Source organism: Etheostoma cragini, chromosome 4 (assembly GCF_013103735.1).
Source record: "Etheostoma cragini isolate CJK2018 chromosome 4, CSU_Ecrag_1.0, whole genome shotgun sequence".
NCBI lineage: Eukaryota > Metazoa > Chordata > Actinopteri > Perciformes > Percidae > Etheostoma > Etheostoma cragini.
In genome coordinates, this window is record NC_048410.1 from 12,097,221 (window position 1) to 12,162,576 (window position 65,356).

Here is a 65,356-nt window from a genome sequence, read left to right on the forward strand (position 1 = left end):
TATTTATGCGCATGCGTGAACATCGTGCGCATGCGCAGAACGGATCGTGTAGGCAGGACGGATCGTGTACCCACAGGCCGTGCTGGCAGCTAGGCGAGCGTAACGTGTGTTACAAAGTGACGAGCAAACGTGTTTTCTGTTGGAGATGGTAAGTTCCTTTGGGGTGGCTTTTTCACTTTGTAAACCTATAACGTGCACAAAAAGATATGTAACACAATAAAGGAAAGGGGAAAAGCCAAATCATAATATGAGCACTTTAAGCTTCTTTAAGCTACTCAAACTCACAGTTTTTCATTATTTTGTAAAATAATTATAAAATATTATTTATTTTGAGATTATTTTTTGAGCTTTTATGGATAGCTTTTATGGATAGTATGGAACCAAAAAGTTGGGAGCGTGGATTGGTGGCTGGAGAGATGCCAGTTCACCTCCTGGGCACTGCCAGGTGCTCTTGAGCAAGGCACCGTACCCCCCCCCCACCGCTCAGGGCGCTGGTTCAGCTGGCAGCCCACTCACTCTGACATCTCTCCATGTATAGTGCATGTATAGGTCCTGAGCATGTGTGTGTATTTCAGGCCTGTGTGTGAGTACTAACAAAAAGTGTGTACACAGAGTGTAGTGCAGTAATTTCCCCATTGGGGACTAAAAAACAAATTATAAAAAAAATTATCTTATCTTATCTAATAGGTAGGTGAGAAAGGGGAGAGAGAGGGGCCTGCTGTACCCACTGAGCCAAACCGGCCTCAACTTATAAAATATTATTAATCAGCCACATCTGCAGATAATAAAATGCTAGGTTTTGTTTTAACTTTCAAGTTGATGATTCCGGTCTTAGTAAACTCCAGTAATGATCTGATAATCTTAATGTAAATAATAAACTTCAAACTTTTCTTCATATCAACAGGATTTCATATGACTTCAAATTAAGTTTTTAAATTACGATGCATGTTAATAACACAATTAATTCAACAGTTTTTAATATGACGTCCACATCTTCAGCATTAGGATTGTCGATCCCGATTACAAAAATAATTTTCTCTTTTCTACAAATTAGAAAATTAACAGACATGTAGCGTAGGTGAATCATCACAAGATAAAATTGGACATATTTTGGTTATTTACATCCTTTAGCTTTGTTCTAGGTATCTTAAATCTTACAGCCAACATGTTTGCTTAACATCCTGCTGTATTTTCTGCTTAGTCTCAGTGACAGATTTTAAACAATGTCTAGTCTCTGATGACTTGGTGTCAGGCATAAACCTGTTGAATTTGGATCAAACCACTGAGTCTATTCCTCGCTCTGATCCTCTCTGATGTTCACCTTCACTCTGTGCCAGGCGTTGCTCAGCACGCCCCTCAGATTCCAGATGGGAGGAACTGTGTCCGGCTGCATGTTGTAACTGTTGTCAACCGCCTTGCAAACTATCTCCAACTCCTGAGCCTCAGGAGGAAGAGGAGCCGTTAGCTCCCACAGCTTCCAGGCCCAGGCTCGTCCCGGTGGGGGAGAGGGTTCAGGTGCTTGTCCCTTCTCACTGCTCCTCAGCTGGGCCACCTGCCACGTCTTTCCTCCATCTATAGAAACATCTACACGCACCACCTCTCTGCCTCCGCCACTCCAGGCGTAACCCTTCACCGTCACCTCTTCCAAACTGCGATCGATCACAGCACCGTCTGCCGGTGTGGTGATGGCTGACTGAATGGGCAGCTCTTGGATGGCCGGAGCAGACTTGAAGTCCACCGTGTCCCAGTCCGTCCCGGGGGAGAAACCCTTGTAGTCATTCTGCTGCCAGTGGCTGCTGCTTTCTTCCGCACTCACAATGATCTTCCCCAGCCACTTAACATTGCGTGCACCCACCGTGCCTGGAACCACAACGCGCACAGGGTAGCCGTGGTCAGCAGGGAGATCCTCGCCATTCATTTCATACGCCAGCAACACATCACCTTCCTCGCTAACGGCCTTGTTTAGAGGGATGGAGGCACCGTACGTAGTCCCAGTCACTTCTTTGTCCAGCCCTTCAAACTGAACATGGAAAGCCCGCTGGGCCACATCGGGGCTGTAGCCAGCAGCCAGCAACACATCCCTGAGCCTCGCACCGCTCCATGTAGCATTACTGATCGCAGCAATGCCCCAGTTCAGTCCTTTCACCTGCTTGACCCGATTCATCTCAGAGCGGCGGTTACCGGCACATTGCAACGTGGCCGTGACAGTGTGTTTGGGGAATCGAGTCTTTAAGTCTTCTAAAGACAGCGTCAGCACTGTAGGTAGTCCTTCTATGTGCAGCTGATATGAAGCGGGGTCCACTCGAGGAACTGGCAGGTGGTTTCTTTTGAAGAAGATGGCAGAGGGGGTGATGAAGCTGTCAGAGAGGATTTCAGGAGGCGGCTCAGCATTGAAGGGCTTGAGGTTATTGATGCGCAGGACGGGGTGACGCTCGGGGTCAGAGGAGTAGGGGTCCAACGTGTGAACGGCCTGCTGCTTCTTCAGGTCGTCCGCCCTCAGCTCACCAACCTTATATTAGCCACAGACAACTTGTGTTAGACCACATGGGATTCAACGCTACCAACTATTAAATATTTTCAGCAGCACTTTTCCATTCATCTCAAAATGGCCTAAAATGCTAATCAAAAGGCATAGAAAGATACTTTCTCCACAAGACAAATATCAGCAAAGTGAATTTTTCTTACTGCCCACTTGAGGGAGTGCCAGTATTTAGCCTACAGCAGTACATTAGTATACAGTGCACAGCAGACCTTTTCTTATGTAGCTTCAGTGATCAAGCGCGAGACAGACAAAATAAATGACAAGGATAAATTCAACATACATTCCCTGCTAAAAAGCTGCCACATGTTCACATTAATACAGCACATTTAATGGATTTGTTTACTAAATACAATTGCTCTGTGTTTTGTGATTGAATTGCACTTAAAGCAAGTTATAGCACTTGCAGTGTGCGCGGCGCAAAGCTGAATCAGAAACTCCATCTGTAAACTGTGATGGATGCTTACAAGCCACAGACTGGGAAATCATTTTACTGTCAGCCATGTTTCTTTAGTTGATAAGCGTGGGGGTCTCCTACTCTATTATTACTGTTCTATTTTTCAGCTAGAGATGTAACTCAAAGCTAGAGAGCTTTGCAAGGTGAAGCTGCTGACTGGATGTGTTGCATTGTTACATTTAAAATGAGTAAAATTAGTAATGGTTGACACTTTGACTTCAAGTCTACAGTAATTTATAAACTATTTTAGCTGCGAATGTGACTTACAGTTGTTCTATATGTCAGAGGTTGCACGCCTCTGGAGCAACTAGGGCTTAAGTGTCTTGCTCAGAGACACATTTTAAACGCACACTTTAAAAGGGGCGTGGCTCTGGACAACCATTAGGGCCAATCATCACAGAACTCTCAGGGTTTGTTCAGATAAGTGCCCCAGATAAACCCAGACAGTTTTATATTCATACATCACTAGGGGGCGCTACAAGTGCAAGATAGGTGAGTGGTCTTGCACACATTTTGCTATAAATCACATATTCATGGTCCAATCATTACTAATCTCTCAGTATATGTCCTCATAAGTAACTGAATCACAGACACTGCAAGTCCCATTCAAAATTTACCACTAGGGGGCGCTTTAAACGTTGAATGACACAAATCAAGATTTGAGCTAAGGAATTGCAACTTGCGGCTTTATTAGCAATTGTTTTTGTGTTGGTCATCTGCTTTTCTCAAATTGTCGTGAGCTTGACTGAGCTACATATCACCCTGAATTGAAATTAAATGTTTTTGACAAATCAGTTGTAGGCATTTTAAACAAAGTTTGTCCAATAGTTACAAAGCTACCACATTGTGCAATAACTTTGAAGTTGCTGTTGAGAAAAAAGGTTTGAACCCGCGAATGATTTTTATTTTATTTTTTAACATACAGTCACTTTAATTTTGTATTTTCTATGATATTCATGATTTAACGTTGTGTCCTTTTTTTGCAATTTGGTTTAAACACAAACTTTTTAGTAAAGCTCATCCTAACTTTTTATTTTTTACTGTCATTTAGTTCAATTACAGAAAACAAGAATCGGCCCACCTTATACTCTGAGAGCATTTCCAGCACATGTTCCTGCTTGTGTACAGCATACAGCGCCCAGAAGGGTTCAAGGGCTCCACCTGCCGCCAGCAAGATTTTATCCCCACCAGGGTGCATGGCCACAAACTCAGTGATGTCATAGACTCCACCTTTGTAGGTGACCCACACGCCATCTTCCAGAGTGCGGTGACTGGTGACCTCTTCCTGGCTGAAGACTGGAAGAGCTGAGGTCTTCTCTATGGTTTGCACTGTCTCTTCCTGCTCAGCCTGCACCAGAGAGAAGGAAGGAGGCATCAGTTTGGAGATCCATCAAAAAGATTATTTGAAAGAAAAGGCAACTGGAAAGCAGGAATCCAGACTGGAACACTTGAAAAGAGTATGTTGAGTAATTACATTTTTCTTAGTACAATTATGACTGAAAGGTAATTTGGATTCTTCTGTAATCACTTTACAATTGTATTTATAAGTCACTATTAAGCCTCTGGTGTTATAGTGATAAACTGGCTGTAACAGCAGTGGCAGTGTGTGTTCTCATGTTTGCACATGCCGACACCACTGGGGTGCGTGTTGGTTCTGATGTGAGAATGTTAAAGTATCTTTTAAAAGCCTCTGGATAGGATACACAGACTCAAAGTCCAGTGACATTATACTGATACCACAAGAGAACAATAATAGTAATAAACTCATGGTTGAGAGCATATTCTTCCCATTCTTTCCTCTGAAGAGATTAATCATCTGCTCAGCTCAAAATGTGTTTGCATGTTAAGTCCCAAAAGATGTGGGAGGGAAAGTTGACAAATGAGCGGACATTGCAAACAAATTGATGAGACAGGTAACTGCCCTCGCTGTGAATAGAATCATTAACAGGGTGTGACTGAGAGGGAACATGGCACACTATTTTTTCTACATTTAATATTATTGAACCGTTTAAACTTAATAACAACTACCTAATTTAGATTCAATCATATACTGCACATTTACACTGAGCTGCTCTAGATCAACACTTGATCCATTTTGAGAAACAGACTTTTCAGGCAAAACATCTGGCAAAGAAGTGTAGCTAGTGTCCGGCTACATCTGCATTTCATCTAAATGCATCTATTGGTTATCATTTTGTTAAATTAACAAAAACATACATCTTGAAGATGTAAAGAATGATGTCAAATAATCATCACAAGTTAAAAACATGTTCAACTGACATAATTTAGCCCTGGCACAACAAAACCAAATTAAACAGTGACTGTGTTCACTGATCTTATCTCCTCCTAGTCTATATCCACGACCTTCCACTTCTGGGATTGCACCGGTGCCGCCGGAAACTCCGCCGAATGTCCCTCATTTAGGCTGGATGCCCGTTACCTTGGGCTTTCTCTGTAAGGCCTTTTTAAACAGAGAATATCTATCCAATCTGAGTTTTCTGTTGCAGACTAAAACAACCTTGGAATGTACTCATGTTTCACAAAAACAAGTTCCTTCCCTGGGCTATGTTACAGCGGCGCCATGGCTCTGTCCGCCCAAGACGATTGTGACTGGTTTAAAGAAATGCCAATAAACCACAGCACTTTTTTTTTTTTTATCCCATCCTGGATCGCTGTGTGGACCAGCCAGACCCTCCTCCGCGGCACTGTGGAAAGCGAGACTAATCTCTTCCTAACCTTGTGGTGGTGGAGTCCATAAGCCAGTACAGCCCCGGTACCAGCCAGCAGTCCAGCCAATGCATGTCTCCAGCTGGGCCTATGTGCACGCTGGTACCATCTCTGGTCCTCACTGCTGCTGCTCCAGAGACGAACTGCACAGGACGCCACAGCAGGTGCCACTTGATGCCTATGAAATAAAGAAAATGGAAATGTAACTTTTTATGCAGATCAAGCCAAGCTCAATAAGTCTGTATGTTCAAGAATAACTGTACAATTCTGTTGTATTCACAAAATGTAAAATAAAGATAGAAGAAAAAGAGATACAGGAAAAGGGGATCAACAAAATTAGTGAGGTTGTGTCGGCTACCAAAATGTTAGACAAACATTTCAAAAATCAACTTAATTTTTCTAAAAACACAGCTTGAGTTGTCTGTTTTAGTATCCTTCATTAAACTGAGCCTTTGGACTGGATGCAGCTCAGACCAGACAAAACCTAACTGCTGTCAGTGCAGGCAAAGTAAATGTCTGGTACAACACCCGTTTGTTACAGTGCTTTACCTTTGAGTGTTGAGAGGGCCAAATCGAGTCAGGGTGTGGCAGCGTCTGAGGAGCAGCATTGCACTGATGTTCTGGGAATGAAGTTGAGAAAAAAAAAAATAATTCACTGTGAATCAAACAGAAAGCATATTTCAAATTATTTCTATGAACAAGTTACTGAAGTTGCACAGAAAAAACACTGAAATACAACCTGTGGGTATCAAATGATTTCTTAGTTTTTGTATTTTCCCAAGCAGACTGAATTACTAAAATGTTTGGCGGGTTAAAGGCAACACACAAAAGCAGTGCATGACACCCTTTATATGCACCAACTGATATCTATATAAGCTCTTCTACTGGCAGTGTCTTAACGTTCAAGCTATGCTATTGTTTTATTTCTCAGCATTGTCATGCATCAACTTTTCAGAAAAGCATACTTTTTTTTAATACACTTCACATGCCAGCTTCTGCACATTGACTACGATTTTTTTTGTTTGGCGTGTGCCACAAATGTCAAATAACCTGCAACAAATGACGAGCGTCGCTGTCTGCCTTTCTAATCAATATTAAATGGCATCTCTGGGTTAACAATTGTGAGCATAACATGGATTAATGGTTTTTAAAAAAGGATGAATGTGTTCCAAGATTCTTTAAGTCTGATATACAGTTTTTTTCCAACATTGGCCAAACCTGCTCTCTCTTTACAGCCAACATGTGTTTCTGTTAATTAACAACTGAGCCTTTAAATGCTTCAACTCCTTCTGAACTGAACTACCAGAAGTTACTTCACCCTACAAAATGAGCCAACCAGCTCAGGGGGAGTGAACAGAGAGCGAGAGGAGGGCCGAGTTTCAGCTCCCTCTTCTCTTGCCACAGAAATGTCAGTAGATAGATGTGTAACTCCATTTTAGTCATCAGCGTTTGTCCAGCATACAATTAAGAAACTGACTAAAACTTATAATCATTAAATTAGATGATCTTGTCTTCTTCTGTTGACAATACCATGGCAGTGTTGACAATTAAAGAAAAAAGTTGACTCCAACCTGAATCAAGAAAGGAATGTTCTTACGTAACACAAGCCAAATGATATCTAAAGACCTTCTTTCACATGTCCATGAGTGTAGATTATTCTGAGTATTTCTTTATTTTTTCATTATGTACTTGTCTACAGTCAGACAGATAAAACTTGCAGGATATGTTGTTTCTTACAGTACAGCCTTTTGTTAATGTTTGAAACGTGACATTTCAACAGTAGATTGGACTCTAAAGTGAACTTCAGAAGATAGTGTATACAAGTTTAATACTTACAAAAAGGTTAACTACTTCATTGAAATACAACCTGAATCAAGGAAGATGATGAAATGTATCAAAGCTTTAGAAAACATAATTAAAGGGTTGTTTTACGAGTAAAGATCTGTGACTAAATTGAAGGATAAATAATACAATCTCCCTTTTAACTGAATCATGTGACCAAAATTAGAAGCACAAACTTTATCATTTTATAAACTAATTCAAATTTTAATTTAAAAATATGGAGTAGGCTAAGTTGTGAGATAACAAAAACTTACAGGTCGCACATAAAATGATAGATAAGAGGTAGAAGAGCTCTGCGTTATCAATCCATTACACCCGTCTTATCATCAACAGTGGCTTTTAATATTCCTCGGGGTTATCTTCAACCAGCTCTCACAGAGACAGCTACTTGAAATTGACTTAAGACAGGGTCTCACAACATCTTAAGACAAGAAAATGTTTCATGCTCAATCCGCCTTACTCAAAAAAAATGTTAAGAAAACTGTTCTATTTAAGGCTTTTAAACATGTAAATACCAGAAAGAGTGAATTGTAACACTGTAACAACTGAACCCATACAACACACTGCCTTTGAAAACCTGGGGATTGTGGTGCACAACAAGGAGTATATGGGTACAACATTCCTCTGTAAAGTATATGTGTGAAGTGATTTCACAAACTTGAAATAACATTTTTCTACACTATAATATTACCAGGCATTGAGAAAAACAGCCTCTACAGTTAAGTGACCAGCTGACACTTGTCAGATGCGTTTCTGATAATATAGAGTTGAAAAAAACATTCATCAACTTTATCACAGTTGTAACAATAAAAAATCAAACTTTCTCGCCTTTAATACGTCAATTTAATGTAAAGTTTTGTTGTGTGTAAAATCTGCAACATCTTTGGTGTAAAGTTGAACAATATATCCTCTTGATAACAGTATGTCCTAGCTAACGTGAAAGTAACAGCCTTTATGCTTTACTGACATACTTCATGTTAGCAATTTACAGCCAAGGCAGCGCATTTACCCATTTAAGAGTCAGTTCAAATTAACTTAATTAACGAAACATTACGAATGATAACGAAATATAAAATGTAACGTTAGCTAGGAACGTTATCACCATCTTTTTGGCTAACTTGACGTTAGCTAGCTAACAGTCAAGTAAGCAATCTTGCCACTGATAGCCAGCCAGCCTGCCTGTCCTCACATATGTTCGTTTACATAAGAAAACGGTGATGTTTGTTCACATAAACTAAACCGAACAAACACAACTACTCACTTATGTCGTCAGTCGCCTGCTTGTACTCATATGCTCGCCACAATTCACAACCGAAACAAATTGCACAGCTTTCAACAACTGACAGAGGGGGGTTCAAGACAGTTGGTCATGTGGCAACCCAAAGCCTCTCTGCCATACACTGTCTATTACAGTCTATGCTCTCTACAGAACAGGCGAGGCAATTCCAGCGGTTAACCACCACTGTGGTTATTGGGTACAAAAAGCACTCAAAATATGTATAACATTGTTTTTAAATGTCTCCAAATAGTGTTAAATGTCAGTTTTGGTCATTTATTGAGCTCTCTGAGCGAACCCTGAATGCACCTGACTGTACAGTGTAAACACACAGAGGGAAAGTTAGGTTTGAATAAAACACGACAAGGTTAACAGAAAAGGGAATATCGTTGTTGTGTATAAAAAAAGATAACTCAAGTCAGACAACTGACAAGTGGGATGCAGGTATGTTCTTCCAGTATGCCCTTAGAAAGGAAAGAAAGAGAAAAATAGAAAGAAGCTGCAGTGAATGTTCTTATCATCTGACAAAACATCTTTTCCCATTTTGGATGTATTTTATTTTATATTTGTTTATATAATTATTTTTTATTATAAGTCGAAGTAGAACCTCTGTAGCCTACTCTTGCTGGCTGGCATCACTTATCAGCTGGTGTCAAAGAGGAAGTCTTTATCAGGAAACTTTATTGTTCCAGTCAACAGCAGTAGGTGTGTTGATATATTACAACCTCACCAGAGATAAAGTTATCTCACCGCTACAACAATGCAATTGTGGAGTCAAAACTGGTGTTTCTCATGAGACATTAGTGCACAGAACAATATAAATTAGATATCTTTAAATGTTATTTACCACAACAAAATTACCATTGCAGTTTTTAGTAGCTTTGGGAAGTCATAAAAGAATAATTTGAGACTAATGATCTATCTTATTTCTCAAAATAAGACCAGAAACCATTCGCCCACTTCTCTTTACCAGGCATCACCACATGTGCATTTATTTTCTCTTGTGCTTGTTTTACAGGTGTTAATTTTTGGTTTCCAGCTGCATTTTTTTCTGAGTAACTCAGTAAATATTTGCCCCAACAGTCTTCACGCACTGGTTTGCAACATAAAACAATCCATCCCAGTCACACTACCTGTATAATGTGGGAGGCTGCTGCTCATGTCAGTAATGGTTTTTACAGTAAATATAGATTTCTTTCCTTCATTTAAAAAAAGGACTGCAGTTATTATTTATTGATTCAAGTCTGAGTTAAAGCTAAACCAGCAGTAACACAGTTCTTCACTTCAGTTTCTTCTCTTTCAATACAACATTTGTTACTGCTACTAACCTTAAATAACACATATTTAGCATATACAGACAGGGCATATAGACATGTACAGAAGCAGAATGTTACAAAAACGTTTGGACAAATGTGACACAGGATTACCTTTTTCCAATTTTGCTTTTGTGAGCCCTGCCATGTTTTTGGGAATCCAGTCAAAACATAACCTGTGTAGCTCATGAGTTAGGATGGCGTTTCTATGGCACCAAGAGATTTACTAGACTGTCTGTTTTAATGACAATATTTCCAACACCCCTGGTAGACTTTTACACATGCCCCAAGTTATCCAGGTCCTTTCTATGGGTGTTTAGATTGTCCAATGTGCTTATTGTCATCTGACATTTTCATGTCAGTAAGGTAGACTACATTGAAATGGACCAGAACACACTGTTGCTCATTGAAACATTTTACAGACCAAACAATTCCTTAAGCACAGTCACAGTAAAGGGTTAGATCTTTCTGACATTTCCACAGTAACATTTATACACACCTTAAATAAATATTTGTCCAAGAAAAAAAGGTATGCAGTTGGGTCCACCCATTTTATTTCTATGGGTGCAACCAATTAATTCATTAGAGCTGTAAATGTCAAAGAGTTTTTGTTGTAGAGTTCCCATTAAAGTGAAAATGTAAGCTTATTGCAATTCGCTTTGAATGGTGCTGTATCTACATGTACTTACTGCCTCTTACACAGATTTGTGTATGTTTTATATCTAACCAACCGCCCTAAATATTTTAGCCTGACCAGAAGAATAACACATATTGCTAGTGCATACAAACCAGTAACTTAAACTGTATGTGCATAGTGAGCTCTCTAGCCCTGCCTTTTGGCAAAGTGTGCGTAATCAACACTGCAGCAATACCCGCTCAAATTTGTCTTCTAACAATTCTTGCTTGTCTTTGATTTCAATATTAAATGTTTTATTATCTTTTGATCATTCTTAGGCACTTTAAAAGTGCAATCAAAAGTTTTACTTTTTAGCAACGTTTTCACCAATATAAGTAGTTCTGCCACGTTCCCATCATGTATGCTAGGTAGTTCTAAACATTTCGGTGTGATTTTGCTTCAGTGTTCAGCTTCAAGAAACCCATTCAAGAAAATCAGATATAGACATAAGTTTGCATGCCCAGAACATTGTGTATACAAGTTTAATATTTTGAAAAAGCTTTACTACAGAATTAAATACAATATTCTGAAAAATAAAATAAAAACAAGGCTCTACCATGAGAGTGTCTACATTACAACATGGAAACTGTCCAAACAGGTAACACCTGTTACTAGCTTTCTCCAGGATATAGCTGTGGTCTGTTTAAAATTCTCATTTCAGGTTAACAAGGCTGTAGTCTGTCTGATTTGTGGTAGCACTACTGCACTTCATGGGACTGTTAACCGCTGTTGGACAGAAAAGCACTGTGTGCATCCATTTGCCTGCCAATATGTCCTGTTTGTCCACTCTTCTGCTGGATGGCTGACATTTACTGCGGTGTCATCTTGGCTGCTTCAGCTTTTATAAGTGAGATGAGTTCCAGGTTAATGAGGAACACAAAGCGAAGACCTGCAATCTGAAGATTCGGATACAGCGTGTTAGGGCTATGTCTCACTTGGTACCACTCCAATATATCACTGTTGTTCAATTTAAATGCTAAACAACTTGTTTGACACTCCACACACCTCCACCACTGAGTTGTTGTTAAGTTTCCACTTGTTGCCCGACAGGACTGGTCTGCCATCGATGTAGATGGGTCGTCTGCCCTCATTGGCAATGAAGAAGTCTCCATTATTCTTCAGTTTAATAATTCCTGTAGACATTAACGTGATAAGTCATGGTAGTTTGGTTACTTTCAGCAACATCAGAGGGATCGATCTCTGCCAGTTGCAAGATTATTACGTTTTAACATAAAAATAGTTCTAGAAAATAAACACAGGTATAAAATCAATTGTTAACTCAAAAACTAAAGCTTTAGTGCGTTATTTTTTTATATTAACAAACATCCGTTACATTTAAGCCAGTGCCAAATTAGTTGATACAAAGCTAATTAAGACTATCAGCTCCACACAACTCTCTGTATTTCTCAGTATGGCTGTGTTTGGAAATTGTCGTTGACCTGCGACTTTCGCACACAGAAATCCGAGTGAAGATAATTACTTCTTCTGAAAAGTCAATTTTTTTTAATCCTCCGTGTCCTCCTTGGCTACTAGCAACTGTGTGGTTGAGGGGTGGGGGTGCTTGCGCAATTACAACAGTGGTGTCATTACTTACAATTGAGTTTGAGATACAAACTCCTTCAGACTCAAAGTCCTTTCTTGGCAAAATTTTACATTATTGTGACTCCCTAACGAAGGCCACTTTTTGTTTCCATAGCAGCTAAACTGATATAAGATGAAACTAAGCACAATAGTTGATTTCTTTATTTGATTAGGACAATGCACATTAATCAACATTTCTGTAAATGCACCAGTTTTAGCCAGTCAGCAAATTTTAGCACGGTTTTATTGTGTGGTCGGGACACCATAAAAGTGTGCCGACCGGGATGCGGTGAAGAATTAACCAAGCTCCTGGAAAGTACTACAACCAGGCCAGCGCCCTTTAAAAGGAACTATATCAGAATAAAAATATTCACCTTGGATCCTCTGGTTAAAAACAATCTGGGTTCTTGCAGTTGAGATAAGCTATATTTTGTGTTTCAGAAGAGATATCAATGCGTACTTTACACCTAAGCCTGGATAACTCAAATGTCACATATTTATGTTCAGTGCACATCTTGGCCAAACTCACTTCAACAATAAATAGGCTAAAAAATCTCAACATCAAAAAATGTAATATTAAGCAATAAGTGAAAGTAGTTTAAATGCTTTAAAACCTTATATTGTGAGGAATGTTTTACTGATTTCTGTCTTTTAAAAACATTGTTTTGAATGGACCGTTACAGCATGACAGTGTACAAGTTTATTCACCTTGTTTTCTTGATATTTTCCAGGCAGGTCCCTCTAGTGACAGATCTACATCTATCGGTTTGTCCTTGGTCGCCCTGCCCAACGTAATCTGTGTGAACATAAATTTAAAAAAAGATCATATGCATCATAGTGAAAACATCTCATACATTCTCTCCTTCCATTTTCTTGTCACAAAGAAAATACCTCTACATTGCTTCTATTTAACAACTGCTTTTGAAAGATGGCTTACCTCTCGTGATCTCATGAGGTAGCGTACCATTCTTCCTCGTAACGCTGCCAATGTCTGGTTGTCAAAATCAGGCATGCTCATCCCTGATGACACACACAGACACAAAATAGTTTTACTAAACTGGATTCCTCAAAACAAATATACTTTGAAAAGGCATCGGCTCGCTTACATACCCGTAATACTGTCCACGAGGACCTGCCAACGAGGCAACTCCTGCTCCAGCTGTCTGATCTCTCTTTTTTGGTGACGATCGGAAATCATCAGCTCTGAATATAAAGACAAAAGGGTAAGAACGCTTGTGTAAACAACATCAAGATGATCAAAGATTGAACGGATACTGTGCAATATGAATCGCACTGAACTTTCTTCATTATCCAATTTCTCACCATGTTCCAACACCTCATCTCTGCTCTCCCTGTTTGAAAGGAAATGCAGGAAAATGGATCAGCGTTGAAAATTCATCGACGTACAATACTAATATTAAAATACTTTATCAGTAACACAAACATGACACGAATACTGCAAAAATCAAAGACTATCTTACTTTAACTTTACATCATCAACCATCTGCTCCGCATCCGAGAAGTTGAGGACCTGGTCACCTTTAGGAAGAGGCTGGACTGCAGCATGCAATCAAAACCAACAAGACAATTACATAGAGAAATGTTACGCTCATCATTTTAAGGAAAACAACACCCGGGGCTTTTTTATATCCCACACTAAAAAAGGCTCACACTTAAGTTTTTACTTTATATGAATATTCAAAAAAGGGCAGGGTCTTTATTGTCGATCCAGATTTGCATTTATCATTTCAGAGAGGCATAGTATATTTTTTCATTAATGTGCTAAGTAAGTGTAATACAACCAAGAGGTAAATTAAATAAAAGTTTATCAAGGCAGTAATGGTGGACATTCACTGCAGTTCTATCATTAGGCATGTTACACCAAAATTAACATTTAACAATTTTCGGCTACATGCCAGTTGTGTCATCTCCTTTCTTAGATTTGTTCTATATTTTAAATTGCAAAATATAACATTTTGCAGTTTCCTTGGAAGATGATGAGGACTTTTATTCATAAACTTGATGTGCATTGGAGTACAAGAGGCTATTTTTTTCAATTTGCCCAAATAAAACAAAATACATATTAAATTGCTTGTAAGTTTAATTGGTATCATTGTGTAAGTAACTCAACTTACCGCTCTGGTCATCCAGTAGGTAGTACTGCTTCAGTAGCTGCCAGTGTACCAGCAAGCTCTTGGGGGTGCGAGATGGGTGAAAGACACCAGGGTGTTTGCTCAGAAGCTCCTGGAACATGTCCAGTTTGGGTTGACTAGTCTGTTGAGAGACAAATGTAATAAAAAAAACGCTTGTGAATACAGCAGTCAAATGTGTACAATTAAAAGTATGCCTAAGTGAATACACAAAAACATGTTTAAAGTGATTATTATTAAAATTCTCAACCATTAGACTGGTAGCTTTAAGCCAAATAGACTTTGTGGTATTTTATGTTAGTTTATTTTACTACAACAGTGAAATCTTCCAAAAGTACCAGTTTCACTTACTGAGCCAATCTTAGCCAGCAGTGCCTCCTCAACCTGACTGAAGAGAGCTTTGCTTTGGATTGCTGCAATGGCTTCTGGGTGAAGCTGACGCATGGCCTGCCATGCAAGCCTAAAAAGACAACAAAGAGAATGTATTTACTTTAATGGGTAAATAACATAGAAGAATAAGACTTAGGTAGAATTGAAGGTAAAGCTGGTGCCAGGTAAGTCTCTTCTTACTTTGAGATGACAGGATCGTAGAGGAGAGCGTACCACCTCTCATTAATTTCCCGCAATGTGAAACGACAGCTGAACTTGACACCCAAATGAACAGACGTTAGGTCTGTGGTCTAGAGACAAATACAGACTCATTAGAACAAAACTGACAAACTGAGCCATACAAGCTAGTCACATTAATTCCTAAGCATTATGCGTCCTTTCAGACAATAATTTAATCTTTTATACAACTCACCTGCAACACTGCATTTATAAGAAGCAGGTCATCAGTGGGTTTCCATCTTCCCAAGTCTTTAGTAATATGTAGAGGCTGCTTGCTTTTCTTTACTCTTTTGGTGATGGGCGCAGGGTTTACTAACATGGTGAGAGGCGGTGTGAGAGCATTTCCTGATTTTGTTACCTGACAGAGTTGCATAAAAGGCACAAAAAATATCCATCAAAGCTGTGTATGCTTATCATCTTTGCCATGACATCCTGTAAAGCTGCATACACATGATCCACAATAAAACCATGAGGTAAAAAAAAAAAAAAGAGAGATAGAGACCGGCAACGCACAGTGGAGGTAAATGTCATAATTGCTGCTGAAATTGGTTGTGCATTGAAAAGGTCAGCAGCAACAAGGTCAAACGGTCAAACGGCTCTGCGGCAGTTCTGAGCAATGTAGGGAACTAAGGGTTGCACTCCGCCTAGTTGGGCGACACCTGTCTCCGAAAAAGAATAGAACAGCCAGCGCAGAGTGGTTTTACCTCGGATCATGGGCAGGCAGCTTAAAGATCCCATAACATAGTTCTCTTTGGATGCTTTTATATAGACCTTAGTGGTCCCCTAATACTGTATCTGAAGTCTCTTTCCCAAAATTCAGCCTTGGCGCAGAATTACAGCCACTAGAGCCAGTTCCACAATTAGCTTTCCTTAGGACGTGCCATTTCTGAGTCTGTAGCTTTTGAGGAGGAGGGGAGGGCAGGGTTACCTTGACCCACTGCCACTTTGCTCATTTGAAAGGCATGATGTCTCTCTTATCATGGGTGGGCCAAATTCTCTGGATGGGCAAAGGAGAGAAAGGGGAGGTAACCTTACCCCTTATGACCTCATAAGGAGCAAGATTCCAGATCGGCCCATCTGAGCTTTCATTTTCTCAAAAGGATGAGCAGCATAACCACGGCTCAGTTTACGCCTATCGCCATTTCTAGCCACTGGAGGACCATAGGCAGGCTGTTTTGAAGTGACATTTTGATGCCATGGGACCTTTGAGAATGTGTGGGTTCTAGGGTATTATGTACCTTCTTTTTCTCACTAGATGAAGGTTCACTCCCTGAACAGCGGACAGGCTCTATGACAGGAGGGCCTTTGACTCTACTGGACGACTTCACAAGACTGCTCTCCACCAATTCATCGTCAAATTTCTTCCTCTTTATTGACCTAGGGACATTAATGTGTAAAAATATTTAAAAAACACAGCAATTCTTTTAAGATTTGCAGATCCACCACAGAACAACATAAAACATTGATAGCAACATTAAACAACACATCTATGCCCTTCTGCAAACAAAATAAATTGATTATGCTAGTATACAGCTGGAATAATGCAGTACACAAGAATATAACAGCAAACCTGGAGGAACTTCTGCGTTTGGGAACACCACTGCCAAACGCTTGTGTTGCTGTCCTTTTCACATCTTTCACTCCGAGTGACTCTTCATCTTCTGACCGACTCTGTGCACCAGCTACTGCCATCGGTGCACCAACCGCAGGGTCACCCGTTTGCATCTGTTCAGCCACAAGATAAAACACATCCTTTGACTCAGGTCGGCTCCATAGAGTTGCAGTGTTACTCCAGGTGGCACACAAATATTAAAATCCAAAAATAATTGAATCTCTTTTAAAAGAGCAATTGACTGTAAAGGTTGAGTTAATTCTGAGGTAATGGCTATAGGAGCATCACACTTTGACAAGCAGTTTTTTATAGCGGGCTCTAATGGATAATGTAACTCGGTATAATAATTAAAAAAACAAAAACAATTAAAGTTATTCCATGTAACAATTCAAATGAACACCCTAACAACAGTGCATGCCAGCATTGTATTGCAGCTTTAGGAAACATTCACGTCAACGTTATAAACAGACATAATGAAAGTAATGTATCCACAATGTTACTTTACAACTCTGTGTGAGACCCATTTTCAAGCAGCTGTGTTTTTGTTGATGGAAGTCTTAGCTAGACATGCCTTTGTTTACATGCAATGTTGGCCATAGTGCTTCTCCTTTTACGTTCAATGTAAAATATTTGGTATGAAATAATTAGCAGTGGCAAAGAAGATAGCTCTTCCAGAAAATATTGCAGTACAGTACGTTTGGTTAGCCAACACAATTTGCCCCAAAAAACGGTCGTTTATATTGGCTAGTAACGTTAGCTACTACAATTCGCTTAGCTAACACAACGGTCCTACGATAGCTTGTTAGCTAACGTTAGTTTACGTTCATTAACAAGCTAATATAACTAGCTACGCTGTTTTGTGACTCACCTTTCCTCGCTACTTTCCTTCGTGTGTGGCTGATCCGTTAGCTGGAGTCTGTGCACACTAATTATGCCTTTTAAACACAACGGTAGCTAGCTACCTGGCTAACAGGCTAACTAGCTACATGAATTTGACGTATAAGCGGCCTTACTATTCGGCTACTTCCTTCCTGCGAGGCGTTATCGCGGTTGGCAGCGTTACGGCGAACTACTACCTCCTTCTGGACTGGAGTGTAAATCTTGATTAATCTTTGTGTGTGTGTGTGTGTGTGTGTGTGTGTGTGTGTGTGTGTGTGTGTGTGTGTGTGTGTGTGTGTGTGTGTGTGTGTGTGTGTGTGTGTGTATATATATATGCCGTATTCGCCTTGATATTTTACACACATAAATGATTTACACGTGACTACTACTACTAGAACTAAAGGCCCAAGTTCAAAAGCCAAAAACTGTAAATGCCACCCTTTACTTTATTTGAAGTGATTTTAAATGTATCTATATATGTGTAAATGTCCATAAAAACTTTTAACATATCAATGTAAATTATATTTAATCAACTCTCTGTCTCGTCTTACTTACCAACATTCCAAGAAACATCACCAGCTTCATCAAAACCATGGGGACACTACAGGGAATAGTAGCCTTCTTTAAAAGCATGTGTGTGTTGGGTTGGTCATAGTTTCTTGCATGTTAGAGTACACCAAAAAAAGCTCAGTGGTTTCTTTTCCTTTTCACAACAGGAGTCCTAAACCTTTCCAGTGCAAACATACTGTATTTCTGATGCCCCTGCTGGTTTTCCCAGTATAGAGTAACAAAATCAGCATTTCTCTCTCAACTCTAGTGGTGTTACTCCCAAGATCCATTTTTCCCACCGTCAAATATTGGTCTTTAACTTCAAAGTCCTCAAACATCTAGTAAGTGTAGTACGCACGTCTAATAAACGTGCAATAAAAAAAATGTGACAATACTTCAAATACAGTTTACAATTTTACTATTTATTTATTCTCTTTAATTATACGTATTATTGTGTGTTTATCCCAATATATATTATAAAATAATTTGGATTGTAGTTTTTAGAGCTGATGTAACATTTTGAATGCTAATTAACATGATTTTCGTATTGTGATTTAAATTTGGATTTTTAGTTTTAGGTTGAACATCATTGTTTGGCACTCCATCTGCAGTGGAGTGATTTGGTCCAAATTATTGACCCACAGCTGCTGCACCAAAGCACACACTACACACTCTACATGGTGAAGACAGACTTTAATTCTCTGTGTTTTATTTCTTAGAAATGTCCGCCTACGAGCCAGGTGACTGTTCACCACCAACACACCTCTGATTGGTTAGACTTAAATCAGATGCAGCTGATAGTGTTAGAGCTTGAAGCAAATGCTGCATTGATATACCCTGATTCTGATTGGTTTGGCCAAATAAAATCAACAAATAAGTCCAACTTGAAATCTTTTAATGATATTTACAGTAACAGTTTTAAATGTGGTAAATTAGAATAAATACAGAGTTCAGGTATTGGAGCCTATTACATTTGCAAAATGGTGCTATATAACTCATAGTAGGTTCAAAAATGTTTAAAAAAACACGTACAGTTGCATTGTGTGGCACTGTTGAATTGTGGTATTTATACATTTACAGTACATTCTAAAGACCATACAGACAAAGCCTGAGTGCAGAGTGGCCTACGTTTGGGATTCAAACATAGGCACCATGCTTAGGGTTTCAATTTAAACAGCTGCCATTCCTTTTTTAAAGGTGCCTGTTACTAAAGGTTTACAATAAGAACCTTATAAAATACACATTGAACATCATATATACACAAAACTCTCACGGTAGCTCAATAAGAGCTGAAGAAATAGCATATCCAAGTGCCAGTCTGAGACTCTTCTTGAATAATTTACATCACACTGTCTATCTCAGAGAAACACTCTTGAAATGAATGTTTGCACAACCAGGACACAGGACATTTTGCATATGGTTAAGAGTCATAATTAGATTTAGGAAGGGGTTACTTGGAAGTCAACAATCAGCTTCAAATAGGTTGCAAATTCCCAGAAATGCAAGATGGTTTGACTCACTTTAAGGCTAAAGTCTGAAGATTGCCTACAAAAACATACTGAAGGAGATCTCCGGTTTCCTCATAGCCCATGCAAATAAGTGCTTGATGGTGATTTTATGCCTCCACAGTATTTAATTTGGAGTAACACGCCTCCCAGTGGAAAGCCCCAGTAATGAGCTGTCACTGCTCATCCTTCATTTATTTGTCCTTCTCCACACGTCAGGCTCCACGCACTACGTTACAGATACAGAGGGCTTTAGCCTTTTGTCGTGTCAAAGGTTTGCATGCAAGAGGCTGTGATAACTAGCGCTCTCTACTGAGAAAAGACTCACATACTCGTTCATGTAACCGATCAGCTCAGGAGAGTGGGTCATCGTTCAATAAACTGGAGGCTAATGACATTTTCAGGAACCAGAAGCGTCCGTGTCATGGGCTTCACGGAAATCCCTTCAGGGTCCGGTTTCACATCAAACTCTATGAGGATCTAGTGTGAACAGAGAATACAGATTTACTCTAGGGTGACTGCTCATCATGTGCTCAGTGCTGGCTAGTGACTCTTGACTGAAATCCCTGGATTAAGTAATGAAATCAATTCATTTGGAACTGGATTTGCACAAAAGCCTAAAACCCCTAAGTTACTTGCATTATTCCGAGAAAAAATGCTGCAAGAGGATTTGGCTGAAACACTGCCGTTTAATTGGAAACAATCTAAATCACTTGCTAAATAATTCAAATAATCTGTGTACATGCAGCATGTAGCAAAATGTGTTACAGTGTCTTGAGACAAATACATTTTGTATGTCATATGTGATTTATGTATACATGGTACACAAAACATTTTTTAATGACTGACTAGTTTAAATCTGTTTAAAAACTGTTCGGATTTTCAACAGATAATTAACAATTCAAATACTGCAAAATATACCCATTTCTTTTTCTACACAGTAACGGTTTTCCTCACAGCAACCAGCAAAAACGTCCAACCAACTCACCCTTGAAAGAGCAAGGTAGAGCTCCAGCTCGGCAATACGACGACCTATGCAGCTGCGTTTTCCCACCCCAAAGGGTACAGAGGCATATGGGTGGTGAGTGTGGTCCTTGTTCAACCATCGATGGGGCTGGAATTCATCTGGATGTGCAAACACCGCTGGATCCCGTGATGTTGCAAAGTGGCACAGGGTAATTAAAGTCTGGATGGAAAGATTTAACTGTCAGATATGTGTAACATTCACATTTAGCCCAGTTCAAAGCGCTGCTTACAGTGTGACTACAGATTTGAATGATTTCAAATTGTACCAACACACACACTCACATTTTTAGGGATGAGGTAGCCTCCAACCTGGATGTCTCTCTCTGTAATTACTCTTGCATTGGCAGGAATAACGGGGTACAACCTGGAGGAAAAAAAGTTGAATAATGTGAGCACAATGAAATTTACAGTCAGAAAATTTTGTCTTTAGGAAATTAACTGAAATTCTTTCAGTTATACCGAAGTACTTCTTTGACTGTGGCCTTCAGGAGAGGCATGCGGGCCACATCAGCGGCTTCTGGTACGCTTCGACCCTCCAGCACTCTCAACACCTCATCTCGGAGCAACGCCTGCACCTTAGGGTGGCGGGACAGCTCGTACAACATCCAGGACATGGTGCTGGAGATCTGAAAAGACAGGTAGAGTGCAGGGGGAGAGGTTAATAAATATGGGAGAACTTGACGCAAAATCCAACAAAGGAGGTGACAGAGTTCTAATGCTTACTGTGTCAACTCCAGCAAGAAGCAGCTCTGTGACGTTGCTGTAGACAGTCTTCATGGGCAGACCCGTCCGCGACAAGAAGTATGTCAGATAACGGCCCTCCACCGTCTTCCCACGGGCAACTTTTTCCGCCTCGGCCGTCAGACGCTGATCAATGTGGCCTTTTGCTACAAGCACAGAGATTAGAAGCCATTATGACAGTGAAGGTGCACTATGTAATGTAGATGTTGAGACAAAGCAAGTTCTGAGCTATCTGGTGTGATTTTTAGTATCTTTCTTAATAAGTACCAAAAGCCATGCATGAATTGCTCAGTGATTACTGCATATACTAGACTTTCTCATAAACTTGGCATCTGTTTTCCTACAGTAATTTGGTAATTTGGTTTATTATGACCACAGTTTAATCATCGTGACTGATGTTCAAGACGTCAGCGCAGACAATCTTGTAGTGCGTGAGGGTTAAGGACTTTAATCGCCTGCTTCCTGATCCAGTTTGAGTGATTATTTTAAACAGGTTTGATTCAGATCTAGATGAGTCTTAATGTACTTGAAGAGTGAGTGGCACAATAACCCAGTTTCTAATATACCCAGTCATAATGGCAATAATTTAATAATAGTAACAATAACAATAGTAATAGTTTGGACAGACATACAGTATGTATGTTTTGGTTGTATGTTCTAGTGAAGAGGTTGTGTAGGGTCTGCTGGATATCCCTCATACATCTTTTTAAAAGATGCATTTGATTTTCTGTTTTCATTTTATCTTCCAATTTTTGTAAAATAAAATATACAGTCATCACTATCAGAGTTAATATTTCCAATTACTGGTAGGAATAAATATTGCTACCATTTCCCATGCCAACACTGAATGCAAATGATTAAAAGAAATGACGTACCAAAGTCAAACATGTAGTCCCAGCACTGACAGAAGATGTTCCAGGGTTTAGGAAACAGCTGGTGCAACCGCTTTGGCATGGCCATGGTAAGGAGCGTCATTACAAACATGGTGTTGATCGACTGGATGAAACGCTCTGTCTCTTCTGGGACAACCTCATCCAGGCATCCGATTCTGGATTCAAACAACACTGAGGAAATTCCTGAGTCAAAGAAAAAAAAAAGAAAAGAAAAGAAAGGTAAATGAGGAGGCCAGAAAGACATGGGCTGACAGAAGTGTACGGTAAACTCAGGCTGCACAGGGAGATGAAACCACATCTAAGGCTTTTTGAAAGTAGCATTTTACGTTTCAAACCTAGTTGGCCCAGCTTCCACTCAATACTACAATCATTTAGTTTGATGCAAAAGTAAATGTTTGAGAGCCGAGCATGTGACCAAATAGTCACTGGATTTAAATTGTTTAGTTTGGGGGGAATCTGGTCATGGAAAAATAACTGTTGATGACACTTGAGGGAGGAAATGAGCAATGAGTTTAGCTGTACTCAATAGACCGCGGTTAATCTGAACTCGTATTAGGCCTAAATTAAGAAAAGTACACACTACAGTGCTTAAGTACAATTATGAGGTACTTTACTTGAGTATTTGAGAATATTTATAATAATATAACACTTTGAAATAGGTTATTTTTCTTTCCTTTGTTATAACTTTGAATGCAGAACTCTTAATTGTAAATTAGTATTTTTATATTGCAGAATTGCTACTTTTACTTAAGTAAGGGATCTAAATATTTCTACCACCACTGGAAAGGTGAGCTAAAGGTTGTTTAATGTAAATGTTAAAATAATTCCGGCACATCGGGCTTTGACATGCATGCATGTTTAAAATGTGAGTGGTATCACATTATACTGCTTCCTGCATGTGGCTGGCCCTAATCACCAATGTTTACACGGTGGGGTACACCCTGTAGTGATGCATGATGTTGCCATGCCTCGGACTTCATGAAACCTTACCCTCGAGGCCAAAGCGATAGAACTCGCTGGCGATGTCATTGACTAGGCCCTTAGAGCATCTGCGAAGGCGAAGTTTGGAAACAAGGTCGCTGACCACGCCGTTCAGGGTTTTATCGTAAGCTTCAACTGCTTTTGGTCGCAGCATGTGCTTCCCCAAGAGACTTCTCACCGACTGCCACTCCTCCCCCTCACTAGGAACACACAGAGTAAAAAATAAACAAACACTTGTGTTAGTATAGCATCTGTTCACACAATTTAGCTGAACTGAATCAGTGTCGAGAGTATTTAACCACTTAATTCAAAAGGATTTTGGCCGTTATTTTTCATTCAGAATCAACAAAGAACTAGACATTGCTAACACAGTAAGAGGGTATATAATGTAAAGTATTCTCAGTATCACACAGTATCACACTAAAGAAAAGGAAGTCTCAGAGTGATACTTACGATGTCAGGAGTCCATAGTGATGTCCTCTGAGTTTTCTGTAGTCCTTCCAGGAGGAAAGGTCAGAGCGCATGGGGTGCTGGCCCTCCTGCCTCAGTACCTGCTCAATGAGCGCAGGGTCAGCCACATGAACTGTCAGGATGGGACCAAAACTCGCTTTCCACATGGGTCCATACCGCTGCACTCCTTCCAGCTGGGACATTTGAGAGAGAGAGAGGTGACCTTTTAAAAACCCTGCAGGCTAGGAAGTGATTGGCTTTGGATGCACTGTCCAGTAGTTTGAAGCTAGTAAGAAACAAAGATGCATGCAGGCTTTTCTAACCCACTAATGATTGGGTCATTTAACAGGCAGTTTGATCAGCCATATCTTCTTCTCTGCTTGGCACACATGTTAACTTAGGTCATAGTGTCTCAAAGGGAAAAGTTAGATTAAAGACCCACCCTACCTCCCCACTCAACAATATGTTTTGCTTATTTTTACTTCACTTTGGGCTTTTAGAGACACTACAAGGTTGTTTTCACATTCATCTGCTGAAGGGGGTGGGGGGGGGGGGGGGGGGGGGGGGGTCTGTGCTGCGGTGCCTTAAGTCCTGTGTACCAATATACACTACTGGTCAAAAGTTTGGGGTCACTTACAAATTTCCATTTCACTCCATTATAGACAGGATACCAGCTGATCTGAGTGGGTGGCTGATCTTTGGTTGAATGGTTGCTGATATCAGCAACCATTCATCCAATGTTCCAAATGCTCATTTTGTTTACTAATCTGATATTATTTTAAAAAACTAACTAAGAAAACATTAAACAACCCTTTTGCAATTATGTAAGCACATAATGTAATCTGGAAACTGCTGCCTTGGTTAAAAAAAACAAGGCAACTGATCTCAGCTGGGATTCTGTCTATAATGGAGTCCAATGGAAATTTGTGAGTGACCCCAAACTTTTGACTGGTAGTGTATGTATGTTATATATTGAAAATTATATATATGTTGTATCATTTAGTTCACTGTTTTGCAGCCCATAGCCTACTGACTAAATATTAAAAGGCAATTATTGTAAATATTCCTAATGCCTGTTGAACCTCATCATGTTACCTGTAACTCGTGCAGCCGCGACAGGCCCCGTTTGGCGAACAAGTCCCAGACGAAACTGGCGACCGACGGTCCGGGCATGTCGCCCAGCGTCTTCAGAGCCTGCTGCTTGGATGATGCGCCCTCAGCCCACCTCTCCATCCATTTGACCTGGGGAAAAGCGTTCCGGACAGATACTCGTAGAGCTTGTTGCAGCATCCTTCTCACACTGATCATGAAGCGGTGGCCTGACGCGGCTTTCTCGGATGTCGGTGCTCATTTTGGTTTCCCCGGCCGGAGGCAGTATTTATAACGCGCGACCTGCTCCTCGGACCCGCGGAGATAAAGCTGTACATTTTTTTTCAATCTGGGCCAATCATGGGTGTAAACGCGGCTCTAGCCCTGCCCCCGCCTTTGGGAGACCTTTCTTTAACTGTCCATGGGTGAGACTGTGAAGGCGTGAGCTGAGAGGAAGGTGTGTCCAATCACAGGGCTGAGCTCAGACCATCCCAGAGACAGCACACGTGGAGGTCCTGGATAAATAATACTTGACTTCTATATGACTTTTGAGGCTTATCTCCCCCACCTTCTGAGGCAGCACTTTGCTCTCTGATAGTCCAGCAGACAGACATGTTTCGAGTGATCACATATGTAGAAATGAGGTCTTGTGTGCTTAATAGACCATGTACCCCGCAGGGCCAATGCTATCATAGATCGAATTGACTTAGGTCGGGACAAAACCTTAAGCAGAAACAGATTAATCAATAAGCACAACAATGTGCCCTAAATTACAATTTGGCCTTTCTCAATCAATTAAAAACAGGCGTAGGCTATTAAACAAGAAGAGGGCTTAAATGATATAGGGGCATCAAGCGCAACCTAAGCACGGACACTCTGTGTCTTTTTTTTGTTTTGTTTTAGATCTGGTGAGACTTTGTTTACCCAGCTATGATAAAATATTTTGCTGACTTGGTAGTTTTTCTAGGGAGGGAGAAAATCCTGACCTGATTTCCTTTGAACTGGAATTTGTCCAAAGCACCATGTGTGCGGACTGTGAAGTAACAACCGCGAGCCGTAGGCTACTCAGAATCAGTTATGACATTTCCGCCCCGTATTTAAATGCTCTAACTAGAAATCTTATCTCACCAGCTCCACAGAAACATTGAGGATTGTTGGGCAACCTCGGCGGGACGAGAAGGTCGCCTCCCAGCATTGAAATGACACTTAGCCTATCCATTATGGTAGGCTACATTCAAACTTGCTCAGGGTTTGCATCATAACTGCATCTCAAAAGGCTGATTTATGAGCCTGTTGAAATGCATCATCTCGTTTCCAAGAGGGTTCTGACAATTCATTAGGCTACATTATAGACTGTATAAAATAGGGCTACATCTTCCTAGTGGGAGGTCTGTGCAGTTTATTTTACTATAGCTATAACTCATAACTCACTCTTAAATCATTGACATTAATTTACATGTCTGAAAGTAAATATTAGAAGAAAGACCAAGGCTAAACAAAAGAAGTTAGTATTGTGTCTACTACAGCAAGTAGTTTCAAGCAAAGGGAGCCTTAAATCAAAATGTCTTTTTTATAAAAAAAATTACTGTAAGACTGATTGAATAAAAGCAAAGGTGATCAGAGTGTCTTAATAAATACATTGAGGAATAAAAAACAGCTTTAAATGAACTGGGTAACATTTTTAAATCAATGACATTTTCCTTTGGCATTTTTCTTTGTCAATTAATCATGTTGATGGATATGCAATGGATATTTAAAAATAAATCTACATTAACTATTGTTAATAACAGATAAAGGGCCAAATTGGGATTTAGTATTATTATACATAACATCAGCATAATCCAAAATAAGTAGGCCTAGCAACATTGGGGTAACAAGATTTTCCTGACTTAAAAAGAAAAGTAATGTTAGGACCTTTAAAGCATGCACAGACTTTGATTAATTTGAATACAACAGCATCAATGGTGGAGCTCAGAATCAGTAATAATTCCAAGGTATTTTACAGAATCATCCTAAAGTAACATAGATCCCTCACTGCACATCATTTCAAACATATTTTGTGCCAAGGAGTTCTCTAACCAAACACATTTGTGTGTGTAATCCCTTTAATGCGATATATAATCATCCTTTAAAATGCAATCCCCCACATACCAGGCCATAACACTTTTAAATCATAAATCATGATCACAACAATGTTAAATATCTAACAGTACCACAGATAAATGATAATCCTATAGGTGCATACATAAACTATTGCAGCTTGAAGGAGAAATAGCTTGAAAATGAGCCCAGCTGCTTATTAAAGGTTGTTAAAAATGACCTACTGCGTTTTTCTGTCTACTTATAACGACATGCATAATACCAGCCGACTCCTGCAAGAGTATCCAGCAGATTTACTATGGGCCTGCTGCCCTGGGCTGTTCTGAAACTTAGTCATAAATAGACAACGTGGAGTTTTTTCGTGAGTGAAACAGTGATTAAGAGAAGCTGCTAGTTGATGTGGGATCCAGTGCAGAACACCTAAACACTGTTTTGGGGACACAGTCTTTATTTCCTCCATTAATCTAACGTGTTGCCATTCTACATTGGTCAAACAAAGTGTGCATGATTTATTTGGCTCGCGGCTCTAGGAGAATTCAACCTATTGAGTATGACCTGCTACTGTTTGTGTAGACTGGAAGTGATGACATCTAACAGATATAAGCAAAAGTAAAAAATGTCTTGAACTTATTTTGGTCTGATAAATGGAAACAATGGAACAATATATAAAATAAAGTGAAGCGCTTCTGGCTTGTTTAGTAGAGATTTACACAGACCCTGTGATGTGGAATAGTCATGATTAATCAGCAGTCATCTGCATGAGTTGGCATCATACCCCCATTAAGAAAAAAGCTACTTCAAGGATGTGTTTAATGACACAACGGATTAGGTACTAAAAAAAAATAATATGTGGAATAAACCATTAATAAGATGTACAACAGCAGTAAAATGGTAAGATAAGGAAGTCAAATTGAAAATGTAGCCTACACTAAAGTCAGCAAACGTGAAATCAAGGAAGACACTTGAAAAGAGCTCCAGTCTATTGGATGAAGCCTCCCAGGGAAAAGGGTAATATCAGAAGACTGTTTTTAGGCATTGTCATCCCCACATGTTTGACCTCATTATATAAAGTAGCCTACTTGACCTGAACATGTGAATCAGACGTCTGTTTCAGATGCCCCAAAACAAAATGTGATGCTGAGGTAGCAAGGACAAAAGTGCAACACGGACCATAGATTGGTGAGAAAACATCCATACATGAGACAGGTACAAGAGACTTCCTGGGGGATGAAAGATTTTTAAAAAAATGACCTCGGAAATTTACATGAACACATAAACAACTTCTAAACAAGGTCAGTGTCTTAAACAACCTGGGTCTTACGCAAAAATTGCAAACAAATCAAACCAAAGATTTATTGTTATAATGCTGATAAGAATTTTAACCAATCCTGTGAAAGAATGGCTTGCTTTTGCTGTTCTGGGGTGCGAACTGATGAGGCAGAGTTGTAGATCATGCTATAAAGCGCATAGTAGGGATAGCCTGAGAGGTATTTCCCATTACTATATTGGCACAGTGCCTAAAAGGTACTGTGCCAAGAGAGTTATGCAAGAGAGTTTTTCATTCTGGCTGTGTGTGATGAATGTCCACCCCAGTGATAGCTTATGTGATTGATGATGAACAGTCTTTGTTTTTTTTGGGATGTTATCTATGTTAGAGACCATAATGTATAAAACGAGGGATTTCACAGAAAATGCAACTCTTTGATGGTTTGTCACTGACATCTATAAATAAAACTAGCTGCTGGTTTCCACAAAGAGACATGCTTTAAGCAAGATTAGTATGTTAAAGTTCATGTCTGCAGCCTGCCTGTCTGGGTGGTATCAGAAGATCAGTATCTTTGACACACACACACACACACACACACACACACACACGCACACACACACACACGTGTATGTGTACGTGCCCAGAGGTGCAGGTAAATTATTGAGTACAGTTTGTGTTTTTCCTCTCTCAGCAGGCTGGTGAGGATGGTGATAGGGTCTACTCCAGATTTTGTTTGTAAGCAGTAATGAAAACTGTGAACCAGGTTAGTTAGGTGGTCACCCATTAAGTCAATTGTTCCTAAACGCTTCTGTCTGATGACTATGTCAGCTGTTTATTCCCCTGACAACAGCAATAGTATTACGCACCCTTGTGAATCATTATGTACTCCCTTAAAGAGATCCACTGGAGATTCAGCCATTCTGTTGAGTGAGATTGGCTCACAGTTATGTATACTGTTCATATTTACATGCATGCTTTTTCTTCAAGTTGATTCTGGTTGTGTTTGAAAACTGGTTCACTGTTCAGAATATCATATTTAGGATGTGTTTATGTTTTATACGTGTTCAGACACAAAGAGTTGCCAAATGCCCAATAGCTTATTCTGAGCATACCGGATATGAAGACGTGGAAATTAAGAATAAAAATAGAGCAATAACATTACTTACATGACTATTGTTTTGTATCATCATAGGTGTGGTAATTGATTAAAATTGTGCAGTTATAAAAAAAAAACTAAACACTTTCACATCATGAATGTAAAATAGATGTTTAAGGTGTGGTCTGTTAGATTAAAAGCACATCTGGGCACAAGATGTGTTTTGTCATTTGCAAGAGACTTTTTCATTCTGGCTGTGTGTGATGAATGTCCACCACAGTGATAGCTTATGTGATTGACAATGAACAGTCTTTGTTTTTTTGGGATGTTACCTATGCAAGAGACCACAATGTATAAAATGAGGGATTTCACAGAAAATGTAACTCTTTGATGGTTTTTCACTGACATCTATAAATAAAACTAGCTGCTGGTTTTCACAAAGCGACATCAATCCAGGCAGAAAAACAACAAACATGAGTGTGAATCAGCCTTTTCTGTAAAACTGATCAAATCTGTAACATCACATCATGTCGGATAAGCTTTACATAAGCAAAATGGTTTTGTGATGTGCCAATGTCGTCTAGGTTCAATCCAGTAAGTTAGAAAAATTGTACCATTGCATTTGAATTGTTTGTCTTGTTTACATTTTGCTGAGGTACTCCTGCTAGTACCTATGTAACTAGTTGACCTAAATACTGTTATGAAACCCTGATTAAATTCTTCCTCTCTACTGTTTTTTTTTTCTTGTTCATTCTTCCTACAAAGCACTGGATTTGTTTCCTCTGAAGCTTGTTTTTACTTTGGGGGTCTTAGCTCTTATAGACATTTTTAACAGCAACAGAATCCCTGTAATACATAAAACACAAGTAGATACACATCTTCTAGTTAAATGGATTTTTAAGGTTATATGTTTAAAATATTTATGTAGGGTATTGTAGATTATATATAGCTAAATTTTTATTACATGTTGTTGTACTCTGTAGTTTGAAAGTGTTTAATCTATGTCTAACTCAACCACAGAGATGAAAAATACTGTACAAGCGAATTCTCTAAAATTTTAGTTTAAATAATAGCTGACTAAATTTGAAAAGTAAGTTCAGTCTGAGGGGAGACAACAGCTTTTTTTTTTTACACAACGGTTTTGGGTGCAAGAATGGTCAAACTATTAAAATACAGGAGTTCGGGTTCAACCACAATGGGGTATGCCATGCAGTATGGGTAAATAGGAAAATTGAAAGTTGAGAAAAGTTAGATTTTTTTTCTTTGTTCAGTTGAAAGGCCTTTAAAAGATTAGGTTGGCCACTTGGGTCGGTGGAAGTTTCTCATTAGTCCAGACCTGAGAATCCCAATTGAGGAATAACTTGATGCTCCAAGCATGCAGCATGCAGATTGGCTGTGTAGAATCTCACCACAGTTGTTAATGCTGTGCTAAGAAACAAGTAAGGTTTTCTGTGAGTACACCAGCTACGTTGGCTTAAAGCTGAGCTTGAGGTGGTGGACAGATAACCAGGCAGCAGGGGTGCAGTGAATGTAAAACGGTAAGGTTACCCCCTAGGCGTCCTCCCTAGGGAGTTATCCTGGCACATCCAGCTTGGGGAAGACCCAGGACTAGGTGGAGGAACTATATCTCCAACCTTGCCTCGGGAAGCCCCAGTCGGAGCTAGATATTGTGGCTCGGGAAAGGTAAGTTTGGGGTACCTTGCTGGTGCTGCTGCCCCTGCAACCCAACCCTGGATAAGCGGACATCAATGATTTGATGAATAATGCGCCAGACATTTTCAATGGGAGACAGGTTTGGACAGGTAGGCCAGTCTAGTAACCACGCTTTTTCTACAAAGCCACACTGTGCAGAATGTGGCATGGCACTGTCTTGCTGAAATAAGCAGGGATGTCCTTGAAAAAGACATTGATTGGATGGAGGTATATGTTGCTCCAAAACCTCTATGTACCTTTCAGCCTTAAAGATGCCTTCACAAATGTGCAATTTACCTATCAAACATTATGTGAGCCCACTGCATATTCACAGATCTTGATCTGTAAATTCTGAAAACAATCTAAATTTGGCTCAATATGCAGCAAAAGTTGAGAAAAAAAAACCTACATTCACAAATGCTTATTAGTACACTGTAGGTTTCAGAACATGTACTGTCAAATATGGCCGACTATTGCCACAATGCCAATGATCTAAGGAACAGGATACAAAAGTAAAACCTTTTCTACTTTGACTTTACATTTCTTTCGGTTTATGAGTGCTTCAATTGCTCTCTGCGATCATTAAAGTTTCCCAGTGTCTGGGTTTCTATCACTGAGGCATGTGCTGTCCTGTTCTTAATCACCACCCCCTGCAGCAGCAAAAGGGCTTCAAACCTGCACTGTTCTGTTTCCAGGCTTCTGGCAAACAAGAACACCAACCTGTCACATACAGCTAACATCAAATACAGAAATATTAAGTAATGAGAACAAAACTGTCGGTGCGTCCACGTTATACAAGTCTTTTACAACCACGTTCATTAATATCAAAAGGTTACATGCTCAAGCTTTAAGTAAACAAGTTCTTTAAACTGCTTCTTCAAAAAAACTGAAAAGATTTCAAACATGCTGGTATAGTAATCTATTTTAGATTCAGCCGACAATACTGCGAAATAACATTGTGAAGGCAACACAGTTATAACATTAGTGGAATTCTTTTGGTAATTTTAAATTGTTTTAAGCTGTAAAACCTAAAGTCCCCTTCAAATCCAGAATATTGGGTAAAGTAAAAGTTGGTCCTTTTAATCCTTTTGTTGAGAAAGGCCCCAAAACAAGGTATAACAACACATTCCACCTAATCTCTTCACTGTTACCAGACAATGTACTAATCACCACTAAAATGAACCAAACCCAATACAGATTTTTGGTTTTACTAATTACAGCTTTACAGGAAATTGTTACAGCACTTTGGAGTTTGGCAAAAGAAACCGCGTGAAACTAAATCATTAAAAAATAAGTTTAAAAAAGTGATACAAAACACTTGCATTATTCATTACTCCCCTTGTGAGATCTTTTGGGAGTTTAGGAATAAAATATAAAAATGATGTGAAAAAAGTCAAACACAAATCTATTATTGGTAATAATGTATATGTTTGTCAAATAATGCCAGAAACTAAAATCACACCAACACTTGTTATGTGCTGGAGGGGAACAAGCCGCAGCCTCCTGAGCCAAAGAGCAGCATTATCGCCCATGAAGAGATGAATGCATAAGACCATTATTTCAGTTCATTGCACGTCCAAAGTGTTTGTTCTTAGTTTGAATCCTCAATCCTCCGGAAAACTGCGAGAAAATTCTTCCCTCCACTTCTCTGCACTTTCTTTCCCTCCTCTGTACAGGTACCCAAACGGTTTATGATGACATCACCGACCTGTCAAAATATGATCAAACACAATTATCATCAAAAGGGATGCAGTGGCAGATGAGCTAACGTAAAGATTGCTCTCATGTTTGTGCAGGAAAGTGGTCTCAATCTTGTTGTTTAACTCTTGCAAAAACACGAATAAAAATTATTTCCCAAAATGTTGAAGTTTTACACGGTTTGTTAGTGTCTGCTTTAATTTATTAACAAACCGGCATAATTATGTAACACAACAAAAATAGCTATCTAAAGCCATTTATCTGTTGTGACTTCAAGGTTAAAAATGGCCTCCTGGGTAGACATCTTGGAAGGAAGCGGGAACTTTCCCAAGTTGAAAATCCAAGTTTATTTTCTGTTCTTAACGGTTTTACGACATTGTGTAAATGAAGCATCAGCTAGGCTAATCGGCTGATGACTTTTAGCTTTGCTTCACATTAAGTGTGCAGACATGAGTTCTATCAGTTTTGTTTTCTAACTGAGCAAGTGAAAAACCATTCATCATAAAATGTTGAACTATTCCTTCAAAGAATTTCAGATCATGATTTTGACCTCTTTTCCTTCAATAAGCAGATGACTTGGAAACACAGGGATGAAAAGTTCCACATCAACTCACCAGTTCTTCCTCAGAGACACGCGTAAACAGCGGATGTTCAGTGAAGTGCTTCACCATCCAGAGGTGCACTTCCTCCACATCTGTGATGGTATACACCAAACCCTGACATGCCCAGACAAACACAGCTGGGTTATTACCACAGTTCTAGGAAAAATACATTGACCAAGCTTCACAGGTGGATAAACACACACCCATTAATCGATCACAAAATTCATGGCCTTTGTCCTTTTAATCATTGTCCAACATTTCAGCATCAGTTGTTTCATCACATTTGGAGACCAATGGTCCGTTTTGAAAAAAAGATAAAAATAACCTACAGCCAACATAGAGGTTAATCACCTATGTCACTGTAGTTGACTTTAGAGGCTGGACAGATAACATTACTAGAACAAGGATTTCGTAGAACACTCAGCAATGGGGAATTTTTTACGTGCATATCGGCACATGTGGGTTTGTTTCAGAGAAGGCAGGGTAGACTGAGTTGATCACACCTGTTTACTGTTTTAGATGTGGTCTGACTGAAAAAGATATTCTCTAATAAACCACATTTTTAGTATGAAACTGCTTCTATAATGTGCGTTTTCTTGACAGCCTCCCAACCCACCATCATGGCTGTATGCCACCCCCACCCATCATTGTTCCCAACAGCCTCCAGCAGCACTTGTGTCTTAATGGAGTTTTGCAGAAGCAGTGTGTGTGCAGATGTCAACAAGCTGCAGGCCACACTGGTTACTCTATTTTATTTAACTGAATTCATGAATTTCTACACACAGCAATCAATTGATAAAATGATGGGGAGAGTGGTAATTAGTTTATCAACAATTGATTGGTTTGTAGTGCTAGTAAGACTATAACTTGAATCAAATTCCCCTTCATTGTAGGGTGGTGGTAAAAGTCTCAGTTGTGGATATTTAAAAAACACTACGGTATCTTAAAGCATAAAGCTATGATGCTATTCTTTTTATCATCAAGAAATCCCATTAAAAGCCCAAAACAATAAATTAGGTTTGTCTGTGTAGCCAAAGCCTGATATATAGTATTCCTCTGTGACATTGTTCCATTGTTGCCCAAAATGCATAAAAACACATCAATGAGCTCTTACTGTTACAATGGAAGACATCTGCTTTTATTACTATGCATATGGGCATTTTAGTTTTTAAAAGATCCCACACACACCATCGTGCGGCTATATTATCACTGGAGCACCAAATGTCTATTAGTCAGTGGCTGAAATTAGTCCCCAACACATTTTCTAAAAACTACAGTGCCCGGCTGTTTTTAGTAAATCATTTAACCATTAAAAATTACATATTTGTGACCTGTTTTTAATCACTTATGTCTTCAGTGGAAATGAATGGACTTGTGGCCGTGTAGGGAAATACAAGAGATGGAACCGAGGTATTGCTTGTTGACAATGGAGAAATACTACAAAGGGTAGGAGTGTTTTTTTCAGTATTTTGGCTGAACTGTTTGAATTGCAAGTTTTAACAACATTTTTGAGTTTAAATCTGAGCAGAATCTTTCAATTTAAAAACATGATTCGGAGCACAAAAACACCGAACGCTGACGACACTGGCTGGAACAACGGCTACAACGTATAACTGTTTGCATTATTAATAAATCTGTCAATCTGTCAATAAACAGTCTAAAACAAATTACAATGTTATACCCTCATATTTGAGAAGCTGAAACAAGTGAATGTTGTTCTTGGAATCTGTACTTGATAAATGACAAACAATTCATCAAAATGACTGCAAATTAAATTTCTGTTGATTGACTAATCGTTTCAGCACTAGCTGAAACAAGTCTTACTAATGTACATACCCCGACTCTCAGCGTGTAGGCATACTCTGCCAACAATGTGGGACTAATAATCCTCCACTTGTGCTTGGTCTTCTTAAAGTGAGGGTCAGGGAAGAGGAAGAACATCTTACTGAGCTGAAGACAAAAAAGTAAAATTAGCAGAGAAAGAAAATTACTTGGTCCCATTCCCACACATAACATAAAAATAGAACAATTTATTTTTACCTCAGTGTGGGACTGATTGTCAACTCAATTTAACCCTCCTGTTATCCTCAAATATACTAACATCTTTTGTTTCCTTGGGGTCAATCAGACGCCAGTCATTTTAACCTCCAGAAAATGACTGTAATTAAAATGATTACACAATTTTATGTGTCAGACCATTTATGCACGTTTGTTGACTTCTTACAATACCCCTGTAGATAAACTGCAACCCCCGCCTATGAATAAAATACGCGATAGACTGTATTTTAGGAGTTTTTAAAAGCTTTCTCACTGTCCTCATCATGGTAAGTTTCCTTTTCAGCAGTTCCTCAGTTACAGCGTATACAGTGAAAAAACTGATCACTTCATTTTATGACCTTTCAGTCCTTCGGCCATGTCTAGTACCACAATTATGCCCCGATTCTCTTCAGGTGTTTCCCCCAAAGTGGAATTTCCCTTCTTGATTTCCCCACCCCACCCCACCCCACCAGAAAGTTCCCCATGTCAAGGTCTTTGACAAGTGAAGTCTGCATTGATTGATACATTAAAAACCCTTCCAGTAACTTTTTATTAGCTCAAATAAACAATGTCAGGTATAAAGATGTCGGGATAATCACCAGGGACTGCTGCAGCCTCAGGGGCTGCTATGGTGGTGATGGAAGATGAAAAAACCTTAACACATTTTGGGTTACAAAACATACTAAGAAAAAGAAAAAAAACTATTTCAGGCCTGTCGAAGGTGCTGTTTCAACATTTTAAAACATATGCACTGGTGAAGATTTGGGACTAGATTTAAGCACTAGTTTGGGTGGTAGTCTCTGCAACTAGAAATATGTCCTTCTTTGGTAAATTAATGTGAGTCAAGAGATGCAAGTTTTGAATGAGCTGAAGGGGGCACCACTGTCTGCAAAAGAAAAAAGCACCTTATTGCAAATGCACATCTCTTTCAAAACCAGGCAGAGTTCCTATGAAACATTTCCACTCTCAGCTTTGTGGCATATCTAGATTCTACAAGGTGCTGGAAACAGTCCTCAGATATTTTGGTCCATAGCGACATGACAGCATCATACAGTTGCTGCCGATTTATCGGCTGCACATCCATGATGTAAATCCTATGTTTCACCACATCTCAAAGGTTCTCAATATGATTGAGATCTGTTACTTGTGGAGGCCATTTGCGTACAGTGAATTAATTGTCAAGTTCAAGAAACTAGTTTGAGATGATCCTCCTCTGACCTCTGCCATCAACAAGGTATTTGTACCCAGAGAATTAGGCTCACTTGATATTTCCTCTTTTTTCTCTTTGTGAACCCTACAAATTGTTGTGTGTAGAAATCCCCAGCAGATGAGCAGTTTCTGAAATACTCAAACCAACTTGTTGTTGCATTTTGATGCTAGGTGTGAACATCAGCAGAATGTCTTGACCATGTCTACATGCCTTAATGCATCGAGATGCTGCTGAGGGATTGGCTGATTATATATTTGCGTTAAAGAGCAGTTGAACAGGTGTACCTAATAAAGTTTATCATTATTATTCCTTAAATATACCAGTGTTACAGCAATTACTCCGCTATGTGCATTCCTTATTTTATACTTGCTCGGGGCATTTGAGGTGACTATTTTTTTTTTTTTTACCCAGGGTACCTAAATTGGTACACTAAGCCCACTGTATAATCTAATACGACTTTCAACAAGTCATAGATTACCGCAGCTAATGGGAACGGATAAATGGCGTCTTGCACTGCTCTATACTCAGCTCGTGCAACGCCTTGCGTGTCAGTCACTGACCCCATTGTTGTGAAATCCAGGATTTAATGAGAAATCTTTATAAAATCATTCAGTCCATATGTTGAACATAAAGAAAGTAATTATTTGTGGTCAGAAACGTGCAGTCTTATTACCTTACTGCCAGTCTTAATTTAAGGTTATTACAGTCCACGTCGGTACACGGTATAGAACATACCAGCTTCAACTCTGCCCGTGGTATTTGTTCGGTCTAACACAGAGATGGTGTGCAGATGGGAAAGTGGTGCTACGATAAGAGCCCAAAATTACTCTGCTGCGATCCATCACAATTACAGTTAACTCTCCTCACTTAACACATACTGTAAGTTATTGCTTACAGACTAATGGTTGGATCAAAAAAAAGCATTGCACACTTAAATTTAACTCTTGGATTTCATGACCTCATGAAGGTCTGAGGACCAAACCTTTGTAAATAAGGTGAATACAAGTGATGGACAGTGTGCATGACTTTTTGGTTAAACTTTGGTTTTGGCATAACTATTAACACCAAAAAGAAATTAGAACATCGATGAAAACATGAATGGGTGCATAGAATCTAAGACAATACGCTGCATTTGAGGTCATCTTCAGTCAACTTTCTTTAATATTTTATACAACCTATCTGCTTTTTGTTTCTTAGTGTATTTTCTGGTTCATTTGCAATACAGTTCATAGATCAGTTTGTTTGGTTAAATGTGAGGCGATCATGGTGAGACGTCATTTTACTATATGTTAGCACTAATAGTAGTATTTTAGTAGTTTTGGTTTTTTTCCTATAGTCCTACCAATGAAGTCAGATATATAACATCAAAATATTGTAACATCAAATCAAGAACATGTGCTGGTCCATGTTACTGTTCACACCATGGCCGTTGAGAGTTCTTGTTTCATGTGGACACACAACATTGTTCAGAATCATTAAAATTCCTCATGGGGGGCAACAGAAATGTACGCACTATAGCTTTATAGGTTGATGAGATTCAAGGGGTTCAGAGACTTCAAATGGTGGTGGGTAAAGGCCATGTCGAGTTAGGTGGCGCATGTGCGGAGCAGGACCAAAAAAAGCAGGGAAGCCTTTAAAATGCAGAAAAATCTTCTGGTTGCAACAAACAGAACAATTTGTACAGTAGCACAAACTGATGAAAAACTAACTTGCAATATCTATTATGTCATATATAAATGTGAAATGTGTTGGAAATCAAGAGTTTTTTCTTCCAAAACAAAAAATAAACATTTTATTACTTTTCACAATAACTGTAGAAAAGTGTGCCAGTTGGAAAAACAACTCTAAAAAGAATGTACAGTAACACAAACTTTTTTTTAATTTTTTTTAAATGAATCGAATGAATGTAAAGTGAATGCAAACACATTCAACATTTTAATTTGAATTAATTTAAACTGTATGGGAAAAAAATATTGCATCTGAACTGGGTCATTTCATGTAGGAAAGTGCAATAACTGCAAAACTGCAACCTCTCAGGATCAAAAAGTCTCTTTCTGTCATCACTCAGCAGTAGACACACCGATGCAAACCTACCTGTCCTTTAGAAAAGAAGTTGGGGAGGTACTTCATCGCATTGCTGCGAATGCAAGCAATGTTCTGGTAGCTTCCTGGTTCCGAGGCACGCAGGCACCGAATACGATCTTGAACATAATCGGACACTTTTACTCGGATCTCCAAGCCCAGGATGAGCTTATCTGGGAAAAGTGGAGATAACTCCACTGAGTGAAGATGCACAGAGACACAAGAGAAGGGGACATGATGTCAAAACAGAGCAAAACTATACACTTTGAACGGTGTTGGTGGTTAAATCAGTGACATAATTACCTAATAGACCCCCGTATCCACATCCAATGTCTGCAAACTCAACTTGGGGGGTCTCTTTCTCAGAGGGGTTGCCAGGGAAGAAGTCTGCATACAGTTTGGACCAGTCCATCTCCTCAGGACTCACGGGGCTGAGGAGGAAAGAGGGGGGTTTCAAATGAGCTATTTTGAAGTGAAGATTCGTGAAAACAGCTGACAGTGTAACAGGAATAGTGTTTTTGAAAAGAGATGGTACGGATTACTTTTTAAATATAACTTCTCTTAAATAACACTGTTAGCAACTAACGTTAAGGGACATTGTCTTATGGCGGAGGCTGAAATCTCAAACCAATATCTCCAATACAAGGCTCCTAAATACGAAACTTTTTGCGTAGCCACATACCACCAGAGTTAGTGAGCAGCTAAGTTACTTGACTTTATTCAATGTATAAAATACACATCAGAAATTTCCATGAGCAGCGTGTGGTGCAGGTTAAAAACACATTCATCACTCACTAATCAAACGTGTGGTAAGCCATCGGGTTTGAATGGGCTCGCTGTCTGTAGTAACGCTTCTGTGGCATTGACGAACTCATGTTGGATTAAAAGAGATACGTTATCCCCGAGAATATTCACTCTGTCAACTAATTATTAAATAAACACAGACAACTCCAGAGAGTCACGTTGGTTTCCAGGTCGTATACGGTTTACCAGCATTTATGTGTCGCGGCGATTTGACGTCATCAGTAGGCGCCTCTTTAGTGTTTTTCATCTATCCGGCTAACTTATTGGCTTACTTCTTTCTTTATTCTATGGCTTTACTCTAACATGGGCGTTTTCTTTAACTGTCTATGTCTTCACTCAACTTTGCTAGGGCTAAACAAGATAGCAACTTGCTTAAAAGTATAGTCCAATCTAAATACATTTTACTTAGTCATGGCCCCAAGGTTGTAACTGCTGTGTAGGTGGTCAAGGTGGAGCTGATTAAACTTACTTTAACTACATTACTAGTGGGTAATTTAATTGACAAGGTGCAAATTAAATCACGAAAGATCACAAAATGTTAAGCATGTACAATCTTAACCTGCAAAATAAAACTGTAGCCATTAGATAAATGTAGACCTATTGGAGTGGAAAAGTACATAATTTGTCTTTTAAATTAACAGAACATACAATAAAATGCACATGGTTAAGTAAAATACAAGCACCTCAAAACTGTAGCTGAGTTCAGTACTTTAATAGACTAAGTTAACATTGAAGGTGTAGCATTTGGTATTAACCATAGACTACAGTCTATGGCATTAACATGTGGTAGTTTTAGTTGAAAGTCCACATTTATTTTATTTTAAAATAATGCAGAGTTATATTTGGTTGTTTTCTATCGACTATCACTTACAATTAGTAACTGTGTTAATAGTAATATCTTTGTTGATAATTTAAGTTGGTCATTCATGCTGCTTTTGTTGTACTTGGGACACTTGTTTGAACCCCAAAAGAGCAAAGTTTCGGGTGTTTTAGTATGTGTGTGTGTTTATCTGTTGATAATAGAAACTGTGGCCCACCCACGGTTAGACACCAAGAACACAGACTTTAGGGAATATAGCAAATATAAGCAAAGGACTCTCAATACATCCTGAAGCCACTCAGTGGCCCATGAATACTTTTCACTTTTATAATGTTCACTGTGTTGTCTATTAAAATTAAATGCTGCCCTTCCCTCTGGGTGTCCTCTGAGTCAACTCTGATATCTTTCTCTGTTTATTCTGTCAAGTAGGGGGTGAATGTAAGGCTTCATAAGAGATTTGTTCACGTCCACAGATGCACAGAAGAGAGAGCTCTATCTCTTTGTTTCTCTCGATCCTTAATGAGATATATAATTTTTTTTAGACTAACAGGATGTGAATGGATTTTCATTCAGGTTTTTTCCATATTCTTTTAAAATTCTTTCTTTGTTTAATAGTTGACATCACGGAGAGTGAGAAACCCAGGATGTGTGTGTGTGTTTGTTAATAATCTGAAATTTGGGTAATCCCAACAGGAAAGTCAAATCATACCAAGAGTGTTACATTTGCTCTCAGATCCATCTTGTTGCCTAAAAATTAGACAAAACACACACATTTTCCTACCAAGTTGTCTTTATTAAAAACATGAATTGTACTTTAGTGTATATTTTTATGAATTTGTATACATATCCATCAATGCTGCTTTGAGTGAAAAAAACGTCATTAGATCATGGCAGACCTTCGGGAATTCATTATAAAAGTGAGGGGTTGCTGGGGGCAATTGTTATGATGGTCACATGAGTATGGGCCCAATTACTGTCAGTTTCAAACTATCTATTATAGAGCAAAATCCAAATAAATCTTGACATTAATTTATTAGAAAGCAAGAAACATAAAAAAAAATTCAATGACATTAAGTACCATTGGTCATGGTGGTAAAAATGGTTAATAGCTTTAAGAATCAAAGCTTGTGTTTTTAAATGTATAATTCTTTTCTCAGTAGTCTTACTTTTGTTGTTTAAAAACTTGGATAAAACTGCAACGTTCTCCCTTTGCCTAAATCGGAGAACTATTTCTTGAGCTCTGATTCTGCAAGCGAAATGTGAGCCTAGAAGTTAACGGCAGTGTTTATGTGGCAGATCAGGATTCTTTAATAAAATCCCAATCCTTGGATCTCCTCCTTAAACGTCGTACCACTTTTGCCTGTATAACCCAGCCTCATACAGTGGTCACCCTCATGACCACCTCATGGTTGGCTCTGCGCAGGCTGTTGGGTCTTAACTGGCTGAGGATGTGCAAAATGGTATAGCCACAGTGGTGGTTAAGAATAGTCCTGACAGGTTGACTTGCTGTCCTTCCGCTGTCTGAGTTCCTCTCAACATGACCTTTAATGCTGGAACTGATCGGGTCACCTAGGTCCTTTGCTTTCTCATAATTCAGCACTTTCCACTGCTGGTTCACTGCTTGCCAGCGCTTAAAGATCCGGTAAACAGACGATCCTTCATGGATTATAAGGCCTGGGCATAATAGACAAAGGGTGGGGGAGGTCAGGGGCGGGATACAGGGTTACATATAGACAAACAGTTGTTTGTTCAATAAGAATCAGGAAGTACTAATAGGTAAAGAAGGTACAGAGTGAATAAGAAGTTCTCAAAAATAAAAAATAAAGATTTACATACTAGACTTGTTTGTGGGTATTTTGGACTGACACGTGTTTATAAAAATTCCTTCCCAAGAAAAAAAAGAGAAGCATGCAACAAATACACTCCTGCAACACAAATGTTTTATTTAATAAACAAATATGCACATGGTTGTATGTGTAAACTATCTATATTGTGCTTTGCAGTCCCTGAGTTGTAAGTAAAAAAGTAAGAGATAAGGTAGTCATCTCAACAACTATTTGGATGGATTGAGTTTTCTACAGACATTCATGGCTTCCTGAAGATGAGTTCTATCAACTTTGTGATCACCTGGCTTTTATTCTACAGCACCGCCTGCACAGTGATATTTTTGGCTTTTTAGTGAAATGTCTTGAATAGATTATTCTAAAGTTTGGTAAAGATATTCATGATGTCCATGACGCCTACTAACTTTGGTGATCCTCTGACTTTTCCTCTGACGCTGCCATGATTTTTAGGGATTTGAGTGAAATTTATTTCCCGTTGGAATGGTTGGCATGGGATTTCCACTCTGCATGAATTGTTATTATTTTGAGCCATTTTCATGCAGCACCATCTTCAGGACTAAATTGATCTTTTTCAGATACTTTGGTCTATACCCATATTCCTAACGACATTCCCATCAGCCTCGGATGTACTTTGTGCTGATTAGCAAATGTCTAATATTGTGAACATGGTAAACATACAGTAGGCATTATGTACTGTACCTGCTTAACATGTGAACATTGTGACCATGTTAGCATGCAAAAGCCACAGAGCTACTAACTCTTAATAAGGGGAGTGAAAGACATGTTAATTTAAAGCCGGATTGCCAACGCTTTAATTACGGGTCTCTAATTTTCGAATGGTTTCCCAAGTGATGTAATTTGGTACTAATTATAGGAAAAAACGGATTTCCATTGAACTAATTGCTCTATTTAAACCCAAGTAAATACTTATTTATTATTTAAAATGTTTAATTGTATGCTTGCTTGAAGATGAATAGCCCATTTTTTCATGCTCAGATTACCTGTTATGCACTGACTAAAATATTCTCTGTAACATTTAACATAATCTTTAATTTAACAATGTCTCCATATTCATGATAAATAGTATCTAAATTACATAGTTCTTTATAAGTACATTGCAGTCTGTGTCTTACCTATACATACTATATCCATGAAGCCGTACATGCCGTAACATATCTGGAAGAGAAGGTCCTGCCGCTGCCATTTGGCTGAAGGGCTGAAAGAGGACCACACCAACCAGGAGATACTTGCGATGAGGAACATAGAACCCAGGATAATGGCTGCAATCTGCACCTTCTCAATCACTGTCAGAGAGATGGCCTGCCACTAGAAAAGACAGATGTCAAAATGAACTAAAACCCTGAACTGTAGATGTAAATTTTAAAATAATTCTATTAAGATACTGTAACAGGGTTCGCCTCAGTGCTATGTTATACGTACGTCAATGCGAGGCGGCTAAAAGACACACATCATCACAAATACACAGTCAGCACATCCCTGAACCTCTGCTGCTCAGGCTTCAATCTATGTTTAAGTTCCTGATTGAATTAAACCATTTCACTAATACCATGTCACACCAATTCTCCAAAAATATAATAGTTATAGTGTTCATTCTGAGATGCCAATGTCTATAGCAAGACAAGCAGCTGAAAGAACAAGCTTCCATCTGAAAATATGTCTGTTCCAGCATTCAGAGGCTGGCAACATTTGGTGTCTGTTTGTCTACTGTCTGTTTGCCACAAATTTTAGTACAATCATGTTCCAACTAATTCAAATGTGCAGTGTCTCATTAATTGGTTCTTGGCATCTTCCTACAAGTCCTGATCACTTTCTTCTTCTTCATTCGTCTGTATAAAAAAACCAAGTATAAATAGCTCTGTGAAAATGTTGATACTCCCTTTTATCTGCCGACAGCAATGTGCTTCCTGTTAGAAATCACTGCATGTTAACTGAACACAATCAATACAAATATGCCTCTGTGGTGTTGGTAATGTAAACACTGCATGGTCTCTGCTGTATGACATTACATTCATTGTATGATAAATGACTTGATTTACATGAATTGATTACCATTCTTTTCTGCCAATAATTCACTCAAATCTGGCAATGTAAAAAATTGCACATGGCTTTCTGCCATGCACTGTAGGCTGGCAGTCTAATATCAAAGATTTTATTTATATAGTTCCTTTAAATGTTTATACCCCTGTAACCATCTGTATACATTAAAGGTGACAACAGAGACTAAGAAAGTAAGTACAGCTTTCTGAGAGAGCAACTGTACCTGCAGTGGGTTTTTGGTGCTGATGGCCAGAACCTGGTACTTAAAGTAGCAGATCTCACAGCTCCAGGAGCCTCTCTCACTGATCCAGCGGATAAGGCAGGACTGGTGAGTACAGCGCACAGAGCCAGCACAACGACAAGGGCTCAACAACTCCCCCTGCAGGACACAAAAAGCATCTGCATGAGACACACAGCATTCAGCAGAGGCAGCTGAATATTAAAGCTGGTATTGAATTTGCCTGAAACAAGATTTGGTTTGATAGAGATGACAGTAATAATAAAAGTAAAGATTTCTTATCATGAATAGAACAACTTGCATCCCCAGCCCTGACAATGTTAATGTCACATTTTATTTAGTGAAGGTACACTTATATTTGAAGTTAATGTAAATTGTCCCTGTCATGAAGCTGGCATAGGGATTAAAAAAGAGATAGATAAAAAATAGCTTGAAGCAAGCACCAACACATTTAATCAATATGAAACTGTATGTAACTTGTATTTTGCTAGGGTTTTCTTTCTTACCCAACACATTTTTGGTATTGTTAAATATGATGTTAGTCTATCTGTCTAATTTATTGTAATAGGTGCAATTCTGTCGCCAATGTTGTTTCATAGTATTTGTTCATGAGAGAAAGGATTTCAAAGTCACATGAACTTTTAAGTAATAAGGGAAACAATATCACATCACCTTCAATATGGGCTTCTTTCTTGTACCCTCTAATTCTGTCACTTTAGGAGTATTGGCATTAAAGCTTTGATAATTGTACTGCCATAAATCCTCTCACGATAACATCCCTGTGCCTTTCTATTGTATTTGTATATTTGATCAGGTATCTGTTAAATTCCAACAACTTCCTAGGGTTGCTTGGCTTTAACGATTGTAGTCAAAACTGGGTCAGGGTCACTCTTAAAAAATGTCTGTAGAAATACGGCTAAAATACTTTGTTAATATGAAGGAATTTTTCTGTAATGTCTTTTTACAGGGTTTTTTCCGTATTTTGATTTGAAATGGCCGTTCAAATGTGCAGAGAATCCACTGTAAATCTACACATTTCAAGTTTTTGGATTAACAGAAATGTCCGTAAACTTATTGGAAAAGCTACTGGTAATTTTCTGCCAGGACATTACAAAACAGTGTTTCTACGGATTGTTTTCTTAAAATGTAAAGTGGGATGAAGCTAACTCATCTCATTTCTACTATCCACAGGTCCAGGAATGTTTTTCCTTCCTGAGCTTTCCTGGTTCATTGTCTCTGAGTCTAACATCCCCGTTACGTTCACTTTTATTGCCAACTGACTGCTATTTTATGGTTGTTTTGAGTTCATTGGAACAAACCAGAGCTGCACTTTTTAACCCCAATTTTCTGAGACTGTGTAATGTTGGTTTGCTTTTTAGGGCATATTTGATAAATTATGGAATATTATACTGTATCTCATCTATAACTCTAAAAGCAACTCTCTCATACAATTTTATTCTGCTTGATGCATAATATTTAACATATGTACAAAATAACAAGTGGGTCTTTACATTTTTTCTTTCATATGACCAGAATGTGCAATATCTCGGTGGAGGACTTTATGCAATCTGCTTCGTGTGTATGTTCTGGTGTATATGGATCTGTGTGTATGTTACTGAATGTTATGTGTGTGTGAGCTGCTACGCCACCTGCATTCTCTCAAATGCCCAAGACAAATTTCTCCAAAGGGAAACAATAAAGGCTAATCTTATCTTATTTCTCTGTCATTCATATGTATCCATCAGTCTGGTTCAACACGACTGTGTTCAGGTAACATCCCAGTCCCATTTTGTCTCCTTCAGTAGTGTACAAAGCCATAGGATCTGTTATTTCCAACTGCCCAACATCTCTATAACATACATAACTATACATCTCGGTCCAGATAAACATTTGAGATGATAATTTTGGAGCGGTGATCCGCTCCTAACTTTACAGAGATCATGGGCCAGAAAGAAAAGCTTTTGGCAGTTGATCCCCCCTTTAATTATGAATAATTAAGACATAAAAGCGAGTATGGAAATGTTTTAAGCGTCATGAACTCTGAATATTTATTTATGTGCTGACCTGAAAGGAAATTTCAGTGGTTGACTTAGGATATCATCTAACCAGATATTTGTAATATAAATCACAATGTAGTTCTGTGAGAGTATAGGGTCTACTGGTTTTGATACATTTTACTATTGGCTCCTTAACGCCTTCATCTGGATTCAGTTTGCTGCTCACGTGTCACTTTTCTGTCGCCTCGTAGGAAATTAAAGGACATCTGGTGCAGCTTTATGTTGTCAGTATGAGACTCCCTAAGGCCCTCGGACTGACAACAATCGCCCACATCTCACTTTTTTTTCTGTCTGACTCCAGGTGATGTGCTAGGTCTTTAATTAGTTGGATATCTGTAGGGGAAACAGAAACTTTTTGAGACCTCTACCAAAGTCTGTCTCTTCAGGGTTGGTTTCATACATTACATTTTAAAGGCTCAGATAAGAAAGACAAATGCTTTCAAAAACATTTTGCCTTTTTGTGAATCCACCCCCTCTGCTCTCCTTAATGTGAGTACCTGTATAAAACCGGCCTCCCTCGCTCAAATCCCCCTAAATTATGATGAGTATACATTTATTTTATGTTGAGGAAACATTTTCTGAAACCTTAATGTTAATTGCTTTTCTAAAACATGCTAATGCTGCATGGGGCTAATGTAATGATATATACAGTAAATATGATGTGAGCCTTTGCACATTCCCTGATCCGAAATTTTGCACACCCTGCACAAACGTATAGCCCTCCATTGACATTTAGGGAGAGTTATAAAAATTTGATAATGAGTTGCATTATGGGAAATGTATAATCCTTTTTTAAGATTGACTCCACTTTCAAATTATGATAGCCTAGCTTAACCTCTGCTGCTTACATTTTTATGATATATATATATATATATATATATATATATATATATATATTTTAATCTGTCTTTGGAGTAGACCTATCCCTTTAATGCTGATAAACCGGTTCTGGACTCTAAAAGGGTGCACCAAGCCATTAATTGTGTCATGTACAAATATTTTGCAAAATATTCTTAAATGGGTAAACTTTGAACGTCTTTTAATGTCTAGTGCTTTTCTGAGAGCTGCCTACTGGGTTTGTTTTCCTGAAAAATACTTTAATTAATTGTCATGATAGCAGGCATTTCTATGGGTTCTTGAAGTCAAACAGCAGTGGAGTAGGAAACATGTCCTCGTGACCTGACCAGACTTCCTCAGAGGAGCACCACGTGCTTTGAGGCCCCATGAACCAGCAGTACCTGCTGCTGGAGTGCAGGTTCCTGCAGGCTCATGGAGTTTCCTGCAGGCAATGCTCTGGCCCTCTCGCAACCCACAGTAATATCTTTAACATTTAACTATACCTTCTCCGGCCCCTGGAAGCAGATCCGGCACTGCGGTGATCGCATCCCGCTCTCTGACAGACTCGGCAGGGAAGCGGCGTCCAGGCCTCCTCCCTCGCTTTTCTCTTCTTCTGTGTCCTCCAATGCCAGGCTGCGTGGCCGGGAATCAGAGCCATAATATTCCTCCTCATCGTCCCGGTGAGCGCAGTTCAACGGCGGCCAACCACAGCCTCCAATAGCGAGTCCTCGCATCCTGGTCTGCGTGTCCGGGTCTGTGCCCGTGTCAGTCCTCCTGCTTGATCCAGAGCGCATCAGTAACAACACTTTGAGTTCATTGAAAAACAGACGGATCCGATACTTAAACATTCTTCAGCAGCTTCACATCACAGGCACAACTGCTTTGTGAGATAAAAAAAGCCTTCAGCTTGACTGTGGCAGGTCCATTATTATTATGTATGCTATTATTATTGTTATTATTATTATTACTATTATTATGGAATCCAAACCATTTGATTCAAGTAAGCAGTTGACAGCCAATGAAAGAAAATACAGATTTCGGTCAAAAAAAGCATGCGGGAAACATGATAGGCTATTAGATCAGCCCATAGCTTTTTGCATATCCTGTTGTTATAGCATGTGCACAGCAATCCAGCCAATAGGGAAGCATTATTTCTCACGGATAGAGCCAATAGAGGTTGAAAGCCACGACCTGTGAAGCACCCACATTAAAGTCAGAAAGGTCCAACTTCATAACATCTTGCCTTGTCTACATTTTCCTTCCGGTGGTATAGGCTATCCCAGCGTGTTCCTCTTTGTGTTTTTAAATCAGCAGAGGACAAAAGCTTGGTATCTATTCTTCTTCAGGTGGAAAAGCAGAGATCGTGTGTGAGGGGGGTTGATACTTGATACTATATTATATTAACAACTTCCAAGCCAAAATTATATTTGGGGGGATTGAAATACCACGAGATGACACGCGTGCATCATTTGCTGTCTCGCAGTCGCATCTTGTAATTCACCACGATTTCGTCTTGTCTCTTCTTCTTCGCTGTAGCCGTTTTTCTTCTTTTTTAGATCAAGTGGGTTTTGACCAACGCCTTCCCTCATAAAGCCGGTCCGACAACCCGGTTGCACCGTTACAATCCAGCAGCGTTACATGTTATGAATGCATACGAAAAAAGAACATCTGATGAACCATAAAAATCCATTTCACGACAACTTGCACTCACAGTTCTCTGCGCCACAAATCAGGCAGATTGAGAGGGTGTCAGAGATGGATTCCTGCAAACAGACCGCAGACTGCAACCGTCCCTTCAGGGTTGTTAGAAAACAACCGCACACCATCATTAAATGTTTCCCGAAATAAATCAAAGGCCTTCGTGAATCAGAAGGTAAGACAATAAAATGTCACTTCACATGGCAGACTGCAGCGACATGTCCAGGTCTTCATGGTGATTTTCAGGCGCGCCAGCTTAAAAATATCCCCTCAAACTTCTCCATACCGATTACAGACCGCAGTTTACCAGTAAAAACATCCTCCTGCAGCTGAGAAGATGAGCTCCATCCACAGTAGGCAGGCTGCTGTCCGAGGTGCTGATGTGTGACGTAGACCACGTGCTGATATCCATGATCCATGAGCTGATGGAGAAAAACAATTATTTTGAAACTGTAGCTTATGGGTGTGTTTCTTGTAAATGTCATGGTTGCGATTTTCTATTTTAATGTTTCCTGTTTTATGTTGTGGTCTGTTTACTTCAATGTCATGTCTTGTGTCCCTTTCAGCCTTGTGTTTTCCCACCTTTGTGATGTCTTTGTCTGTTGTCAGATCATTGTGTGTTTGTGTGTGTATGTCTACCACCTTTGTCACTGTTTTCAGTTTAAATTTGATTCCTTGTCTTTTAGATTCTTCAAAATTTTTTGGAACTATTTTCGCCCGCTTACGTCAGGACTCTTTTTGTTGTAACCCTTTTCATTTATTAAATCTTTGAACGTAACACGCTGTTGTCTCTGCATTTTGGGCCAAAATCTTCAGCCATTTCTCCAAACCCTGACAGTAATGAACAAAACAAAAACTCTTTGACAGTAGGGCATACAATAGATCCACCGTTCACACAATCCCAACACATCTGTCAGATAATTGTCTCAGAGGAGACTGTCTGCTGTCTGTTATTAGATGAACAAGCGCCTGCTCCATCATCACAAAGAGAAGCATTGTAATGTGTGTGATTTCAGCTTCGAAAACGCTAAAACAGAAAATGTGATGAGGCAAAAATGTGGTGTGAACTGGCATACTGTCACTATGTATGTGTATAAGCTGTTCCTGTGTTTATTCAAAACCAACACACAGGATCAGAATTAAAGTCATTGTTGTTAATAAGTGACAAGGAGGTGCAATGTGCTGGAGCTAGAGGTAATAGATAGCTAACAGAATCAGAATCATAAGAGACTTAGTTGTAACTTAGTAATCAGTGATTTCTTAAATGATTGGAGCAATTGCCCTTTTCAGAAAATTGACAGTTTCAGTAAAGGTGTGATGTTTAATTTGACTATTTTCCCCAGAAATTAAAAATCATCAGTGAATGTGTGTAGTATATGTATGCAGAGCATTTTCGTGCTTTACTATATAAACAGAGCAAACTGTCAAAACAAGACTACAAAGGAGGTGATCAAAGTAATAGAAATTAAGTACACAGAGAGGAATTCAAGCCAAATGTATGTTTGGTGGGTATGTTGATGGATTAATCAACGTGATATAAAGAATCTCATTAAAGTAGTTCAGGCTGGAGGGTTACAAATGGTTATATCTCTGCAGTGGAAGTGGAAGATAGTGTGCAGATGGAATTGACAGCTGGAACCAGAAGATTCAATATACAGTGTAGTAAGGAGGCAATGAAGACATTTGGGCATTTTGAGCCAATAGTCCTCACACACTGATCACACATGCGTGTGGTGTGTCATCATCTGTATGACAATGTTGGGTCTGAGGCTTTCAATGGGTAAACATAGGTATGGAGCCAGAGGCTCTTATATCCCAAATAAGCTGCTGAAATGCAGTCTCTTAAAGATATCATCACGTTAAAAAGGACGAAGACAAAAATATGAAACACAGTAATTATCATACATAGATTAGGACTATAAAGACCATGTAATTGCTTGATTGATTGATTGATTGATTTTTGTGTCATGCACACAAAGTGCCCAACCCTTATGGGTTTGCAAACCCAAAAAGTGCAGTTGCAGTGGTCAAGAATTGAATTTCATTACAAAGTTACAGGTTATTCTACAGCTCGGTCAGAAACCAAATATTCTGCCTTCAATCCCAAGTTTGGCAAATTAAATCTGCTACAAAAAAGTTGAAAAAGTTTTTCAGTCATCCGGCCAAAAGAAATTTACAGAAACGTCATTTTGCTAAAAGGTACACAAGCTTATGTCATCATAGACCAGACATTTAAACAAAAAATACAACTAGCGCACACAAGAAGTCTGTCCTCCTCTGGAGTTGCAATGAACCTGCCAGTCTCTTGGGTTAATGGTAATGTTCCAGAGTGTACTTTGTAGCCTACACATGGATCTTTGTCTTTATAAAAATATGTACATATATAGTTATATGTACAAACATACTTCACACAAAATAACACACTGTAACTGTTCTTTATGAGACATTAGGTTCGTAATTTTTGTTTATACCCTACGCTACCGGTCAAAAGTTTGGGGTCACTTAGAAATTTCCATTGCACTCCATTGTAGGCAGAACACCAGCTGAGATCAGTTGCATTGTTTTTTTTAACCAGGACAGCCGACAGCCTAATTGCAAAAGGGTTCTCCAATGTGTTCAGGTTTTTTTTTTTTTAAATGATATCGGATTAGTGAATAGAATGTGCCTTTGGAACATTGTATAAATGTTAATGGGCAATGTAGGTATAGCATTAAAGATTAGCCACCCACTCAGAACAGCTGGTATTCTATCTTAAATGGAGTTTTTACAGATGGACAGAAATGTTTGCATAGTTTGTACCGTATACAATACAAACGAATATGCATATATTTGACAACAAATCCACACATTTTTAAATGAGCTCAAAGCTTAATTTTTCAGCCAGACAACTTGAATTGTGTTTGTTGTAGTGTTCTACTTCCTGACACGTAATTGGCAACTGGAGTTTATTTTATTGTTTACTGTTGTTATATAATCAATTGGTTATTGCTTTTTAAAAATATTTTCTTCTGTAAATTATGCTAAAATATTTGATTCTTTTCTTACTTGTTAAATTCGAGATGTTATTGTTTTATTCCTATTTTTGGTGAGATGACTTTATCCAACTCGGTCTCATGCCAGTTGTTGAAATGGTCACGTTATTTTTATCTGCTTTATCACACAATCACAATCCCTTGTAGCCCCTGCAATCATTGTGCCTATTGTATTTTGTTACTTGTTCCTGTAGGACCTTCATGCATAATAAGCTGTAGCCTAAATATTTTTATTTTTATTTAGCTCCGCCTCCTAGAGTGGCCAGAATCAACAGGAAGCGAACAACCCAAATAGAGTCCAGGCTGGCAGGCGCTCGTGCGTCTCGACGTCATTGCGTTGTGGAAGCGGTGGTGTCGACTCTGTGCAGAAGCGAGTTTGCTGTGTGGCTCCGTAGTTTCGTTCTGCACCAGTAGGCCTACAACAAAATTCCACAGGGGCTGTTAGAAGTAGGATAGAATAGCCTAAGTGGAGAGAGTATTTGCGGGAGTGTCAGCGGACGGCATACGATACAAGTGCACGTATTCTACATCATGGCAGGCAATCCGGAAGATAGTTGTTGTAGTGTGGATGAGGATGAGCAAGAAGGTGGGAACTGGCAGAAAAGGAGGATTTAGAGGAGTGAAAGAGTGTGAGGGTAAATGGAATGTTGTGAGGTTGGAAGAACCAGGAGTGAAGAGTTTGGATCCGTTAAAATTGACGAAAATTATTAAGAATCAGGTTGGCAAGGTTAGATATGCTAGGATTCTAAATCATGGCAATTTATTGATTGTCTGTAACTCTGAACAGCAGATTGGAAGAGCTCTAAAATCGCAAGCTGTTGGGGAAACTAGAGGTGGTGAAAGTGAGAGAACAGGGAAGCACAGGAGTAAAATATGGGATTCCTTTAGCAATTGAGATGAACGGCTGGTTAAACATTTGAAAGAGAAGTGTGATGCTGTTCAGAGTGCCAAGCGTTTAACCAAGGGGGTTGAGAAAGTTGTAGCCGAGTCAGAGTTTACTCATAAGCCAATAAGATGTTACAAGTGTCAGAAGTTTGGTCATGTAGCTAAGTTGTGCCAAGGGACTAAAATGTGTGCTAAATGTGGTGGGAACATAACTATAGGGAATGTGGAGAAATCCTAAATGCTGCAATTGTGGAGATGGACACAGTGCTGTGTGAAGTAATGAGAAGGGAGACTGATTCAGAGTGTTAAAAGGAAGGACAAAGTTTCTTATGCAGAAGCAGTCAAAAGAGTGGAGCAAACAAAGAGAGTTGATGAAGGAAATGTTAGACCGAAAACAACAACACGGAATGCATGGACACAGAGACGAGAATAATTAAAAGAGAAGGAGAAGGAGAAAAACGAGTGGGGAGAAAAGAGGGACTTGGTTGTCTTTAGTGCAGGGGTAATTAATGCAACCGCGGAGGTTAGCTCTAAAACTGAAAGGATTCATATCATTGCAATGGTAGCAATTTGGCATTTGGGCATGCTAGACTTAAAATGTGAAAAAATAAGGGACTGTCTGGTTGTACACGCCAATCAGGAAGTAGGTAAAGGATGATCTCATAGATCATGATCCAGTGGAATGCAAGGAGCTTGTTGGCAAATGGTTACAATTTAAAAAGTTTATAGACAGCGGAAGTGAAAATCCCGATGTAATGTGTATTCAGGAAATTTGGTTTAAACCCGGATTTTTTTTTTTTTTTTAATCTAATTATATGGGCATCAGATGTTACAGAGAGCAAGGTAGTGGTGGGGGGTGTGCCACCTTTGTGAGATAGGATGTAACCTATAGGGTGTTTGGTATAAGGAAGAAACAAGAATATGTGGTAGTGGAAGTAAGGGCAGACAAAAAGAAAATAATAATAATAAATTATTATAACTCTTGTAAACAGATAGAATTAAATAAAATTGAAGAATTAAAAGGCCAGGTTAGAGATAGTGTTATATGGTGTGGAGATTACGCTGAGGGGAGGGGAAATGACGGATAACAACGGGCAGGTGATTGAGGAGATAATGAATGACAGGAACTTTGTTTGTTTGAATGATGGTAGAAGGACTAGGATTGATATTAGAACTGGTAACAAGTCAGTCTTAGACCTTACAATTTTGTCTAGTAGTGTAAGTGCACAGCACTATTGGAAGTGATCACTACCCAATTATACGTAAACTGAACTTTGATGTAAGGTTGTGTCCCGAAGAGAGTCACGGTAGGTGGATTTTCAAAAAGGCAGACTGGACGAGATTTATGGAAACGAGTGATTTATATATAGTAGTTCAGACCAAGAATTAAATGAAAGTGAGTTGCGACAGAGTATTTATGTGGCTTAAATGGCTGCAATACCAAAAAGTTCAGGAATACTAGGGAGAAAAGCGCTTCCATGGTGGTGTGTTGAATGGGAAGAGGTAGTTTGGGAAAGGAACAGAGCTTTTAGAAGACTGAATAGAACTCAGAAAAAGAAAGAAGGGGTAGGGAAGAAACAAGGAGTCAACATGCTGGGGTTATTCAAAATAAAGAAAGATTCGAGGATAAATATGTTCCTATCACTCTGAGCGAGTTTAGAAATGCATTAGATAATTGTAAGAATTCAGCTCCTGGACAAGATGACGTTTGTTATGCTATGTTAAGACATTTAAGTAATAAGGGACTTCAAAAGATTTTAAATGTCTTTGGTAAATAAAGTGGGGGGAAGGGAAGATTCTTGCTGGATGGAAGGAGGCAGTTATTATTCCAATAAGAAAACCGGGAACAAATGCTAGTAATCCAGCAAATTATAGGCCAATAGCTTTAACCTCTCACTTAGGTGAGTTAATGGCAAGTGTGGTAGATGGAAGGCTAATGCACTTAATGGAAAAAAGGGGGTTGATTGCTGGGTGTCAGAGTGGCTTTAGAAAGGGAAATTTGTCTAGAGGATGAAATAAGAAAAGCACAGATCCAGATTGAGACGGTTGTGGCAGTATTTTTAGACGTGGAAAGAGCAAATGATATGCTTTTTGTAGAGGGGCTTTTTATCAAGAAGCATATGCTAGGAATTGGGGGAAATATGTTTAACTGGGTAATGGACTTTTTATATAATAGAAGTATTCAGGTGAAAATAAGGAAAGAAATATCTAGAAGTGTTTGGGAGAAAGTGTGTTCCTTGCAGGTAGAAGCAGGTGACATGGGTCAAAGGTGTCTTCACCCAGTTAAGGTAGCAATTCAGGCAAGCTGGGAGAGAGAGGGGGTAAAACGTCCACGTTTTGGATGGACAGGAGAGACAGTGGCACAGGAAATGTCTATACATGACACGAACGTTTGTCCAGGAGTAGGCCTACTGTGGCCATCAGTTCCTCTGTGGCTGTTGGAGGTCCCGAAGAATGATTTGAAGATACTTGGGATTAAGTCATTAGTACTGAATCAGATTTGGTGTGTGAATTCCCTGGGCATATTATAGAGAGATATCAGGAACACTATCATTTTTAATGACGGTTTAAAGGATCCAGAAACAGTTGCTGCAGGAGCAGCTATTGTTGTTCAGTGGTGGAATGTCCAAGCCTTTAAGAGAACCTCGAATTTCCAAGTGTGCTCACAGTGGAGTTATGTGCAATCCTGATGGCAGAGCGATGGACTGAGCAGATTCAGGACCATAAAGTGTTGACATGTAGTTACTCTGTATGAGCTATCAATAGTATTGGGAAAGGGTCATCAAAGAGTCAACAAGAGCTTGTAAATAAGATTCTTCTGACAATTAAAGAGGTGACAAGGAGAGGGGTAGAAATATCACTTGCACGGGTCCCACCTTATGTTGGTATTACGAGAAATGTGAAGGTCATAAATTGGCAAAGGAAGCTGCTTCTAAGAAAAATGTAGAGGCCAGCATTGATTTATCCAACGTGGAGCGTAAAAGTATTGTGTGGCAGGGAATCATTTTAAAATGGCAACAGGTCTGGGAACAAGAAGACCCTATTCTCCATATCTAGTAGGGTAACTGATTCAGATACTGTCTGTAAAAGAAGGGAGGTTATCCATATTATTTCTAGACTGAGGATTGGTCACACGTTTCTTAACAGCACTTTATTTATGTTAGGAAAACACCAGAGTGGCTTGTGTTCATGTCAGGAACATGAGACGGTGCAACGCGTGTTGATTTCTTGTAGAAAAAATGACCACCAAAAACAAGATCTAATCAGAGAAATGCGAGACATTGGCTCTAACAAGTATTTTTTAGAAGTAGGCTCAGCGGGAGGGAAAAAAAGTTGTTTTTTTTTTATTTTAAAGGATACAGCTGTTTAGCAGGATATAGTGCACTAAGGTGCTAGTTCCTGAGGTGGCAGCAATGCAACTTTTTGGATGTGGGCTGCCCTAAAACCCAGCCCATAGTAGAAGAAGAATAAGAATAAGACGAAAAACAGAGAAGGCCGAAATCATAATCTGTTGATTAGTTTGTGCGCATCAGATCCACTGCTGGAGCTGTAAACCTCCGCCTGGATTTGCCGCGCCTGACCCGCTTCTGGAGGAGTTATACGTGGCAGATTAGTGAGCATGCCCTCCTCATAAAGCCAAAGTAAAGTTTACCTGCCGCAGAAAATACACAGAGGTGGTAAGTGAAGTATCTGACTCGCCGTTTACAATGACTGTGATTCATGTGCGTGACACTTAGGCAGTTTTTGTGGCACAGATGTGCAAAGGGAAGTTGCTGGCGGTGATCCGTTTCTGCCGTATGTAGCCTACTTTTTACTGTCTTCTTCCGCCACGTCAGTACACGTGTAGGTAAAGAGGAAAAAGTCCGTGTGGCCTGTTGCTTCACTTTTTTTGTGCCAGTTTAATTAACAAATGAGCGCTATGGAGGAGCTCCACGTGTCGGGACAGAAGACTCTCCGTCTGTCCTGGCCTGTTTCTGCCTACGCCCACTGGCCTTCAATGTCCGGTATTAAATGAATGACATGTGGTGGGAGAGAATTGAAGGTGATAATCACAACTGACAGGCTCTTCTGATCGATAAAGCTGCTAGAAGCATCATTGCTGCGACACATGGGAAACTTAAAGAAATGTTTCTAGGGGGACAAGTTATGTAGCCTACCACAGACACAGCCTACAGCCGGTCCACTTCCTGTAGGATCAGAGGAGGTTTGACATCAACATAAGTCCTAATGAGATGGGGAAGGACATTCAACAGGCCAATTCTGTAATCCAGTGGAATTGTTCTAAATCAAGCTGTTGTCTTCTTCTATTTTCCCCGTGTTGATGAAAGTGAATACTAATAAAGTGCACTAATAAAGACACTGAGGGGCTAGTGCCAGATGATAAACAAGACTCAGGCAGGTTAAGAGGTAGCCTAGAACAGTCCCGCTGTTATTTAGTTTATCAACCAAAGAGTTTTTACAAGTGTATTTTTTTAACTGTAATATGTCAGGCTCAGTACATACTTAGGTCATAATTAACCACATATCATAATGTACTTTACTAGAATATTTCCATTTTGTACTTTATACTTCTACTTCACTACAGCTACTAGCGGATCAATATTAAATTGTTAAATGTAGCTTCGACATTAAGTGGTGCATCAATAATTATAATCCAATAATGTAACCTTTATTAATCTGAAATTAACAATTCAGTATGAGTACTTTTTCTTTTGGTACTTTAAGTATATTTTGATGCCACTACTTTTGTTCTTTTACTTAAAGTGGCTATATGTAACTTTCAGTTTGTGTTGATTCTAGCGGCTACTTTGGATAAAAGCTGTAGTGTTTTTACCACACCTGCTGTTTTATTTTTTTTTTTTTACAGGTGCTGTTTCCCCACTGTAGATTACTGAGTAAGCGTTACCGTGAGGTCATATAGTCGCAAAGAATGTTTTGCTTAGACAAAAAAGTAATTCTTTTACAATAAAAGAATACGTTAGTGATGCATCGTTGAATTTCAAGTGTTTCATGCGGTAAACATAAGCTAAGTTTCCATCCACTTGTCAATTGAATTATCTGAGGTTTGGTTAAAAAAACAAATTAGGAGGTTTGTGTGTGTCTGTCTGTCTGTCTGTCTGTCTGTCTGTCTGAGAGTCAGTCATGGTTTCTTTCCTAAGAGTAATTGATTTATTGACTATTGCGAAAGGCCTATGTGTAACAAAGAAATCTGTGACCCGCCAGAATGTCTTTACTGTAGCGCAGTCTACTTGATAAAAATCATTTTGTGACTTTGCGGGGAAAATCCAACCTAAGCAGATGCATTAATGAAAACCATATAAAACTAGTCTTGTTTGCTGTTACAGCTCATTTATGGTCATCAAATGGAACATTATAGTTTCAGAAACGTGTAAAAGTTACATATAGTCACTTCAGATCATAGCAATTCTTCCCCCTCTGCATTAAAAAAAACTTTCTGCAGTTTGACATTTGACAGAACAGGCCTGAAAATTCACCCCCTTTCACCAGGCCTTGCTCTTCCTCGTCAAGTATTTTCTCAGTCTTTGTGGCTCTCTGTGGCAGTGCTGCCTCCCACTACAATTGCTTCACAGTCTGCATACAGTGGAAAGTTGCAAAATCAGCTTAATTACTTTTATGAGACATCCAGCATCTCGGTCAATCTGTAAATCATAATATATAATCAATACGTTGTTTACTTAAGGCTGACTATGTTGTCCATTATACTAATTTGTTTCTCACAATTTTTTGTTCAGTTTTTTTTTCATTAATATTTGCCTGGAAATTGTTACATAAATATTACGAAATGATTTTGAAACCATAAACTATATTTATTAGGAGTGAGAATCACCAGACGCCTCCAGATACGCTATCATCACAATACATTATCATCGTGACACGATACGATATTGCGATTTTAAACATATTGCAGTATTCTGCAATATATTGCACCCACCCCTTATATTTATATATATTAGTACTAAAACTAGAAAAATCCAAGTTATTAGTGCAGCCTACTAGTAACTAATATAGTTGGCTAACTACATGTATATAAAGTAGTGTGTCAATGTGCTAAAGGTTAATTAAAAACATTTTGTCCATGTAAATAATTTAAAGGATCGGTTCATGAACTTAGGTCCCTGGGGTGTTGTAACAAAAGCTTATTAGACAGACATATCTTAATAATTAACCTCAATAGTTAAGTGGTAGTTTACTGGTTGTCTGTTAATATGTAGAAAACAGATACATGGTGCTGTGAAGAGTAAACTTAACTTGATTCTAATTTTAGAATCAGTAACAAATGTTTATGAATAAGACTAAATTGAAGGTTTTAGGGAAAGTCTGAAAATTAAACATGCAACAATGTTGCAATAAAATGTTCTTTGGTAGTATTTTATTGCTACTTCAAGTGATTTTTATTTTATGGAAATTTATTTACAGTCTTTTTCTCGTTTCGTCGTTTATTTTGACATCAGGAATTTGTATATCTTGCAGATACACAGGAATGCTGGCAGATTCTTGTCCGCAGACACTCTGGCTCAACTGCAATACTCTTATTACCAACAGTTTATATTGACCGCTTCCACAATTGTGGTTTGGCAGAATAACTGAATATTCAAACTCACGGCTAATTGTGTTTGAGCTCTATGCCAGTTAACCGCATGTTCACCAGTGTTTATAGATCATTTCAAACAGTATTGTTGCAATAGAATACCACTTTACTGAACACCTTAAAATAATGAACCGTATATGCACATGTTGGGATGTATTGTAAATGGTTAGTAAAATAGTTGCTTGCAGCTCTGGTAAGATTTAAATACTCATCCAAAAGGTTGTAAACGTGATTAATTAAAACATCAACATTTTAAAAATGTGGCCAAAAAGAAGACATGGACAGTATTGCTACGTTCAGCGGTGACTCTGCATTCATCTGGGTTTTTCATTCCGGGTATGAAGGTGTTAATGTCAGGTAGGTAGAAGGGGTAGAACTGTAGATGGAGGCTTGAACAAAAGGAAGGAAGGAGTGGGATGATGCTCTCTGTGGTTGTGTGCTGAATGCCGATAGATGTAGTTGGTGAAGAGGCCAGAGGAAAGAGAGTGAATTGGACAGGGAAACTGTTTGGGGATGAATGGCTGAAAGTGCTTCATGTGGCAGCCAAAAGTCATGCGTTAAGTGTATTTGCTTTAAATTAGCGTCCCATTCAGTCAATAGCAGATTATAAAACAATTGCCAAATGTAGAAGAGCACTAATAAATTCCATTTTGGATATGTCTAATATTATGTCAGCACCTTGGATTAAAGTACCTGGAGCCTTCTGTTTAATAGAGGCCAGCACAACTACCCATAAAATGCTGGGCATTTAGCTCCAAGCAGTTTACTTCCGCTGCCAGAGTGGTTGAAATGAGACAGGTCGATATTAGCAACCCCTCTTTTTCACTGAAAAGGTGAAAAGTGTAAGTAAAGTCCATCTCACCTATTTTTGTTAAAGCTGCATCAATATTTTTTACCCTACAATATTTTTAGTTCTATTTTTAGTATATTGCAACGCAGTTCTCCTGAGTTTTTTTTTTGTAGCATCTTTTACCTCATTGTCTTTGTCTGGTTATACAGCCCTTAACTTTACTGTTTTGATTCTCACCGCTCTTATCTGAGTCATTACCAGCAGGAACAGGCTCTCATAAACTGATTTTATCGCCCTCACTGCCAGCTCCGAACAGTACAACAAAATAAGCAACTAGTTGGTAAACATAATGGAACATTTAGCAGTTAAGATATTTCTCTCAGAAGTCAGTGGAGACCAAAATGGTACTAAAAAGAGAGTGAATATTGGAGTTGTGTGTGCCAGATGGAGAGAAACTTGACTCAAAATAAATAGTAATGTCTTTTTGTGTCTGCTGGATGTCTAAAGAGGCTACTTTATGCACACAAATTGCTGAAAGAACTTTGTAATTTGATAATATGTCTATGTTGTGTTTATTTGTTCCATTGCCAACAAGTGGCCCAAAAAAATCTATTAATGCAGGTTTAAAGATGTCTGCACATTTTAATGTGATTTAAAATGTATTAGGCTTTAGTTAATATAGATAATAGAGTTTGGAATATGATACATACTGCAAGACAGAAGAAATGTGTCAAGAAACTTGAGCGTTTATACTGAGGTATCTATTGAATTATCTCTGGCTGTGTTGGGAAATGTTGCAAATCATGACCAGGACTGCTTCATGACTATTTGAATTACAGGATTTTTGTGTTGCTGTGATGCACGTTTTTTTAGGTTTAATTATCTGAATTTAGATCAGCTTTGACAGTATTTGTGTATTTGCGAATGTTACACATTCAGCATAGAGCCCGAATGGCAGTCAGTCGGCTTCTTGGCACATCCAGCAGGTTGTTGATGAGCCGTACAGCATGCTCCTCTGTGATGCTGCCTCTTTTGTAGACAGTAGTGCTCTAACCACTACACTGTGGTGGACAGTGTGAAGCACTCTGTTTTTACAAATTGAAAAACAGCCCTTGTCCCCTTTTTGTAGAGTGGTGTGTTACAACAGATTGGTTTGTTACGCAAACTATTACTGAGAGCCTACATGACTGAACCACATCCATATCTCCTGCTTGGACACTGATGAGGGTCAGGGGTTTACTGCTCCATACATGGGCAGCTGCTTTGATTGATCACTAAATGAAGGGCTCCTCCTCCTCTTCCTCGCAATGATGCATCCTGCAATCTTTCTGTTTCCGCCTACCTATTTTAGCCAAAATATTAGAAGTATATTCCTTGTCCAGTACAAATAATTCATTATACCGGTTTACTTAAGTATTTATTTAAAAAAGAAATTAGCCACTTCAATGGTGTGCATCAATTGATGGCAATATCGGTCTGTCAGTTGGTCCATCAGAACACTCCAGACTTAAATATCTCACTATTGGATTATTATTATAATTTTTTTAACAGACATTCATGGTTCCCAGATGATTTATCCTGAGAACTTTAAGGGGTCCTTGGACTTTTTCTCTCGTACCGCCAAAAGTAGACATCCGTGTTTTTTAGAATTGTTGTTGTTGTTGTTGTATGTTGTAGTGCCATGACATTTTGTTCATAAATTCTTGTCCCACCTCAGGATGAATTGTAATGACTTTGGTGTTCCTCTGACTTATTCTAGCACTAGCATCAGGTCAAAAACTGAATTTGTACATTACTTTGGTTTGTGAAACCGTCTTGTTTGAATGTACAGTTTGATATTTAGAAATTATCAAGAGACATTTGAAGAAAAGGAAAAACAGACTAAAATAAAGATACTAGAAATAGAAAAAATAATGTCAAAACAATACACCTAAAAAAGCTTTACTCTGTTACAGGTTTTAAGATGTTGCTATGTATCTTGCTTTATTAGTTTTACCTTATTTTAATTGCATCTTCGGTTACTAGAGTTTTATTACAACTTAATTTTCTGTGCTTATTCAAAGTCTGTGTACTGGGTAGGTTTGGGTCTAGGGTCATTGTAGTTGAAATGGGCAGTGGGATGATATTTTCTGTCAAACAGTGATGTAATGTAGGATAAGGTTTCCAATGTTCATTTTCAGTACAGCTCCAGGCTGGTGGGATGTTTTAAATCTCTGCTTCTTACTTCCCAATGTTATGCTTGTTAGGTTCATATAAGTTTTAAAGTGTAAACTCTATATACATACATACATACATACATACATACATACATACATACATACATAATTGATTGCCTTTCATCATCTCATTACTGCAATTACTAGCATCAAATGCTTTTGCATCTGATCTGTGTGTCATACTTTGTCTCTCAGTCTGTTTGATCTTGGCCATGGCCCACGGCACCAGCATCCAGTATGAGCCAGTGGCAGAGATCGGAGGAGGTGCTTACGGGACGGTTTATAAGGCACGAGATACAGAGAGCGGGCAGTTTGTGGCTCTGAAGAGCGTTCGAGTCCAGACAGACCAAAATGGCCTCCCAGTCTCCACAGTAAGAGAGGTGGCTCTGTTAAAAAGGCTGGAGCAGTTTGACCACCCCAACGTGGTCAGGTAAATCTCAAGGTCAAATAATACAATTGTGCAATTCACTTTGAACACCTTTCACTGAAGTCACTGTTTGACAGGCTTATGGATGTGTGTGCAACCCAGAGGTCAGACCAGGAGACTAAAGTCACTCTGGTGTTTGAACATGTGGACCAAGACCTCAAGACGTATCTAGAGAGATCCCCAGCTCCAGGATTATCTCCTGACCGCATTAAAGTGAGAACTAACTGAAACAATATCTCAAATAAACTGCATAATCTGTCAAATAGGTTAGAAAGAAGAAAATTGTGTGGACAGGGTGGAGTGTTTTGCATTATTTAGGGTCTTATCACCTTTTTTTTTTTTTTTTTTTTTTCAAGTAACCTCTGTTGAAATGTTGTGTTCCAGTTAAAACATTCCTTTGTGTGATTTTGCAGGACCTGATGAGGCAGTTGCTGTGCGGTCTTGCATTTCTTCACTCTAACCGCGTGATGCACCGGGACCTAAAACCAGAGAATATTCTGGTAACCAGCCAGGGCCAGGTGAAGCTGGCTGACTTCGGACTGGCCAGGATCTACAGCTGTCACATGGCCCTCACTCCTGTGGTAAGAACTCACCTGGACCATACATGTGTATACAACTTCCCAAAGAATATCATCATTTAAAAAAATGTTGTGCTCATATTGTTTTTTTGAGTTTCCTCCTTCAATTATTGTGTTATACGTATATCTTTTTTTGTGCACGTTATAGGTGTTTACAAAGTGAGAAAGCCACCCCAAAGGAACTTAACACCACCAACAGAAATCCCTGTTCACAAACTGCTCCAAACAGCTCAATTGTAGTCCAGCATTTACCTCCGTGACAAACTTGTGTCACTTTGTAACACATGTGATAATGCTCGCCTAGCTGCTAGCGTGGCACACCCTCATACTCTGCTTCTGACTGGCTAGTTGTCCTTACCTAGCTACTGTGCATGTGCAACTCCCAACAAAGATTGAGCAGAAGGGAGATTCTTCACTCTTTAGCTAAAACAGAGAGCTCAACACACAGGAAAGAGGAAAGAGGAGCTGAAGCAATGTGCAGTACAACAAAAACATGGTGTTTTTTGATAAAAAAGTTCATACTCAACCTTCAGCCACTGAAAATTTGGTGGAGATAACTAATCTATAATACTAATATTACTATTTTTCAACTAAATTCTTCATTGACAGTGCATTCAGTGTCTAACGTGTTACAACATTAACCTTTGGGAATACAAGACAGTGGCATCTTTACATTTGCAGTTGTGGAATGTAACTTTGTACATCTACTCAAGTACTGTTCTTGGGTACAAATTCAAGGACCTTGTTCTTCACCTGAGAAAACCATGCACTTCCAGGTGTGTTCCTTTTTATGTGTTGTGAAAACTCACCTATTTCACAAGCTAAGTAAAGTATTTAAAAACCCTCTTGGTTGAGCTGGAAAATGCATCCTCACAAAACTGAAAATACAAGGCTGTTTTTCTGAGCTCATGAAAAGTGACTGAACATTTTACTGCGTGCACTTTTACTGTTCATACTGTTAGTGCATTTGTGGATAATACTTACATACTTTACTTAAGTAAGGTTTTGAATGCAGGACTTTTACTTGGTGGTATTATTGCTTTTACTTGTGGTATTAGTACTTTTATCAAAGTAAAGTGTTTGAATATGTCTTCCACCACTGCACATTCCCCCTTTTTGCAAAGCCCAGACTAGCTTATTATTTCTCTTCTGAATTAAATTTAATGACAAAATAGCAAAAAGTGAACACATTTATTTCAGTTTTAACTTCAAATCTTGAATTGTGCTACCTATTCTTCATATTTCAGTAACAGTTTAAACAAAACTAAGAGTCCACAGTCAGTAGGATACTGCTTACTTCTGCTTGTTTTTAGCCGGACAACATGCTAACATTAGCTACTTATCACCACAAACAAAGTAGGCCTATAGCTTGTAACTTGATATTCATACTGAGGTAAAATGAATTAAAAAAATGTCCACCTGGAAGGCAGGAAGCCTAAAATGTATGGTAAGCTTTGGGAAAGGGTGAACATAAACACAGTGTTGTAAACAAGCTAAAACATGCAACAATATCCAGTCGATGGACTCCAGTTTGTGTCTGCCAGGTGGTGACACTGTGGTACCGCCCCCCCGAGGTTCTGCTGCAGTCCAGCTACGCCACCCCCGTGGACATCTGGAGCACCGGCTGCATCTTTGCTGAGATGTTCAGACGCAAGTGAGTCAGCAGAATAATGTTCGGACAAAGATTGGCTATATATAACAAAAAATCAAACTAATCTAAAAAGACCTGCTATAGCTATATATATATATATATATATATATATATATATATATATATATATAT

The 65,356-nt window shown here is 39.0% G+C and overlaps 6 protein-coding genes across 6 annotated transcripts in view; 1 reads left to right on the top strand and 5 right to left on the bottom strand.

Annotated features, from left to right (window-relative positions):
- Positions 1 to 913: 913 nt before the first annotated feature.
- On the bottom strand, positions 914 to 8,942 carry suox (sulfite oxidase). The gene is made up of 5 exons (XM_034868634.1): positions 8,827 to 8,942; positions 6,273 to 6,343; positions 5,733 to 5,901; positions 4,078 to 4,344; positions 914 to 2,509 (listed from the first exon to the last, which is right to left on the bottom strand). The coding sequence occupies exons 2-5, from the start codon at positions 6,329 to 6,331 to the stop codon at positions 1,289 to 1,291; spliced, it is 1,716 nt and encodes a 571-aa protein (XP_034724525.1). The 5' UTR covers positions 6,332 to 6,343; positions 8,827 to 8,942; the 3' UTR covers positions 914 to 1,288.
- Positions 8,943 to 11,291: 2,349 nt separating this feature from the next.
- mcrs1 (microspherule protein 1) lies at positions 11,292 to 17,892 on the bottom strand. Its single transcript, XM_034868647.1, has 14 exons — positions 17,651 to 17,892; positions 16,741 to 16,895; positions 16,409 to 16,547; positions 15,364 to 15,528; positions 15,132 to 15,241; positions 14,913 to 15,021; positions 14,547 to 14,685; positions 13,893 to 13,968; positions 13,735 to 13,763; positions 13,522 to 13,614; positions 13,349 to 13,431; positions 13,120 to 13,207; positions 11,836 to 11,963; positions 11,292 to 11,726 (listed from the first exon to the last, which is right to left on the bottom strand). Exons 2-14 carry the CDS (start codon positions 16,893 to 16,895, stop codon positions 11,640 to 11,642), a joined length of 1,401 nt encoding a protein of 466 aa, XP_034724538.1. The 5' UTR covers positions 17,651 to 17,892; the 3' UTR covers positions 11,292 to 11,639.
- A 1,196-nt stretch (positions 17,893 to 19,088) lies between these two features.
- Positions 19,089 to 25,223, bottom strand: LOC117942881 (25-hydroxyvitamin D-1 alpha hydroxylase, mitochondrial). Its single transcript, XM_034868641.1, has 9 exons — positions 24,902 to 25,223; positions 23,810 to 24,000; positions 23,366 to 23,556; positions 22,358 to 22,558; positions 21,465 to 21,628; positions 21,201 to 21,367; positions 21,024 to 21,105; positions 20,704 to 20,901; positions 19,089 to 20,195 (listed from the first exon to the last, which is right to left on the bottom strand). The coding sequence occupies exons 1-9, from the start codon at positions 25,112 to 25,114 to the stop codon at positions 20,082 to 20,084; spliced, it is 1,521 nt and encodes a 506-aa protein (XP_034724532.1). The 5' UTR covers positions 25,115 to 25,223; the 3' UTR covers positions 19,089 to 20,081.
- A 7,019-nt stretch (positions 25,224 to 32,242) lies between these two features.
- On the bottom strand, positions 32,243 to 39,698 carry mettl1 (methyltransferase like 1). Its single transcript, XM_034868668.1, has 6 exons — positions 39,475 to 39,698; positions 38,983 to 39,110; positions 38,692 to 38,876; positions 35,187 to 35,300; positions 33,363 to 33,464; positions 32,243 to 32,758 (listed from the first exon to the last, which is right to left on the bottom strand). The coding sequence occupies exons 1-6, from the start codon at positions 39,552 to 39,554 to the stop codon at positions 32,642 to 32,644; spliced, it is 726 nt and encodes a 241-aa protein (XP_034724559.1). The 5' UTR covers positions 39,555 to 39,698; the 3' UTR covers positions 32,243 to 32,641.
- Positions 39,699 to 41,279: 1,581 nt separating this feature from the next.
- On the bottom strand, positions 41,280 to 49,442 carry LOC117942895 (E3 ubiquitin-protein ligase MARCHF9-like). Its single transcript, XM_034868663.1, has 4 exons — positions 47,841 to 49,442; positions 44,429 to 44,584; positions 43,281 to 43,473; positions 41,280 to 41,977 (listed from the first exon to the last, which is right to left on the bottom strand). The coding sequence occupies exons 1-4, from the start codon at positions 48,183 to 48,185 to the stop codon at positions 41,679 to 41,681; spliced, it is 993 nt and encodes a 330-aa protein (XP_034724554.1). The 5' UTR covers positions 48,186 to 49,442; the 3' UTR covers positions 41,280 to 41,678.
- Positions 49,443 to 56,388: 6,946 nt separating this feature from the next.
- The window catches only part of cdk4 (cyclin-dependent kinase 4), a 12,357-nt gene continuing 3,389 nt past the window's right edge, over positions 56,389 to 65,356 (top strand). Inside the window, exons 1-5 of the mRNA XM_034868666.1 lie at positions 56,389 to 56,629; positions 62,764 to 62,998; positions 63,073 to 63,208; positions 63,409 to 63,576; positions 65,118 to 65,227. Coding sequence (XP_034724557.1) covers positions 62,781 to 62,998; positions 63,073 to 63,208; positions 63,409 to 63,576; positions 65,118 to 65,227 — 632 coding nt within the window. The 5' untranslated portion in view covers positions 56,389 to 56,629; positions 62,764 to 62,780. The remainder of the gene's footprint in view (positions 56,630 to 62,763; positions 62,999 to 63,072; positions 63,209 to 63,408; positions 63,577 to 65,117; positions 65,228 to 65,356) is intronic.

Coding starts and splice junctions, on each gene's coding strand:
- suox (XM_034868634.1), bottom strand. CDS start 6,331: ATGCTGCTCCTCAGACGCTGCCACACCCTGACTCGATTTGGCCCTCTC. Junction 4,345..5,732: donor ATGGACTCCACCACCACAAG/GTTAGGAAGAGA, acceptor TCTCTGGTGCAG/GCTGAGCAGGAAGAGACAGT. Junction 2,510..4,077: donor AAATGCTCTCAGAGTATAAG/GTGGGCCGATTC, acceptor GGCTAATATAAG/GTTGGTGAGCTGAGGGCGGA.
- mcrs1 (XM_034868647.1), bottom strand. CDS start 16,895: ATGCAAACGGGTGACCCTGCGGTTGGTGCACCGATGGCAGTAGCTGGT. Junction 15,242..15,363: donor TTATAAATGCAGTGTTGCAG/GTGAGTTGTATA, acceptor ATTTGTCTCTAG/ACCACAGACCTAACGTCTGT. Junction 13,432..13,521: donor CCTCGTGGACAGTATTACGG/GTATGTAAGCGA, acceptor GTGTGTCATCAG/GGATGAGCATGCCTGATTTT.
- LOC117942881 (XM_034868641.1), bottom strand. CDS start 25,114: ATGATCAGTGTGAGAAGGATGCTGCAACAAGCTCTACGAGTATCTGTC. Junction 23,557..23,809: donor CACTATGGACTCCTGACATC/GTAAGTATCACT, acceptor GTGTGTTCCTAG/TGAGGGGGAGGAGTGGCAGT. Junction 21,368..21,464: donor TTCTTGCTGGAGTTGACACA/GTAAGCATTAGA, acceptor CTGTCTTTTCAG/ATCTCCAGCACCATGTCCTG.
- mettl1 (XM_034868668.1), bottom strand. CDS start 39,554: ATGAGTTCGTCAATGCCACAGAAGCGTTACTACAGACAGCGAGCCCAT. Junction 39,111..39,474: donor GCTTACCACACGTTTGATTA/GTGAGTGATGAA, acceptor TTTCCTCCTCAG/CCCCGTGAGTCCTGAGGAGA. Junction 33,465..35,186: donor CCTACACGCTGAGAGTCGGG/GTATGTACATTA, acceptor TGGGCATGTCAG/GGTTTGGTGTATACCATCAC.
- LOC117942895 (XM_034868663.1), bottom strand. CDS start 48,185: ATGTTTAAGTATCGGATCCGTCTGTTTTTCAATGAACTCAAAGTGTTG. Junction 44,585..47,840: donor GCTTCCAGGGGCCGGAGAAG/GTATAGTTAAAT, acceptor TGTGTCCTGCAG/GGGGAGTTGTTGAGCCCTTG. Junction 41,978..43,280: donor CATGGATATAGTATGTATAG/GTAAGACACAGA, acceptor TATTATGCCCAG/GCCTTATAATCCATGAAGGA.